General features: G+C 40.9%; 2 protein-coding genes across 2 annotated transcripts; one reads left to right on the top strand and one right to left on the bottom strand.

Moving 5' to 3' along the window:
• The first annotated feature begins 26,889 nt into the window (after window positions 1–26,889).
• Window positions 26,890–45,509, top strand: LOC307024969 (uncharacterized protein). The gene is made up of 2 exons (XM_079659509.1): window positions 26,890–27,359; window positions 43,650–45,509. The coding sequence occupies exons 1-2, from the start codon at window positions 27,173–27,175 to the stop codon at window positions 44,804–44,806; spliced, it is 1,344 nt and encodes a 447-aa protein (XP_079515635.1). The 5' UTR covers window positions 26,890–27,172; the 3' UTR covers window positions 44,807–45,509.
• A 13,531-nt stretch (window positions 45,510–59,040) lies between these two features.
• Window positions 59,041–63,695, bottom strand: LOC307024992 (uncharacterized protein). Its single transcript, XM_079659559.1, has 2 exons — window positions 62,779–63,695; window positions 59,041–60,300 (listed from the first exon to the last, which is right to left on the bottom strand). The coding sequence occupies exons 1-2, from the start codon at window positions 62,969–62,971 to the stop codon at window positions 59,258–59,260; spliced, it is 1,236 nt and encodes a 411-aa protein (XP_079515685.1). The 5' UTR covers window positions 62,972–63,695; the 3' UTR covers window positions 59,041–59,257.
• Between the last annotated feature and the right edge of the window lie 8,394 nt (window positions 63,696–72,089).

Below are 72,089 nucleotides of genomic sequence, written 5' to 3'. Positions count from 1 at the left end.
CACCACACTGTGAAAATCCTCCATTACAAGTTAAAGCATTTCATATCTTTAAGTTTATCTTATTTAAGTAAAAGTATGTTAGTATTATGCAGTGATGCAAATTAGTCGCTTTTCGGTGCATCACGCTTTTTTAGCGCTGCTTTGGGTGACTTGTGTAATTCGTGGAGAACCGAAGAGTTTTCGTTTTTTGGGGGGGGGAGGGGGTACGTCCGTTAGTCCGTCCGACTGACGGACAACTTCTCACTTCAAAAAGAAGAAGAAATCTAGATCGCAAAATAATTAAACAAGCGAGTGCCTGTTTTTCCTGGCCAAGGACAGGTTCCTTGAACACAACACGAGCGTAACGTGTCTTCACGTGGTTATGTCTCGTCTGAAAGGAGTGTAGACTAGAGTGCTTACGGAGAGCACCGGAACGCCGCTCCAGCCCTTCAAATATTGCAGTACCCATAAGGAGCAGTACACATGCCGCAGTGTTTGCGTGGCTGTGTCTTTAGTTGTAAGCACAGTGGCGATCTGTTGTTATTAGCATCTGGTTAGCTATCTATGCTAACGAATTTAAAGAGCTTTTCTACAACCAGGTGGAAGAGAGCTCTCTCCTGAGAGGCTCAAATAACCTCAGCTCAGTGAGGTTAAGGCACACCTTGATATGATCATTATAATTATTAATGAGACATTAGAGACTAAATGAAAAACAGGTATAAAATACTATATGACAGTAACAAAAAAGTTGTTAAAAATAACAAAAATAGAGTTTAAAAGGGGAGTGATTTTTAAAATATCCCAAAAGAAAAATCTGCTTACAGTTCTGTTTCCAATGGGTGTTGAAAGATGTACCCATAGATCTCCTCATCTTGCTCTCAAAGTGCACCAGATTGATGCTTTTAACTTCAATATTTAAATAAAAATCTTCCCGGGGGAGCATGCCCCCGGACCCCTCTAGAGGAGGTTAGGCCCCCCCCACTTAAATAATGTTCACATGGATACTAAATACATTTGCACACATCTTGTGTCCATATCTTTCTGTTTTGGTGGTCATGCCACACCGTGCACATGCATGCATGCACGAGTCATGGTGAGATATCTGGATTAAGAGGTTGCTTTTTCTTTGCACAGCATGAAAGAAAGGCCAAATGAATTGGCTGTGATTTGAGTTTTTTTAAGCAGAGGTTGAGTTCAATAATTTGTACGGCCCTCGAGGATGTTGTAAAAATTGAAAGGAAAAAGGTTCCCCACCACTGCTGTAAATAATAATAAAAACCCTTGATTTATAACTTAACATCTCTGTCTCCTATTGATCTGAGTATATTATAAAGAATAGCCAGTTAATTGAAGCATTATAGCACAGGCCTTTGTCAGATGGTATATTGCGCTGTTTTTTTCCTGCTTCGAATAGTTCTCTCTTTTTTCACCATACCTGTGTTTGCATCACTGATTATGAGACACATGTACATTATTATAATAATTAAAATGTATTACGGAAGAGCAAACCTACCAAAATAAATATATTTATAAAAATACATGGATTGAATAATATGCCATTTAATGTACTGATTTAAATATTACCCATACATGTAGGCACTAGTTGGTTAAATGTGACATGCATTGATATTTTAGTTTTAATGTGCTTCTTTATTCACTTTTTCTTTTTAAATGCGTAAAAGCAAATAAAAACAAATACTTTGGATTAATTGAAATGGCGCGAGAACAATTCATAAAGAAATCAATCAATAAATATGTTCAATAATAAATTAAACACATCTAAAATGTTACTTGATAAAGAATAGGGGAACTAGTACAAAGGTCATTAAGTAATTAAAACGTTAATATAAATTAATGTAAAATCTCATCAATCAATTATTGCCAACATGTACTTATAATATATTCTGTGTGTATATATATATATAAATATACACACAAAAATATATATTTTGAGAGAGATACTCAAAAAAAGAACTCTTTGAATGAACGTAATTTAAATCATGGACAATATTTCCACATGATTAAATCACTTTCTTTCAAGATTAAGCAATTTCATTGGTCCAACTTGATTTACTTGGGTTGGGTCAACATAATCTATTACGATTGATACTACTAATTTATAAGGTTTGTTACCAACTTAATTTACTTGGGTTGGGTCAACGTAATCTAATAGGATTGATACTACTTATTTATAAGGTTTGTTACCAACTTAATTTACTTGGGTTGGGTCAACGTAATCTATTAGGATTGATACTACTTATTTATAAGGTTTGTTACCAACTTAATTTACTTGGGTTGGGTCAACGTAATCTATTAGGATTGATACTACTTATTTATAAGGTTTGTTACCAACTTAATTTACTTGGGTTGGGTCAACGTAATCTATTAGGATTGATACTACTTATTTATAAGGTTTGTTACCAACTTAATTTACTTGGATTGGGTCAACGTAATTGCTTAAAGCGGATATAAAGCCATTTCATCTTGTGGAAATACTGTCCATGATTTAATCAAGTTAATTCAAAGAATAACTTTTGAGTGTTTACACATTTAAAACGTTTAGAGTGAACTAACAGAAACAGAATTTCAACAGTCTACAGTCTAGTGAGCTTCAAGGGTGGAAACATAACACAAAGGCGAGATGTTGAAATAAAATTGTATTTCACAAAATAGGCAAAGATAAACAATGCTTTACGCCGACAGATGTAATTAAATATAACAGTGAATATATATTTCACAAAATAGGCAAAGATAAACAATGCTTTACGCTGACAGATGTTATTAAATATAACAGTGAATATATATTTCACAAAATAGGCAAAGATAAACAATGCTTTACGCTGAAAGATGTTATTAAATATAACAGTGAATATATATTTCACAAAATGGGCAAAGGTAAGCAATGCTTTACGCTGACAGATGTTATTAAATATAACAGTGAATATATATTTCACAAAATAGGCAAAGGTAAACAATGCTTTACGCTGACAGATGTTATTAAATATAACCGTGAATATATATTTCACAAAATAGGCAAAGGTAAACAATGCTTTACGCCGACAGATGTTATTAAATATAACAGTGAATATTAGGCTTGGGCGGTATCATTTTTTTCATACCGTCATACCTTGCTGACATCATACCGTGGTATACGGTATATGATGGTATGACTTGGGTCGACTTGAGCGAGGTGGCGTTCGGCGGCAAATAGATGTTTCGAACGGTATATTATATGTTCGGTGTAAAATGCAGCCCGAGCCGGTAGACGCTCGCAAAGTGCCGCGACATGCGCGCAAGTGCAAAACAAGGGCTGCATACATGACACATTGTGCAAATGGCACATTTTGAGATCGGATACAGGACGCGTTTGTAGATGTCCGACGTTGTTTCCATTGTGAGCTAAGTTAACAATATATCATCATACATAAACATTTTCCAGGAGTAAATACTTAACTTATTGAATAAAGTTTGCTATATTCACTAACTAGTTTGGCAATATTATTCCGTGCATGTGTTAAAAACCTTATTTCCATTTGATTCATTGGATTACTCGCGTGAATGTTTAGCACGTTAATGCTTTCGTTTTTAAAACCGTCCGACCTCCACTACAAAACCATCAACCAGTTGCATAGGATTAAAAAATGTCAACACTCACTCACCCCGTCTTAAACATTCCCAAAGAAGTGCCTCTGTCCCTCGTTGTGCTGGATGAAGTCACTGGCGACGAGTAAACCCAAAATAGTCCCAAACAGGCGCAGAGGCATTTTTCTTTTTTACTAGTTGTCCGAGTTCGGGGCCGGCAAATGCTGCTGCCATCTTGCTCAGCTCAGCTCTGTGCTGAGCTCTGAGAGCGGGAAAGACGGACTGCCCTCCCCTGCCCTCTGCTGGCGCGTGCTGTGCATTACAACCAATGTCGTCCCTATCAAAACTCCGTGTCAGTGTAATAGAATGAAACGCATCTGTGATTTGGCGCACAGTCTGTGACGTCACGGTATTGAAAATCATACCGACGGTATTTCGAAATACCCTGGTATACCGTAATACCGTCATACCGCCCAAGTCTAGTGAATATATATTTCACAAAATAGGCAAAGGTAAACAATGCTTCACGCTGACAGATGTTATCAAATATAACAGTGAATATATATTTCACAAAATAGACAAAGGTAAACAATGCTTCACGCTGACAGATGTTATCAAATATAACAGTGAATATATATTTCCCAAAATAGGCAAAGGTAAACCATGCTTTACACTGAAAGATGCTTGAAAAAATTAAGTTTCTTCCCAAATATTAAAATGTTTCAACAGTAGACCAATTAAGGCAACATGGTAACACCTGCCTCCTCACGGCGTCTCTCAACAGGTTGCCCATCACTGTGGCGTTAGCACAGGCGCCGTGCAATTGTAGTCCTTTATAGTGTGTATAATAATAAAAATATATATAAATAAAATCTTTAAAATAATTTTTCGATTATGGAGACTGTAACGAATATTCGAAAAAATCGAATAATCGCTGGCATCCCTACTCCGCACACACACACACACTCACTCAGCCTTATATTTTCTCAGTCGCGGTGCTGTCTCGCAGACCCCACGCAGCAACCAGGGAACGACACCAGTAATCCAGCTCACACTGTCTTCTCCTTGAGCCTCAAAGGGCGGAGCAGCGAGCCCCGCAACGTCCCCTCAACACGGCATCCAGACCCCACGCAGCATTCTCATCTGTTTGTCCTTACTGGTGTCATTTTCTGGTTGCTAACAAACGCCATTGTAAAACATAAACACTGATATTCAGCTGTAACGGTGGTGGACTCATCAAAACAGAGTGGGCGAGCTGACCAGTCAGAGCACAGTGGACTCATATGGAGGGGGGGGCAGGAGCTCCAACAACGCGTGTAGGACAGAGAGTGAATACACATACTATACAGAGATGCTGTATGAGAAACCAATGTGAGTTTGGAACATTGAACAATGTAAATCTATTCTAGTAGACCTCAACAATGGAATTATGATCAGTAGAAATGGCCATGTCATGGGACCTTTAAGATTGTCTGCTCCTTGAGCTCTGTGATCATCTATGTGGGCTCTAATCTGAGGCAGAGTCCTGCATCGGGTCGGGTACCCGCGGGTACCCGACGGGTGACCCGCGAAAACAGTGAATTGCGGGTGGTATTCTTTCAACAAAAAATATTCGGGTTCGGGTCCGGGTAAAACAAAGAAGATGCGGGTCGGATCGCGGGTGTTGCATAAGAAAAATATAAAAATGATAATTTAATGTAATGTTTAAACCCTATGACCTTTCCCCCGCGGGCCCGCGCATCATCATAACATATGCGCCGCCAATCTGCTGCTGAGCGCGCCACATTCAAAATGACTGAGCCGGTGAAGGCGAAGCTCTTCAGCGGAGAATACAGTATTGCCGAAAACTCTTCATCAAGAGCAAAATCCATTGTCTGGGAGGCTTTTGGACTCATCCTAGATGGAGAACACAACCAGGTCGCTGGGTTCGCTGCTTGCAAGAAGTGCAAAAAAGTGTTGGCCTATGATAGCCGCAAGCTAGGTACTTCATCATTGAAAAAACATATGGAGTCGAGCTGCGCTGCCAATGCCACAGGTATAAGACCAATCAATCAATACTTCACCAATAACCGTGATCTTAAAGCACCCAAAAGGGAAGACAAGGAGATGGTGTCCAAATTAGCAGTACAATTTGTCTGCAGTGATGTTAGATCATTCGAAACGGTGTGTGGCGATGGTTTCACTGGATTAGCACAGGGATTGATTGACATTGGTGCGCGGGCTGGCCGTGTCGATGCAATGCAGCTGTTACCAGATCCGACAACAATATCTCGCAGAGTGACAAAATATGCAGAAGACATACGCCAAAGCATAATTCCTGAGCTGAGAGAACAGATGAGTGAGTACAATGGAGCAGTCACATTAGACATGTGGACCGATGATTATCGGAAAATAAGCTACCTTTGTCACACAATACATTACATCAATAGCAAGTGGGAGCTAGTCGAAAGGGTGCTTTCTAAGTCGGAATGGGATAGCACCTTGTGTAAAACGTCTGATAATATCAAACCAGCAATAATCCAAGCCCTGCGGAGATACAGCATTGAGGATTTCTTCACCAAACTGGTGTATGTGACAGATAGGGGTTCAAACATAGTGGCAGCCCTTCGCTCCGTCACAAGACTGAGCTGTGCTGCACACATCCTTAACACCGTGCTTTACACTACGATCGGGAAACCAAGCCAAGAAGATGCGTTCGGAGAGGAAGTGACTACGCTTGTCACGGGGGCAAAGTCACTCGTAACTTACTTTAAGCAAACGAGTCTCCAGAATCGCCTTAAAAAGACGTTAAAAGCATCAGTGGAAACACGCTGGAACTCAGTCCACACAATGCTCGAGTCGATCAGCTGTCAATATGAGGACGTTCGTGCACTGCTGTTGGAAAGGGGGGAAGAGGGTCGTCTGAACGACTTGAGCGAAGACACCTTGAATGCAATGGTGATGTTTCTTCAGAGATTCAAGGAGGCTACTAAGGCACTGGAGGCATCCAAAACTCCAACCCTTCACCTCACCGCTGTGTGGCTTGATCGCCTCAAACGCCACCTGCAACCATCCTCCACTGACAACCTGACATTCTCCTCTCTAAAGGCAAAATGTCTCACAATTCTGGTTGAAAAGTACGAGATACACCTCCTGCACAAACTGGCCATGTTTTTGCACCCAAAGCTGAAAAGTCTGAAGCTGCTTGTGGAGGAACATTCGATGGAAACAGTGCACAACGAAGTGCGGCGCCTTGTGAACGGTAAGGCCGAAGGAAAAAAGAAAAAAGTGATTTCATAGTTTATTTCATACTGTATTAAAATTAAATTGAGGTAGGATTGGAAAAAAGTGACTATCCTAACGTTACAGTATAGCCCACTGTTACTGTATTGTATATGCTTATTCGCCTGCTTGTCTGTTTTCATCATTTAAAATATGAAATGTAAAATATTAGGAAATCTATTTGTAAAGTTTATAAAATTGCATATGCTTAATCTTGCGCCCTCTATTCGCACCTCTCTAGACATAAAAGAGAGGCGTGCATCGCCCACACAACGTGTTGCCACTGTCAGTTCAGCACCGCCCGAGAAGAGAGCTAGACAATCGGAGGGATTATCCGACGTCGAGGATTCCTCTTCCAGCGATGAGTGCACTCAGGATGAAGTGAGCGCATACATCGACTTCAAGTCACCGAAGGAGGAGAATTTCGATGTTCTCAGCTGGTGGAAGGAGCATGCAACCAGGTTTCCAAATGTGGCACACATTGCTCGTTCGATTCTTTCCATTCCAGCTTCAAGCGCCGCGAGTGAGCGAGATTTTTCCACGGCTGGATTTGTGGTTTCAGAAAGGAGAAGCCAATTGAAACCAGGGACAGTTGATGACATTCTTTTTCTGCATAGTAATCTAAAGAAACACTGAGTTGTGAGATGAACATGGCGTTAGCCAGCCTGTCTGTAAAAGTCTGTTAAAAAAAAAAAGTGTGTTATATGGAATATATGTTGTTTTATATGTACGTTTTATATGTTTTTATATGTACGTATATATTTCGTATATTATATAATAATACAGACTCTGTAAAAGGTTATACGTCTGTTAAAAAAAAGTGTGTTAGGTCTACTATATGTTTGTTGTTTTGGCATTAGCCAGCTTTACTGTTCTAAACAATTTAAAAGTGTCCTTGTTGCAATTGCACTGGTTTCAGTTGGCTTCAATTTGTTTTTAAATCGTCAGCCATAATGATTGTAACATTAAACCAAATAAATGCACGTGATTGTTGCATAACAATATGATAACGTTCCGTTTTTAATAAGTCACGTTTTCTGGGAGGGGCGGAGGACCATCTAATTAATGTGTCTACATGAATATAATTAAATGGAATGAACGGCATTGTATTTCCTGGATTAGGCTGCCTTCGTTTTAAAGTATACTATCCAAATTTCACATATGAAATGGCCAACAATTATCACTTTAAACGTCGTAGGTTAGGCTACTTGATTATTATTATTATTATTATGTAGCCTAATTATTAACATCCCACGCTTTTTGAGCCAAATACGCAACTGCGTGTATTCATAATTGCATGATTCTCTGCATCATAAGCAGCTCGAATACATCGTCCAGCTGAACATTTATGGGAAACGCAACAAATGAATAGTTTATTTTCAGTAAGTGTTACTGGACACAGTGGACAGCTCCTCAAAGTCCTACAGCTTGTATTTAAGGCAGCGCAGCGCTCTCTCGGGAGCTCCATTTCCCTTTAATCGTGCTCATGTGAATTCTGTAAATTCTTTCACTGCTCATATATACAGTATATAGGCATATATATATATAGGCCTATGCGGGTTCGGGTCGGGTTGCGGATCTTGTGCCGACGGGTCGGGTCGGGTTGCGGAACTAATTGGCAATATGTGCGGGTAGCGGGGCGGGTTCGGTATTGCACGTCGCGGGTGCGGGGCGGGAGCGGGTCTTGAAAATCAGACCCGTGCAGGACTCTGATCTGAGGTTCTTTAATTTGCGGTTTCTGAGGCTGGTAACTCTGATGTATTTATCCTCCGAGCAGAGGTAACTCTTGCTCTTCCTTTCCCGGGGGGTCCTCATGAGAGCCAGTCTCATCATAGCATTCGATGGTTTTTGCGATTGCACTTGAGGATACATTCACAGTTCTTGACATTTTCCGGATCGACTGGCTTTCATTTCTTAAAGTGATGATGGACGGTCGTTCGTTTCTGTTTACTGGGTTGAGTCGTTCTTGCCATGATATGGATTACAACAGCAGTCAAATAGGGCTTTCCACTGTGCACTAACTCTACCTCTGCAAAACACAACTGATGGTCTCAAACACATTATGAAGGCAAGTCATTCCACACATTGACTCTTGACAAGGCGCACGTGTTAATTGAAAACCATTCCAGGTGTCTACCTCATGAAGCTGACACTTTTTTGTTAACTAGATAATTCCATATGTGTTCTTTCATAGTTTTGATGTCTTCAGTGTTAATCTACAAAGTAGAAACAAATTAAAATAAACACAAACCATTGAATGAGAAGGTGTCTAAACTTTTGACTGGTACTGTATATAAAAAACACACATATTTTAATATTTAGCAGGTTCCCTCATCTATAATCATTTATACAAGCAACTTTGAACATGTACAGCAGTAAAATGCAACATACGAAATAATCAAACATCATAAATTAAACACTGACAGGGAACATTTTACTGCACCATCATTACTGTTACATAAGAAGGTGCCGTCAAATGTTCTGATGATGCTTGCATACTTTTACTTAAATAAGGTTTGAATGCAGGATTTTAATTTGTAACAGAGTATTTTAATTCTATACTGTAGGCGTAGTGTATCTGTGAACGATCCCAAATACAATTCCTTGTTTATTGCAGCTAGTGCTACGCCAGAAGAAAAAACAACCCTTTTTCATTTTCAAAGGGGCTGGGCTACATAAGGTGAATTGAGACAACAAAAATACACATTAAGTGGGACAAAGAAAGATAATGTGAAAATGTAAAAAAAAGGCATTAATTAGGGCTGAAAAATGTCTCCCATTGTAATGGTGATTATATTTTTAAATGCTAACACTTAACAGTTTGTTCTGACTGTGTGTTTCCTGTTTCCTGCAGACGTCCAGCAGCTGGTGGTGGTTAAAGAAGAGCTTCTCCCTGACCAGCAGGAGTGGAGCACCAGTCTGGGCCAGGAGGACCCAGAGCCCCCCCCACACATTAAGCAGGAACAGGAGGAACTCAGGGTCAGTCAGGAGGGAGAGCAGCTTCAGGAGCTGGAGGAGGCTGATATCACCAAGTCCACTTTCACTCCTGACCCTGTGAAGAGTGAAGATGATGAAGAGAAACCTCAGTCCTCTCAGCCTCATCAAAGACAAACTGAACACCTGGAAACAGAAGCTGATGGAGATGACTGTCGAGGACCAGAACCAGCCAGGAACTCAGATCCAGAGAGCAGTTTACAACCAAAGACTGAGGACCACACTGGAGACTCTTCTGAACCTGACGCTGGAGACTCTTCTGAACCTGACACTGAAGACAGTGCTGATTGGAAAGAGACCAGAGAACCTGCATCAGGCTCAAACTCAATGAAAAATAGACGTGAATCTGTCAGTGATTCACGACCTAGTGCTGAAAATAAACCATTCAGCTGCTCAGTCTGTAAGAAAACTTTTTCACTGAATGGAAATGTAAAGAAACACATGAGAGTCCACACAGGAGAGAAAGCGCACAGCTGTACAGTCTGTAAGAAAGCTTTTTCACATAGTGGAAGTTTAAAGGCACACATGAGAGTCCACACAGGAGAAAAAGCACACAGCTGCTCAGTCTGTAACAAAGCTTGTTCACATAGTGGAAATTTAAAGGAACACATGAGAGTCCACACAGGAGAGAAACCACACAGCTGTACAGTCTGTAAGAAAGCTTTTTCACATAGTGGAAATTTTAAGTCACACATGAGAGTCCACACAGGAGAGGAACCACACAGCTGTACAGTCTGTAAGAAAGCTTTTTCACATAGGGGAAGTTTGAAGGCACATTTGAGAGTCCACACAGGAGAGAAACCACACAGCTGTACAGTCTGTAAGAAAGCTTTTTCACATAGTGGACATTTAAAGGGACACATGAGAGTCCACACAGGAGAGAAACCCTTTAGCTGTACAGTCTGTGAGAAAGCTTTTTCACATAGTGGAAACTTAAAGTCACACATGAGAGTCCACACAGGAGAGGAAGAATAGAGCTGCAATGTTTGTGACAAAAGATTTAAATGGCATAATCGTTTCAAAAGACACAAGGCAGCTGCTTCTGTAACTGTAAGGGAATACATTTGTCTATTTTGTGTCCTGATGACCTAATGCCGTTACATGTGATACGTTACTCCCTAAGCCTGATTTCACCCACCTGCAACCGATTCACTAAGAATCGCAAATGTTCATTTCTTTGACCCCTTGGCTCAACAACTTTCTTGTTTAATAATCGTTACATCTCCTCAGGACCAAGTTCCCGTGTCCTGCCTTTCACCTGCTGATCACCCACTGCTCATTTAAGGTGAACTGACCTTTACAAGGGACCAGCTAGTCTTAGTGTCTTAATGCAAACGTTTTGTAAAGTGATGCTAGACCAAAAACGTGCTGTTGGGCTGTGTGCTCTCTGCAGGACGGTGTCTGTACTCAAAGATTGTTGATGAAATTAGAGATTCACTCTGTTTTCGTTGTCTAAACGACGCCAACAGAGCGATACGTGTTCTTTCCAGCAGATGGCATAAATGTTACATCATCCAGTTCAACTGTCATCCACACATTAATGATTCAAAACAGCAATGTGTAAGATATGGCTATTAATTGACTATTTCAACAGAATGTGATGTGGTTACAGTCTTGAGGCCATGTCCAATATGTTTATGCTTTGTTTGATTAAATCTACTGAAATGAGCATTCAATGACTACATTATTCTGAATTACTGTCATTACATCATGGGTTTGCATTGCAATATTAGAACGCATAAAACCCAACTTTATTTCTTGCAAGTTGCGGGTGTTCATTGTTTAGAAGTCCGCTGTGTTTCATCCAAGCTTCCACTTCGTGCTCCGATAATGCTGAAAGTATCTGTTGTATGCTTTACCTGCTCCAGTAACACAAGTGTAATTCACTGGACAGAGACAAGAGATAGTGGATGGATCCAGAGGAGAACCAGAAGATAGTCCGTATAGAGCCTTCAGGTTCTGAAAATGATCAGGGATAGAGCTAGAAAAAAAATCCAAAACCCTGAATAGAGCTAGAAGATAGCCAGTACAAAGCCAAGAAAGACCCAGTAGAAAGACAGGAAGGAGCCAAAAGAGTTTGTATTTTTTAATATTCAAGCTCTTCTCTTAAGATATTAGAACTTCCTATTTCAATATGTATCTTTTTATTCCAATTAAACCTTACATTTTTGCTGCCAATTATTGAGACTGTTTCACAGCTTTATGTTAAATATTTAGACTGTTTTCTTTACATATAGATTACATAGGATGAACAGCACGATCCACTCTGCTGGATTCTGCCCAAACTGGCTCAAAATGCATGCTAACATCTCGCTTTATCCATACTCCTGCAGTTGTATTGTTCTGGATTCATAGTGAAGAGTATTAGATGTTCTGCACTCTTATTGTTATGTATTTAATATAAAGTCAAATACCCATGAAGTCAGAAAAGACAAGAGACTCACTTCAGGAAAAAGGTTCTTCATTTGCACATAAACATGCTCAAATATTTAACGTTGTGACCAGATGGTGTCGCCCTAATGTATCTACGGTCCATTTGTTTTTCATTATTACACAAGTTACAGCGTCTGAGAGGCCTTTTTGTTTTTTACCTTACAAAATGGTCATTGGAGCGAGGGGCGGGGCGAAACTCGCGGAAGTGATTTGAAAACAAAAGCCCTCGTTTTCTTGGAACGGTGATAATATTATAAACAAGGGGAAACAAGGTGAATTTAGCAATCACAATGAAAACAGCAAAGACACATATTGAGCCCAGAAAATGAATGTTATTAAGGGCTGTAAATATAATAGGCCTATGTCTAAAATGGACAACATTGTAAGGAGATTTAAACTATATAGCGATTCTGCACTGCGGTCACTCAGCCGTCTCTTTTTCCCTGCTATATTCAATGAGTGATACAAATATAATTTTACCATTACTTCTTAATGAAATTGATACTTTTTGACTTTGTCTTCGTTAGCCTACTACTTACAATACATTGAAGTACTTTTACTGTGTATCTTTTGAGAAATCCTCAGTCAAAGTCCCCTGCTGAGAACAAAATCAAGCCACTTCTGCTAAGTTTGATGAGGGAATCCTTTTTTGTTGCCATTAGTTCTTCGTGAGATTGATCCTGTTGGACTCATTACTGAAACTACCCCCACACGTACTATGAAGTACTTACTGTGTACTTTTCCAGTAATCCTCTGTCAATGTCCCCTCCTGAGTACAAGAATGCATATTTTCCTTTTAATAAGCGTTAAAAAACATTTCTTCCTGAGGCTGATATTGTTGGACAGAGTACTTTAAGAGGATGGTAGACTTGATATCAGCAATACTTCCAGTCAGTACTCCAGCAGCAGCATTTTTACACCTTGGAAAGTCTTTAGTCTGGTCTGGATAGCTGGTCACAAATATCCTTCAGCAAAGTGACACACTCTGTCACATGGTTGCCCTCTTATGATGCTGCTGTCTTAATATATAATTATTCCTCTGCCGCTAGTTCGTTCGTTAGTCAAAATGACCCCCAAGGATCAAAGGTGTAAAGTAAACTTGAGGATAACAGGAAGACAAAAGTGAAGTCTTTGTTCTTTAGCCTGTTAACTGTTTTTTTTTTCACGACACTGTGTCTCAGGGGATCTTAATATTTAAGAACCTATTAATGTGTTATTCCAGATTAACGGAAATAATCTCAGCTGACGATACAAACCATTTTTACCAAAACAAAACACAAGTCTCATAAGAAACATCTAAATGACCCCTTAGCAAAAAATGCTAACGGACATTGGCACAGAACTCAAGATAAAAGAACCCTTATTACTTATCGTAGCTGCACATACAAGGTATCCGATTAAAGCTGAGGTTCCACAGATTATTTAGGTATATAGTATCATCACTGAGTGACCCGAACTCGCGACAGGGGAAGCAAACACAGACATCACAACACGTACCTTTACGGAGCTTCTAGGGAGATCGTCTCACCGTAGCTGTCAATCTGATCAAAAGACGTGTTCAATGGCATTAAAACGAGAAAAAACGCGGCTGAATCGGTTAATCCATAGGTTTCTGTATAAAAAAATTATTTCATTTATAATCCATAATTCCATTTTTATGGTAAAATCGGAGAGCAAAAGTTAGCTGCTAATGATAGCCACCAGAGTGGCTGCTGCTTCCGGTCTTGGCTATGCGGCAGTCAAACACACACATATTACCAAATAGGGACTATGTGGGAGTTCCCCTCAATTCCATTGGCTCTGACGGTTAGAAAGAGGTGTCACATGTCAAAATCCAGCAAGGGGGGCCAGAGATATGAAAATCCACCCAAATGGCCCCAGAAGAGGTTTTTTTGTGCTAAATCTGTCTAAAAAGGTCAAATATCACTTGTTTTACATCAATCTTGATACAGGGTACTTATTATATGTTTTACTTTGGATTCCTAAAGCTTTTAGTCTACTAACCCATCATCCAAGGTTAGTTTTCATTATAAGTACAACATATGTTTTGGACGGACACTATAATTTACAGTTTTTTACTATGTTCAATCTGAATTTTCTTTAAAATAAAAAAACATCTATATTGAATCTGACTTTTCTAAATCCAACTCACAGGTTTATCATTACTTTGAGAAAAAGTATTATTAATTTAACCCTTTTAGAAGGGAAGATATGGTCATTTGTTCTGGGAATGTCATTTTCGAGCCTGAAACCTGAAAAACAGGCTCGGGGCATAACAGGTTAATGTGAAAGTGAAGCGTCTCTGGCTGTCCGTCACTTTGGATTTGAGTTCAGTTTAGTTGTTTGTTACCCTCTTATTCTCCAAGTCCTCTAAAGGTTTAGTAAATCAAAGCAGCATACTCCTCATGGTGGCTCCGCTGTTACTCTGATTCTGGCCCAGTATAATCATGAACTCTACTCGTGAATTACTTCATTACTGCTCTTTACTACCATGCAGTGGTGTAATGTAGTGAAGTACATCTCAAGTATGGTGCAATATTGTGGTACTTGTACTTTACTTGAGTATTTCCATTATATGCTACTTTATACTTCAACTCCACTACAATTTGGAAACCAGTATTGTACTTTTTACTGCACTACAATGATTTGACAAGGTACTAGTTACAAATTCAGATTATTAGGGCCTGTCATTAAATGAGGCAATCCAGGAAGCCTACTCTCTCCTGCTGAGTAGTTTCAGAGCGGATTTCGTAGAGGGCGGTCCACAATAGATGCGTTAGTAAGAGTAAGTAATGATGTGGAAAAAACACTGAAAATGAAAGAGATAATGGCAATAGTGTACTTTGACATTGAAAAGGCGTATGGCTCTATCACCTCATTCACACCGACGCAACTCCGGTTCAAGCTCCATGCTAGAGATTTTCAGGTTCAGAACCGGTTCTTCGGTTTAGCTCCGGCTCTTTTCACACTGCGTTTGGGTCTTAATATGCTCTGCACAATATGGGTCTAATAAGGCAGTAGTAGCAAAAGAATAGTAATTCTCCCATAATAACACTTAACAAATATGATCTATTCTTATGTTACAAAACGTGAAACTATAAGTGTTAATTGTGTCTAAATAACTCAAAATTAGGTATTTATATCTAAGAATATGTTTTGGGGTATTGACAGTTCAGCTACCAATAGCAAGGTGATATTGAACTGTATGTTTCATATTTGCACATTTATATTTTTGTAAAATGTGTACTGAAGGTTAGACAGGAAACCGGTTACAGGAAGTAGGAGAAAGTGAACTGAATAGTAGGGGTGGGCGATACCACAAAATCTGGATTCGATCCGATAACAAGTATTTCAGGACCAGTATCGCCGATACCGATAACGATACTTTTTTTTAATGAAAAGCGTCTTATGTACTTTCATATAGGGGAGAGCTGCATGACATGATGTTTGAGCTGAAATCATCATAAATAGACTAAATCTGAATTCGTTTTCATGAATAAAGACAGGACAGTTTTTATAGACAAATAAACGTTTTACTTTTGCAAATTTAAAGTGCAAACATGAAAAATAACAATACAAAGTGGCCAGAGTAGTGAACTGTCTTCTTGCACACATGACAGTTCGCTAAGTTTGAATTGCCAGTTGTGAAATTGCTCCACACAACGCTCCTCTTTCTCTCAGCCACCATGCGCGTGTGTGTGTTGCACTCGCGAGTCGCTGGCTGCTGCTGTCCTGCCCTGCTGGCTGCTGTGAGTCAGCTTGATAATCGGCGTTCAGGCAGGGAGCGCGCTGCGCGTGCGCGAGCCTCCAGGAGAGGAGGACAGCAGTGGAGAGAGAAGAAAAGAGCATATACTTGTGTTCGTCTGCACATCGTTTTTTGAAGAAATTGACGAGTAGAGGAGACGGGGGAAAAAAGTATAAAAGTATCGATCCTATTGGCTCTAGTATCGATATTTTTAAACGTAACGTAATATCGGAAGTATCGATATTTTGGGATCGATCCGCCCATACTGAATAGCATGGCAGTACACTGCTTCTAATTTTCCCTATGCAACCTGAAGTCCTTCAGAAAGCAATGACTGTAAGTGTAAGCCTTACACTTACACTGTAAGGATTAGTAACATGTATTGTGTTTATGTGATGACATTTGGAGATGTTTAAACTCAATGAGAAAACGCGTTAGCATTCCCGCTAGCATTTGCGTTAGCATTTGCTGACATTTGAATGTTAGGTTAGAAAGAGCTGGGAACATTCACTTCTTCTTCTTCTTCTTCTTTCGTGTTTATTGGCGGTTGGCAAACCAACTTGTAGGTGCATTACCGCCACCAACTGGAATGGAGTGTGGACAAGAGCCTAAGCAGAAAACAATAAATAAAAGAAACAAAACAAAACAAAGAACCAAAACTCTAGATTATTTTAAATGTATCAATTTCTCTTAGAAATTTAATAATCTCACAATATATATTGCCTGATGTTTTCCCTAACAGCCCTGATAGTGACAAGTCATGGAATTTTGCTTTCTTCAATGTCTGGAAAATCAAATTTCTCTGAGTACTATATTTCCTGCAAAGCAGTAAAACATGCTCAACAGTTTCTGGCTGGCTACAGTGTGTACACTTTCCGGTTGGATGCTTTCCTATTATACTTAATGTATGATTGAGACCTGTATGACCTATTCTCATCCGAGAAATGACATTTTCCTCCCTTCTTTTAAACCCCACCTTCCTTCCATCCCCCACATACCTTTGAATTTTATAAAGATGTCTTCCTGTATCACTAAGGTCCCAATGGTCTTGCCATGTTGTTTGTGCATATTTTTGTATGAATGTTTTAACCTCCGCTTTACTGAGTGGAACTTCTATGTCTATGTTCATATTTCTGAGTGTTTGTTTGGCCAGAATATCCACCTGTTCATTTCCCTCCACACCAACATGAGCAGGAAGATGAAACGAGTTGCTATGCCTTTGATTTGCATTTTATACAAAATTAGAAATATTTCATTTATTATGTCCATTCTAGATGAAGATCTGCCTGATCGTATACTCGATCATGCTGAAAAGCTGTCAGATGCAATTACAGTATTATGTATTCCTTTCTCCTCTATCCATTCCAATGCCAATACCAATGCCAACAACTCTGTGGTGTATACTGACACATGGTCTGTTACCCTTTTCTTTATATGCGAATTACTCACTGGGATATAAACTGCTGCCCCTGCACGCCCTGTCTCTGGATCTCTGGAGCCATCTGTAAATATGATTGTTGAGTCTGAGTGATATCTTGCAAAAATAATTCTGGACTATGCGCCATACTGGTATTTCTTTCTTTTCCTTTAACTCCTTTTGTATATTGAGGTCTACACTTGGCAATGGGAATAACCAGGGTGGAATGGACGAGATTGGAACTGTGGGGCAATACTGTATTTTCAGTATTTACATTTCTCCCATTTCCACCTGTGTTGCTGATACTGGAGATGTTTTAAAAGCTCCACTACAAATTCTCAGGGCCTGAGCTTGTAGGACATCCAGTTTGTTAAGGTTTGATTCTGCTGCCGCCATGAACGCTATACACCCATAATCAAATACAGGTCTCATGAGTGCCCAATATATATTCAGAAGTGATGACCTACTTGCTCCTGTCCCGCCAAAACACCGAAGTACATTGTTGACTTTTTTACATTTATTTTGAACTTTTCCTATATGATTGCTCCATGTTAGCTTTCTGTCAAACCAAACACCAAGAAATCTTATTGTATTAACCTGTTCAAGAGGTTGCTCATACAATTTTAACGATATAGGAGCAATGTTATGCCGTTTTGTAAAAGAAATGACCTGCGTCTTAGCTACTGACATTTTGAATCCCCATTTATTTGTACATTTCTCCACTTCAACTATTGCAGCTTGTATTTTCTTTCCAACATGTGCTACATTGCGGCCTTTTGCCCACAACGCCCCATCATCTGCATACAAAGATTTTCCCACACTTGGATGAACTTAATTAAAAATGTCATGTATCATTATATTGAACAGCAACGGACTACATACACTACCTTGCGGAGTACCATTTTCCACATCATAAACACTTGAATATTCTGCACCTACTCTTACTTGTATTTTCCTGTCCAGTAAAAAATTCCTAACCCAATTATATGCTTTACCACCAATTCCCAATTATTTTAACTTGATTAGTAGTCCTTCCTTCCAGAGCATGTCATAAGCCTTTTCAATATCAAAGAAGACTGCAATCACTACTTCCTTGTTGGTGTGTGCTTTCCTGATGTCTGATTCTAAGCACTATATAGAATCCATTGTATTCCGACCCCTACGGAACCCACTTTGATATGGGGACGACAGAGCTTTACTTTCTAAGATATACGTTAACCTGTCTGTAACCATTCTTTCCATGATTTTGCATAAGTGAGATGTCAGGGCAATAGGCCTGTAGCTAGATGGATCTGAAGGGTCTTTCCCTGGCTTTAGGATGGGCACTATTATCGCTTGTTTCCACACTGAAGGAAGTTGGCCAGAATCCCACACCCTATTAAACAACCTTAACACAATGACTAGAGTGTTATCTGTCATGTGTTCCAGCATTTTGTAACAAACACCATCTTTCCCAGAAGTGGTTTGACGAGCAATAATAATTGCTCTTCTCAACTCAAACATGCTAAAATGCAGGTCCAACTGATCTCCCAACACTTCTACTCTATCCAATATTCTCGGGTTTTCCATTAGTGTATTATTCCTGCACTGCCTGGCTTCCTCTGTAAGGTTATCTGAACTATGAACTTTCCTAAATGTTTGAGCTAGAAGTTCCGCCTTTCCTAAATTTGCGGCAGCCATTTTGTCCCCTCTGCTCAAAACTGGTAACTCATAATTCCTTCGAATTCCCCCCATTCTCCTAATCATGCCCCAAACACCTGCAAGCTGTACTTCTCTTCCAATGCTATTGCAATATTGCCTCCAAAAAGTGTGTTTTTGCGTTCTTATTGTTCTCCTTACTATAGCCTGGGCCCTTTTATACTGATTCAAAGCTTCCGGAGAATGGAGTTTTTTGAGTTGCCTGAATGCTTTATTCCTGTCTTTAACGGATTTACTACATTCACCATTCCACCAGGGTACACTCTTGGTACGCCTAACTCCTGCAATTTCCGGAATTGTTTCTTTAGCTGAATGTATGATAACCTTAACGAGCTCCTCATTCAATTTATTTATATCATCATAATTTTCCTCTTGAAGTGTTTCACATCTATTCGTACTTACAACTTGGAAGGCATCCCAATTAGCCTTTCCCAATTTCCATCTAGGAATTTTCTTTTCCTTTTCAAACCTTATGTTGGTCCCAACTTTAGTCGTTTCCGGATAATGATCGCTGCCCACTGTAGTATGCTTTACCACATTCCATGTACTTATATCTGCTAAAGCACTAGATACAAATGTCAGATCGAGTACTGTTTCTATATTCTTCGTGCAATTATATCGTGTTCCTTCTCCAGTGTTAATACACACTAACCTGAGGTCATCTATACATTCCTCAACTACTGCACCATTTGCATCTGTGCTACTGCTTCCCCATAGCGAGTTATGTGAATTAAAATCCCCACACCATATTACTTTGTCTTGCAGTGAACCCCCAGCATCCTCTAATATACTTTGATCTAATTTCCCACATGGATTATAATAATGTACTATATCTATAGGTCCTCTATCATTCCATACCCTTATAACTATTGCTTCATGATCTGTACTTACATGCATAACTTTGTAACTTACACCACTCTGTATGAATGTTGCAACTCATCCCCCTCTGCCAGAGTCCCTATCTCGTCTAACTGCAGCATATCCCTTCACCATAAAATCCAGTTGTGCTTTCAGCCATGTTTCCTGAATATAAAGAACATTAGGTTTCTCTCCCAGGTTGTCAATATATTTTTTGAACTCTTGTCCATTTGCAATTAAACTTCTGGCATTCCACTGCAGTACAATTAACACCATCATGATGATCCAGTCCATGTCTGAGGTTGTTGGACGTCATCATTTAGGATATCTTTCACGTGTTCCCAGTGCATCCCTTTCACATCAAGGTACTTTTCAGCTGATTTGACAATTATTTGGATTCTTTCATTCCGGCTTGTAGTCTGCGCTGAACAGTTGATAATCTCTGCCATAAACAGTACAAACTCTCTTTTACTCACTATCAGAGTCCTCCTTCAACTGAACACAGTTGTGGACTTTTCCTGTTTCTTTGCTCTTATTGTTGTTTCCCATTGTAACCTTCGTTCCTCCAGAAACTGTCTTTGCTGCCTCTGCATAGCTAACTCCCTGTGTCACCCTGACTCTCTGCACCTCTTCTGCTTTCTTGCTAACCTCACATCCACGGTACGCTGAGCTATGCTCCCCTCCGCAATTGCAACATTTCAGCTTTGCCCCTTCTTCACATTTGCCGTATTCATGATCCCCACCTCATCTGCCACACCTTTGTTTTCCCTTGCACACTGCCACCACATGTCCAAATCTCTGACATTTAAAACATCTTAGCGGTGGTGGAACATACGGTCTCACATCATAACACATATATCCAATAAGTATTTTTTCCGGAAGCCTTTTTTCATCAAAGGTGATCAGAACCGAGAGACTATCTTCTTTAATCCCATTGCGGTTTGCTTTCATGCGTTTGACATCACTTATTTTTGCATTTGTTATATTCCCTTTCACATCATCAGCTGATATTCTGACGGAGGTTCCTGTCACAACTCCCCTGACTAGCTTTCTGAACAGTGAACATTCCATTTTCTTACCCTCCACGGCACTCATCTTTATTGCTCTCCCCTGTTGCTCTCTATCCCAACATTTGATCAACATTGATCCATTCCTCAATACTTTAGCACTCATTACCTCCCCGATTTCTTTACTGATGGATTTAGTTAACCGTATAGGGTTCCACGCGCCGAAAGAAGCTCCATCTTGCGCAAGTTTCACAACCACCACGAACTCCTGTTGACTATTTCCGACAGCTCTTTCTCTCCTTTCATCCTCACTATTGCTCTCACCGAATTAGTATGTCCTCCCTTTTTACGTTTATTTCTCCTCACTATATCCCATTTTCCATTTTCACAACTCCCGCCTGTTGCGTCCATGTCTCCTGACTCGCTTCCTGCCTCGTCACTTCCCTCTGCCATCTCTCGTCCAGTCACAGTCCAGTGTTGCCACCACCGTCTACCAGAAACAGCTCCCCGCCCAGTGTGTTCCTGTTTCCTCCGTGTTCAACGTCCTGGAAACCAGCCGCTCAAAATCAATGATGCAAAACCCCGGGAACATTCACTTCCTGTGCGGTTTGAGGACGTCAAAATAAACGCGGGAAGGATTTCTTCTTTTTGGTTTTAAGAACGATTGGCAACCAGGCGTTGCCTTAACACCTACTACTGGATCAATAATTAAACTACTCTTTCAAAACAAAACTATTAAAACTAACAGAAAATACTCATAAAGGAAAAAGGGAAAATAAATAAACATCATTAAGCTAAACAGGTCGCAGTGCACAAATCAAATATCTGTATAGTGTTAGAAATTAAAATCAATATGGATATGGCGTAATTTGAATTAAACACACTATTTAATTTAAATCAGTTTTATTCTGAAAAAAACGGAAGTTCACACTAACTATTAACACTTTTATTCTGAAAATTCTTCATTTCTGGTTAGCATTAGCATGTTGCGAAATGCTACGTTTTCAAACCGTGAATCGAAGGTGAAATGAAATCTGATGTTGTACACTAAACACACTGGGATTAGCACTCATTTATTGACGCTTAATAACGTTTATCAGGGAATGTTTAAATAACCACATAGCCTACACCAGAATGATGTAATTTAGCAACCGAAAAAGGCAGGAATTGCATTGGACCCGCCCCCCACCACGCCGGCCAATAGGAGAAGACCTCAGATGACAACAGGAAGGGCAAGCCAATAATCGGTCTCTTCTCCCCCGGTTATGCAAGCCCCCAGGAAGTGCGCCGGACTCAGATCAAAATATTCGCCGCCCGGCACGTTCATGTTACGTGTTCAGCATGCAGCAGCACATGCGTTTATCATTCTTTACCCATGGATGCACAATAACAACGGACCCATATCGTCTCACTGCCAGCCCACGGAGCTGTAATAATGGATATATTGCACATGTTTGCTGTAATTCATCATTTGTAAAATATTATTCTACATTGGCTGTATGATTAAATCTTGTACCGTAAATGTTGTATTAAATAAAGTGAATATTACCGACGTTAGATTAACGTCCCTGTAGCTTCTTATTGCACGAAGAAGCTATATATATATATACAGTGCAATCATTCTTTCATGCTAAATGAAGCTCTGTTGCTTGGATATCACTAGATCCTGTTACAGTGTAATATAAGTACATAACGATTGATGTGTACATTAGCATAATTACTAGCTAGCCGCTAGCTGCTAACTGCCGCCTCGTTAATATCAAATCCATCATAATAACAAGCCATTACCATGCTGTCATGAACGCGGGTCGCTGTTACGTGTACGCAAATTGACGTGCTTGATGTGAACGAGCATTTTGGTTAAAGTTGCGCTATGAGCGCACATACGGGTACTTCTCAGGCATGCCGGGTAATCTGTGACGTTTCGCTCTCTCAAAAGTTGGGCCATTTTATCATCATGCGCCAATGAGCAACTCTCATAGGAATTAATGAGGCCCTGCCTCCCACGCTGTGTCCAGTACTTATTATACATCCATGCGGTTATGGCTGGAAAGGATCCGTCTAGCGCAGGGGTCGGCAACCTTTTTGATATGAAGTGCCATAAATAAATAAATAAAATTGTTATCAGCGAACCAACGATCGATAATTATCAACGGGGGGGTTGAGGAGCTTGACGCTTGTGAACTATCAGCAGGAGGGCGGGGGAACCTCGCTGCGGGGAAGCAGTGTGTGGACCTGTCAGCGCAACTTACATGATGCTGAATTTAACAAATTGGTTTAAACGGCATAATAATAAGGAAGATCGTCCGTTCTGTGATTCTCCAGAGCACACATGTTATGATATTAGGGTCATGCAGAGTGAGATGAGATCGCTGTCCCTTTAAGAGAGAGAGGGGTGTGGCTTGTGCATGTGTGTTTGTGGATGGTAGAGCGACAGTGAGGGAACGTGTGTATGTTTCTGGAAGTGAAACGAGGAAGCAGAAAAACAGAGGTCTGTGATTTTGTGAAACAGAAGAACAGCTAAATAAATGCAACGGCCTCCCAAGAAGAGCTCGCCTCTCTCCAGTCATTTAAACTAAAGTGGGTTATTGAACCTGAAGCTTGTTGCTTCTGCCCTCCTCGACTACGGTCTGGGTGCCGACAGGAAAGTTCAACACACAGATGGCCAGTCCGCCCCTTTGTAGCATATTATTTCGATGAAAGATGAGCAGATCGCCACTGGGCTTTCAACTAAATACACAGCCACGCAAAGACTGCGGCATTTGTACAGGTCCTTATGGGTAGGCCATACTGCAATTTGTGAAGTGCTTTCCTCCGTGGTAAAACGATCAGCACTGCACCACGGAGGAAAGCGGCAGAAAGTCGCCTGGAGTTAAAGAGACTGAGAGCGGGGCTGCGTTGCGTGCATGGCGGCGGTCTCGTTCAGGATCCGAAAATACAATTTAAATATTTTGCACACTTATTCCACTTATTCTTACTCTGCCACTGGTTACGGTGTCACTAAGCCAGGGGTTGCCGACCCCTGGCTTAGTGTAAAACTCTCGCGAGAGTTTGCAAGTCACGTGGCTGAATAGGCTTGTTTGAGACGAGCTGCGGCTCGCCTCGAAAGTAGACGAGAATAGCCGATCGCAGCCGGGGCAGAGCCGGCGCCAGAACGAATCTAAAGGGAGGGCATATGATTTTCATGGGAGGGCACACAAAACCGTCACGTACTACGGGCCTGCGGCACAATATATATCAAACAGCAAGGCCAACAGCATTGCGTAAAGACACACACTTATCGCAAATACATACACAAATAAAGGGCAACATAGAAACCACTTTTGAAACATTGTTTGCGTGGCAACACAAACACTGGTAAATCACGAGCAAGGCACACACTGGGTAAGGATGGCAGCTTCCTCATCGTTGCACTCGGAGAGAAATACTAGAGACGGAGACGATGAACTGTTTAGCCCTCCTTGGGCATGGTTTATTTCTATGCACTGCAGGCGCATCCTTTCGCTCAGCCGAGGTCGAGCTAACTTAGGACATTATTTTGTCCAACTCTGCATCTTTGTGCAGCGTATACTCAAACAGTGATAGGAAGAGCCCACTGCCTGACTCGGACATGCTGTGGAGTGAATCGTGGTCACCTCTGAGAGGGAGTTGGTTGACAGCTAAAAAAGCTATAATATCAACGACAGCTGACACGTAATAACGGTTCCGTGCCAGCTGATCTGTGTGCACCAACTAATTTCCTTATTTGTTTCCTTGCGTATCTGTTTCTCTCTCCACAAACTCTCACATGAAATGTGTTTTTTGATGCGGCATGCCTTAGCAGTCCTTTATCAGTCTGTAATGCGTGTTTCCAGTCGCAAAAACCTTTGACAGTAAAAGCCGCATCAGATGAAGACGTATTTACTTTAAACTGTCTACAGGGGAAACAAAAGGCTGCGTCTGCTTTTAACAAATCTTCAAGCCATGGCCTGTTGAAGTACCATGCAGTGGCAAAAGTGCGCTTCTTTCCTGAAAACAATCTCCCTGGATAACAATCCAGTTTCACCTGGTTGGGTTTATTAACCCCAAGATCACCTGGGGGTGTTGGTCTTTGAGCGGTTGCTGGCCCAAAAGTAGCCTACCTGTTGATGTGCTGCAAGGTAGCGTCTGTAGTGGAGGCACCGGCACGGAGGAGGAGGATGGCGGGTGTGGTACAGGGTGTGGCAACGCAGGTGGTGATGGTAGGGCACAAGGAGCTGTGCCTCGGAGGACAGCGTTGGTGGCGGCCGCGTTGATGAGTCAAGGGCTCGCTGGGCTCGCTAACTCAGCCCCGGGGTTTGCCGAGGTCAAGCTTGTGACATTAACGGTACGTCTACACTACAGGCATCAAAAAATGCTTTCAACGCTTCGCCCATTCACTTGAATGGGGTGACGTAGAAGATTTTGAATCTTCGCCGAACTGCATTGTGGGGAGCATGGCATGGCTTTGCAAGCATCACGAGCATCTATCGGCATCAAAAGTTGAACAATGTTCAACTTTTGAGGCTCGATGCTTGGCATCAGCCAATCAAATTCCGTTTATGCAAATCCCGCCAGTGCAAGCTCAGCCAATCCAACCGCGTGCAAGCTGGGAGAGCCAGACCGCAGTTCATTTCCTCATATTCCAAACGAGATATTACGGTAGCAAATCACCCGGTTCTTTACGACCGGAACTATTTACCGGGATACAAACCGGAGGAACCAGGCATGGAGGGAGGTGGCAGAGACAGTGGGTGAAACTGATAGTTTTTTCGCCTGTTTGGAGAGTTTATATCCAGTTTACTTCGTTTTAACATTGCTATTGCTCTGTATGTCGGGGGCGGGAGATTCATGTGATTGGTTGCTCGCAAAAAATCGCCAAGCTTCAGACACGCCCAGCTTCAAGATTTTTTCATGCCTGTAGTGTAGATGGGCCGTAAGGCGTGCTGCTGCACCGGTAGGTGCAGGGTTGCCAGCAGCATCATCGGCTGCAGTTCTTTCATCGCTATTTCGTTTGAATAAATCCTTAGACCTTTTAAGCCAATTTCTGATGTCCATTTTGTAATTCAAACAGAAATGGGAGTCTACAGAATGCACAATAAACAAATCCAGAATAGGCGGCAGAGTGTGACGCTGTGATTGGTCTAAATGTGGACGAATCAAAAATCACAACAGACACATGAATTTATTTGACGTAGCCTGCGATTTTTTTTTAAGTTACTATCTGACATCACATACATCGTAGCATAAAAGTTCACCGTTTATTTATAATTAAAAAAATTAAAAAGATTTTTTTTTTTATTGTTATAAATAATAAAAAACGTGTTTATTGGGGAGGGCAGGAATGTCAAATGGGAATCCACGGCGCCGCGCATGAGCCGGGGGAGGTCTCAAAAAGCTCGCCTGAAGCTGAAGTCGGACAGCTCGGAGTCGGCGTCGGCTTCTTCTTCTTCTTCTTCTTCTTCTTCTTCTTCTTCTTCTTCTTCTTCTTCTTCTTCTTCTTCTTCTTCTCTCGGTTTTTTGGCGGATTGCAAACAACTTTAAGGTGCATACCGCCACCTCCGGAGTCGGCTTGATTCGGTTTGCATTTATAAAGAATGCACAAATGTGTTTAATCGTTAATATCAGATATGTAATCAGTAAATACATTTGTTCCTGCTCAAGATTAGATTCAACTTTATTGTTATTGCACATATTACAGGTACTGAGACAACGAAATTGTTATTTATATGTTATATTAATTATTTTCTGTTAGTTATAATAGTTTTGTTTTGAAAGAGTGGTTTTATTATTGATCCAGTAGTAGGTTTTAAGAAAACGTCCGGATGCCAATCCTTCTTAAAACCAAAAAGAAGAAATCCTTCCCGCTTTTATTTTGACGTCCTCAAACCGCACCGGAAGTGAAGTTCCCAGCTCTTTCTAACCTGGATCGAGGTGGCGTCTCGTCGCTACGGTTCTCTCTCTGTGTGTTCCTGAGAAAGTGTGTGTGAGATCCAGCACTACTGATCCATCATCTCTGTGTTTGGATAAACCTCCGAATGGACTTTGAGCTCTTTTTTCTGGAGCGTTTACCTCAGACTATAGGAGCTAGCTTAGCATGCTAGCTGGAAACACGTTAGCAACGCTAGTCAGATTGAGAGTTTGACGGAAAGAGAAACTGTGTGTTTAACGGAGTCTGCAGGAAAAGGTGATCTAGGAAACATGAGTAAAGTCCAAATGCTGCTGTCGTTGAAGAAGCAGCAACTCACTGCTGAAGAGATATTTGCTCTGTTTGAACAAACAGTAGCAGAGCTCGAGGAGGAGCTGTCTCTTTCCAAAGAGGAGAACAAGAGACTCCAGAAACTTCTGGACGCTGTTTTACAGCCTCAGCTTCGGATACACAGAGCAGGTCTGTTCCCTTTACCCTTAATTAACATTTTACACTCTTCAGTAGCACTTTATTATCACATTAATAACACTTTAGACCATTTAGCAGCACTTGCTGCAGGTAAGTAAAAGTACAAACACCACACTGTGAAAATCCTCCGTTACAAGTTAAAGCATTTCATATCTTTAAGTTTATCTTATTTAAGTAAAAGTATGTAAGTATTATGAGACACATGTACTTTATTATAATAATTAAAATGTATTACGGAAGAGCAAACCTACCAAAATAAATATATTTATAAAAATACATGGATTGAATAATATGCCATTTAATGTACTGATTTAAATATTACCCATACATGTAGGCACTAGTTGGTTAAATGTGACATACATTGATACTTTAGTTTTAATGTGCTTCTTTATTCACCTTTTCTTTTTAAATGTGTAAAAGCAAATAAAAACAAATACTTTGGATTAATTGAAATGGCGCGAGAATAACTCATAAATAAATAAATAAATAAATATGTTCAATAATAAATTAAACACATCTAAAATGTTACTTAATAAAGAATAGGGGAACTAGTAAAAAGGTCATTAAGTAATTAAAACGTTAATATAAATTAATGTAAAATCTCAATCAATTATTGCCAACATGTATTTATAATATATTCTGTGTGTATATATATTAGGGCTGTCAGTCGATTAAAATATTTAATCGCATGATTGTCCATAGTTAATCGCAAATTAATCGCACATTTTTTATCTGTTCTAAATGTACCTTAGAGGATAGAGGAATACGTTTCAAGTTTTTAATACTCTTATCAACATATGAGTGGACAAATATGCTTTATGCAAATGTTTATTATCATTTGAACAATGACAAATATTCTCATGAATATGAAACACAACAACCTCTGAACATGACTGTGTGTGTGTGTGTGTGTGTGTGTGTGTGTGTGTGTGTGTGTGTGTGTGTGTGTGTGTGTGTGTGTGTGTGTGTGTGTGTGTGTGTGTGTGTGTGTGTGTGTGTGTGTGTGTGTGTGTGTGTGTGTGTGTGTGTGTGTGTGTGTGTGTGTGTGTGTGTGTGTGTGTGTGTGTGTGTGTGTGTGTGTGTGGTTTGCCAAGACACTGAAATACAATAATGGATTTATCGACGATGTCAAGCAATGGCTTTCTGAAACTGGGAGACAACCGAGCAGCACCATTGCACATGCTCCCTCAATTGAGATATCTGATGAACACCAGCAACGTATGTCTCATGTTTCAAAACAATCTGGGAAAATGTTGAAACTTCTGAAGCACAAGATGAAACCAGGTCCAGTGTTTCAACTACATCATCATGCATCAAAGCTGAGGCTGACATGGCCGCTCTCATGGCACGACAAATGTTATTAAAAGACAAGCATGCATTGGATGAACAAGAGGAAGAGCTCAGGAAAAAGAAGGAACAGCTCAGGAAAAAGAGGGAGGAAGTGGAAGTGGAAATAGCCGCATCAAGGGCTAAAATTAATGTGTTAAGGCGCTCTGGAAGGTCTTGTGCTGTAGTAACCCATCTGTGTGTCCCAATGGCATGCATTCTTATTTGGAAAGGGGACGAAAGGAAGCCACACTCAGTGCTGGAGCAAAAACATTTGTGCCTGACACAAACAGGCCTACAGGTGGCCAGTCTGACGTACAGTTTTCGCACAGAGAACATGAAGTAGAATATGGACATCTGCAACATCAAGCCACAAAAAGCTCAGAGGCCAATATACATCAACAATCACATCCACAGTTACAGCACCAAAGCAATCACCCAGCAGCACTGGCACCAAGCAGCAGTGCTCAGAATCCTTTAATTCAGGGGTGGGGAACCTTTTTTGTCTCAAGGGCCATTTCCATTTTTACAATATCCTCGAGGGCCGTAAAAGTTATTGACCTCTCCTTAAAAAAACTAAAATCACAGCCCATTCATTTCGCCTTTCTTTCATGCTGTGCAAAGAAAAAGCAACCTCTTAATCCAGATATCTTACCATGACTCACGTGCACGGTTGTGGCATGACCACCAAAACAGAAAGATATGGACACAAGATGTGTGCAAATGTATTGTATGGGGGGGGACCTAACCTCCTCTAGGGGGGTCCCCCCCGGACCCCCCTATGCTCCCCCGGGAAGATTTTTTTTAAAAAGTTGAAGTTAAAAGCATCAATCTGGTGCACTTTAAGAGCAACATTAGGAGATCTATGGATACATCTCTCAACATCCATATGAAACAGAACTGTAAGCAGATATTTATTTTTTCTTTATGGATATTTTACAAATCACTCCTTTCAAACTGTATTCTTGTTTATTAATAACAACTCTTTTTACTGTCATATTGTATTTTATACCTGTTTACTTTATTCTCTTATTGTTTTATAATGATAATATAAAGATGTGCCTTTACCTCACTGGTTGGAGAAAAAGCTTCTTATATTTGTGAGCATAGCTAGCTAACCAGATGCTAATAACAACAAAGTTATTGACTGATCAGTATGACAGATGAACAGATCGCCACTGGGCTAACAACTAAAGACACAGCTACGCAAAAACTGCGGCATGTGTACGGCTCCTTATGGGCAGTCTATATGGCGCTGCTTATGGGTACTGCAATTTTTGGAAGTGCCGGAGTGGTGTTCTGGTGCTCTCCGTCAAAACTGCACCCCTATCAGACGAGACATATACCACTTGATGACACGTTAGGCTCGTGTTGTGTTCAAGGACCCTGATCTTGGCTAGGAAAAACAGGCACTCGCTTGTTTAATTTTTTTGCGGTCTAGATTTCTCTAATTTTTTTCTTTTTTGCATGTGTTTATAAGTTACCTCGAGGGCCATACCAAATTGTCTCGCGGGCCGTATACGGCCCGGGGGCCTGAGGTTCCCCACCCCTGCTTTAATTAATGTCTTGGAAAGACAAAATGAAATAACATCCATGTTGGTTCAGCAACAGTCTTTTTCTTTTCTGCCTAAAAGAGAAATTCAGATTTTTGATGGCTCTCCGTTTCAATATCAAGCATTCATAAGAGCTTTTGAGCACAGCATTGAGGAGAAGACTCACAACCCTAAAGACTGCCTGTATTTTCTCAAACAGTACACCTACAGTGCAGCCTTTGGAGCTTGTCAGAAGCTGTCAGCATATGGCCCATGACAGAGGATATGCCAAAGCAAAGGCTTTGCTACAGGAGCATTTTGGTAATGCACAGAAAATTGTTTCAGCTTACATGGAAAAGGCTCTTTCATGGCAGCCAATAAGAGTAGAAGATGTGCGAGCTCTGCAAGCTTACAGTCTCTTTCTGAGAGGATGCTGCAACGTCATGGGAGAGTTTGAATACATGTGTGAGTTGAACATGCCTAGGAATATGCTAGCCATCATAAAAAAGTTGCCCTACAAATATAGGGACAAATGGAGAACTCTGGCCGATGACTTACAGAAAAGGCAGGGCCGGAGAGCTACATTCATGGCTTTTGTTAACTTAATTGAAAGACAGGTGGATATTGTGAGCGATCCACTGTTTGTAGATATACAGGATACTCCACCAGCAGCAAACAAAGATGTGAGGAAAGCTAAGTTTGAACATCGTAACGTTCAAGGATGAGGGGAAGCAGCTTTGCTACTATTACGACAGCGGAAAAGAAAGTGGAACCTGAAATAAGAATGAAGGAGAGAGGCTCACTAGGTACAAGTGTTTGCCTGTTTTGTGGAGGTGGACATACACTGGATCTGTGTTTTCAACTGGAAAGAAAGGCTCATAGTGAGAAAATCGCTTTCTTGAGGGAACATGGTGTGTTTTGGATGCTTGTGTATTGGGCACATGAGTAAATACTGCAGGAAACGCCTCTCGTGCAAAGTATGCAGTCTGAAGCACCCAAGCATACTTCATATCTATCAGAACAGGGGTAGACATTAAGGGTAAAAAGCGACTGGCCCTCCGGGCCGGTGGAATTGTATTATCACTGGCCCCACCATTGTAACCACTGGCCCGGAACAGTCGTCCAAAAAAGATCGACTAATAATGAAGAAAATTAACACATTTGTTGCAATAGTAATTTATGCACTAACTACATCACTACTTGTACTACAACATTTGAATCATCAGTTCTTCCTCATTTTCCTCAATTGTTCATATTTGGTTTATTAAAATAATGATATTGTGGTCATTGTTAAAAAATGTCTGCTATTATTATGAGTATTATTATTTGTATAAAGCGCTTTCTGCCTTCCTGTCATCAGGAGTTAGAAATGTAATGGCTATAGATTATATTATAACCTTCATTCTCCTAAACTGATGGGACATTTCCCTATAGCCAATACCTTTTATATTTTCTACTCTTCACTTACTTGTCAGCATAGGTCGGCATTGATGTACAGAGCCGACAGAAGACCTTGTTCATATTGGCATCATATTGAGAGGTGCAGCCAGTGACGCGTCCTAAAACCAGGAAGTAAGCCGCTGGTTCCCTCGACAAAAAGCAATGGGATTTCTCCACAGGGTTTTGGAAAATAGCTGGAAATAAGGTCTGTGGAAAACAAACCTGTTTGATAAATGCACGTTTTGTTCAGCCGGATAATCTCCACATGTCTACCCTACTTTTATAATTTTCGAATCATAAATCTAATCGATAGATTATAAAAGGGTTTTAGGACGCGTCACTGCACCACTAGAAGCCAACTCCATTGATCAAGCTGGCTGAAACTTTCTCTCCCTCTTCTTCTCATGCTACCTGTCACTCTCCTTTAACTCCTCCGGTGACTTTCTTTTATTTAAAGATAGTTTTTTGCCTGGCGCTTGGCCTGTTATCGCTGGTATTAAAAACATTTTGGCGAATGGTTAGGTGGCGCGACAGTCTGTAGTGAAGGAGCGGGAGCCTGCTCGCGCTGCGCTCCGCAGCAAACAGCTGTTTGCTTTTCACCCAACAACGACAAGCGACTCACGAAAAGCTATGTTGTAGCGTTAATAAACGAAACAATTTAACAAAATTGCTAGTCAAAATACCAATACCACAGGAAAGATTTTTTTTTTAAAAAATATTTTTAGTGGCCCGAGCGGGCAAGTGGAAAGTACGTTATGCTGGCCCGGGGTGTCTAAATGGTGCTTCTGGGCCAGCGGGCCATTTATAATGTCGAGCCCTGCAGAAAGAGAAAGAAACTGACACAATGCAAGCTAAAGGAAAAGCTATAAGCAGTGCTCGGATCTCCGTTCAGTCCAGTGATCTTACATGGGGCGGTGAGCCAGATTGTACTCTCTCCATAGTGCCTATTCAAGTAAAGTCTAAGAAGGGACATGAAACATTCATAACATATGCCTTCCTGGATCTTGGGAGCTCAGCATCATTCTGCACGGAGCGGCTGATGAACAAACTGAATCTCAGGGGAAGAAGAACCGACATTCTCCTTCGGACAATGGGTCAGGTGAAAATAGTTGGAAGTCACATTGTTTCTGACCTGCATGTGGCTGGATTAGACAGCAGTGATTATTGTGAGCTGCCTGACACCTACACCCAGAAAACTATGCCAGTTCATCGAGGCAACATTCCTCGGCAGAAAGACCTCCAGAGATGGCCTCACCTGAAACATGTAATGATTACTGAGATTAATTCAGATGTGGACCTGTTAATTGGGACTAATGTTCCTGAGACACTGGAGCCATGGGAAGTTATTCAGAGTGTAGACGGGGGCCCATATGCAGTCAACTATGCTAGGTTGGACTGTCAATGGACCTCTCAGAGGAGACAGGAGTAGTGGAATTACTTGTGGACAGCCAGGTGTCACTGTCAATAGGATATCTGTTGCAAACCTTGAAGATATGTGGAAGCAGCAGCTAAAGGCTGATTTCCCTGAATGCAGTCAGGATGAGCAGATGGGACCGTCAAGAGAGGACTGTCACTTTATGGAGTACATCACAAATAGGGTTGGGAACCGAAACTCGGTTCCAGATGAGAACCGATAAGAAAATGCCGGGTACCGGGTACCCATACAAAATACACTTTCGGTTCTGCTTAACGGTTCCTAAACGCGGTAGACCCTGTATAAATACAGGGCGGACCTGGAGAATCACAGAACGACCGCTCGTCAGCGGGCCGTTGACGGCCGGCTCGGTACGCTGACGGCCGGCACCGCCCTTAATTTTTTTAAACGGCATCATGTAAGTTGCGCTGACAGGCGACAGAGGTCCACAGTTGCCCCACAGCGAGGCTCCCCCCGCCCTCCCGTAGACAGTTCACAAGCTCAGTCACTTCATAACACCAAAGATGGGTCACAGTAAACGCTCTGAAGTGAGGCTCCACTACACTAAAAAAGAAAAAGACAAGGCACAGTGTAATGCCTGTTAATAGCTTGCCACAGGCATAGCTCAGTTAAAATAAAGCACATCTATTGTGCAATATATTTGTATTGCATGTATATTTTTTTCATTTGTAACAATTTCAGTTAAAGCTTAAAAGAATAAAGATATTTTTGTTATCTAAACGTTTGACCTCTTTCTTTTACAATTTTGGAATCGAAACGGGGAATCGATAAGAACCGGAATCGATATGCAGAATCGCAACTTCCAACAGGAGTCATTTGGGGGGGCTCTTGGGAAAAAAGGTTGGGAACCACCAGTATATACCACACCATGGTGTATACCACCCAAAGAAGAAAAAGATCAGGGTCGCATTTGACTGTGCAGCTACATTCCAGGGAACATCGCTGAATGCGCAGCTCCTACAGGGACCAGATCTTACCAGCACACTGGTTGGATTCATGACAAGATTCAGAAAGGAACCTGTTGTACTCATGGCAGACATTGAAGCCATGTTCCATCAGGTTCGAGTAACATCTGAGGATTCAGATTTGCTGAGGTTTCTCTGGTGGCCAAATGGAGATCATCATCAGAACTTAGAAGAGCACAGAATGGTTGCACACCTGTTTGGAGCTACATCGTCGCCAAGTTGTGCTAGTTTTGCCCTTAGAAAGTGTGCAGAGGACCATCGGGAGCAGTTCAGCCCCAAAGTAATCAACACTGTCCTGCACAATTTCTATGTTGATGATTGTCTAACATCTGTGGTCTCAAAGGAGGAGGCAGTGGCACTCTATCATGACCTGTGTGGACTTTGTGCTCAAGGGGGCTTTCATCTCAAAGTGGATTAGCAACAGACGTATCATGCTTGCTGCTATACCTTTGATGGAGAGAGCGAAAGAAGTTAAGGATCTGGACTTGGATAATGACACACTCCCTGTGGAAAGAGCATTGGGCGTACAGTGGTGTGTTGAGTCAGATGTCTTTAAGTTCAAGATCATGATCAAGGACAAACCCATAACCAGAAGAGGGATCCTTCCCATGGTCAGCTCAATATTTGACCCATTAGGAATATTGGCACCTGTGGTCCTATCAGCCAAGATTATTCTCCAAGACTTGTGCAGAAGAGAACTTGGTTGGGATGATATTATACCAGCCTCAGCTGCACAAGAGTGGAAAAGTTGGCTGAAGGAGCTCTGCAATCTCGAAGAGTTTAAAGTTGACAGATGCCTAAAACCGGTGGATTTTGGAGAGACAGCAAGCGCATTTCGTGGCATCTGCAGGCAGTGGCAAGTACTTCCGGCATCTGCCACAGAGGCCGCTACTCCGTGTTATCTGTGGCAAGTATATGCCAGAGATGCCAAAACTTGCCGTGGCATTTGCGCATGCTGAACGGGAGTTGCCACAAGATGCCAGAGTTAAGAGAAGGTTTACAGTAGCTGCCACTCGCCTTCCGTGGCAAATGCTGATATTTAAACCCGTATTTATCGCGTAAAATGTCGCTGTTTTGGCATGACTTTATCGGACTGATCTGTACACGAGACTGATGATCTGTTACTGATGGTCCGATCTCTATTTTTCAAAAAGATTAAACATATGTTCTATAGATTTTACTCCTGGAGTAAATTCACAAGGTACCCTACAGTATACAAAGTCATTAAAACTAGCTGCACCTTTACCAGCTTTGATAACACTTTAATGATCAATCATTATAATGAAAACATGTAAAATGCACTTTAAGTATATTGTTATGCTAATGATTTTGCGCTTTTACTTGAGTAACATTTTAATGCAGGACTTTTACTTGTAACGGAGTATTCCAACATTTAGGTTGGCTACTTTTACTTCACACTAGAACCGCCAGGGGTCGCTGTATAGCCTACCTAAAACCACCAACGTGTCAAATTAACGAATGCATTGATTTTCAAGGTACAATGTTATTTTATTTATCATACTAGAACACAATGAGTGTTGCCACTACTCGCCGTGGCATGTGCCTTGGCATTTGTGGCATCTCCCACAGAGGCCACTACTCTGTGGCATCTGTGGCAAGTATATGCCACAGATGCCACAACTTGCCGTGGCTAGTCTATATGCCACAACTTGCCGTGGCAAGTAAATGCTACAGATGCCACAACTTGCCGTGGCAAGTATATGCCACAACTTGCCGTGGCAAGTATATGCCACAACTTGCCGTGGCTAGTCTATATGCCACAACTTGCCGTGGCAAGTAAATGCCACAGATGCCACAACTTGCCGTGGCAAGTATATGCCACAACTTGCCGTGGCAAGTATATGCCACAACTTGCCGTGGCAAGTATATGCCACAACTTGCCGTGGCTAGTCTATATGCCACAACTTGCCGTGGCAAGTAAATGCCACAGATGCCACAACTTGCCGTGGCAAGTATATGCCACAACTTGCCGTGGCAAGTATATGCCACAACTTGCCGTGGCATTTGCGCATGCTGAACGGGAGTTGCCACAAGATGCCAGAGTTAAGAGAAGGTTTACGGTAGCTGCCACTCGCCTTCACTGGCAAATGCTGATATTTAAACTCGTATTTATCGTGTAAAATATCGCTGTTTAGGCATGACTTTATCGAACTGATCTGTGATCTCTATTTTTCGAAAAGATAATAAATTATAATTTCTATTCAATTTTACTTGGAGTAGCCTACGTGGTTTGCTAAAATAAACAAACGTGCTATATCTATGATAGTAGGCTAAACATAGGCCTATATTGTAATTGTTACGTCCCAACTAGGGGAAGAGGAATGCAACACACACCAGTATGTAATTGGTAATAATTATAAGCGTTTATTTTAAACAGCTGGTAAACAAAATGGCAGGCATGCAGCCTGGAACAAACAAAAGGGCCAAAAGGGCACAGGTTGACAAATAACCAAACAAAAGGAGGACTCTAAGAAAGGAGTCTAAAGACATACAGGGAAAATAAATACTAATATACTAAATAAAGAACTAAACAAAACCTCACTTTAAAAGTGGTACAACTAACACAAAGAATCTATACAAAACCACAACTAAACTACAGGCAACCGTCACAGAATCCTAAGCTACTCTAAACACTAAATAAGCTACTCTACACTCTAACTAACCTACTCTAGACACTACTAATCAGACAAGTTTAACCACAGAACAAAGAGCAAGTAGCGAGAGGCATCTGTCCACATACAGAGCCTCCAGAATGATGATTGTCCCCAAGCTTTGTAATAATCTCCAGCAGGTGTGCGCCGGCTGTGCGCTGCGATTGGAGTGCGTTGGGCCCGGTGTGCTCCAATCGCAATCTTCAGGGGCGGACCAGGAGATGGCAGCCAATGCCGGGAGGGCAACCGCACAGCTCATTTACATAGAACACACACAGCTGAAAACACTCAGAGGACCAGAAAGGCAGCAGCCGTAACAGTAATAAAAAAAGAAATATTGGCGAGTGAGCGTTGCAACGCAAGCCCTTGGCAATTGTCGCTTCTTGAGGGGAGTTTCCACTGCTTGCTACGATAACCAGGTGTATTATTACTAGTAAAGACAAATCATTTAAAAATAAATATCTGTATTGACACAGCAACGTGTATATAGGCCTATTACATGTTTTCATTATATTGATCATTAAAGTGTTATCAAAGCTGGTAAAGGTGCAGCTATTTTTAATGACTTTGTATACTGTAGGGTATCTTGTGAATTTACTTACATACTCAACTAAAGCACAAGTATGCTATTGGTCGCCTGGTCGCTTGGCCATTGTGCTGACCGTTACCTGTGCAATAAAACAGGCGTACATAAGGGATGGATGGTGGCAGTTTTAGAAGGGGGATGATTTTAACCGTTTTTATTTCAGGGGGGATGCCATCCCCCCTCAACTCGAGTACCGAGTATTGTCATAACAATAGCACATTTATTTATTATAACAAACCACGTTCTCCAAGTAAAATCTCATATCAATTATAATGTTTAATCTCTTTGAAAACAAGAGATCGGACTATCAGTCCTGTATACAGATCATCAGTCCTGTGTACAGATCAGTTCGATAAAGTCATGCCAAAACAGCGACATTTTACACGATAAATACGGGTTTAAATAGCAGCATTTACCACGGAAGGCGAGTGGCAGCTACCGTAAACCTTCTCTTAACTCTGGCATGTTGTGGCAACTCCCGGTCAGCATGCGCAAATGCCACAGCAAGTTGTGGCATATACTTGCCACGGCAAGTTGTGGCATCTGTAGCATATACTTGCCATGGATACCACAGTGGCCTCTGTGGGAGAAAGACTTGTCAACCCTCCCGATCTTCGCGGGAGACTCCCGATTTCATTGCCCTCTCCCGGTTTCCTCCCGGGTTCATATTTCTCCCGCATTTCTCCAGATTTCTGACAAAATCCGATTTTTACTCCGGACTGTTTCCACTCAGACTTTAATACAGCTACACCATTGTTTGGTTTCCATGGTAACACGTCTCTTTAGTAGCGTGCGCAACTCAAAGTCTGAGAGGGTGAGGCAGATATTCACAGAAAACAGAACAAGAATCTCTACGAACTACTCTACTCTCTGCTCATTCCTTTCCTGTACAGGTCCAGCCCACGCATATGCTCCATCAAGGATGGTGCTACAGGCCGCGAGGCATTGCACTTAGAACTACAATAAGCATGTTAATGTTAATCTAACAGCTCCGGCGATCCACTAGCATTCCCCCACCCCCCCCATTTTGCATTTTGAAATGCTCCCGATTTCTGGGGTCTCAAGGTTGGCTAGTATGGTGGGAGATGCCACAAATGCCAAGGCACATGCCACGGCGAGTAGTGGCAACACTCATTGTGTTGTAGTATGATAAATAAAATAACATTGTACCTTGAAAATCAATGCATTCGTTCATTTGACACGTTGGTGGTTTTAGGTAGGCTATACAGCGACCCCTGACGGTTCTAGTGTGAAGTAAAAGTAGCCAACCTAAATGTTGGAATACTCCGTTACAAGTACAAGTCCTGCATTAAAATGTTACTCAAGTAAAAGCGCAAAATCATTAGCATAACAATATACTTAAAGTGCATATTACATGTTTTCATTATAATGATTGATCATTAAAGTGTTCTCAAAGCTGGTAAAGGTGCAGCTAGTTTTAATGAATTTGTATACTGTAGGGTAGCTTGTGAATTTACTCCAGGAGTAACTATAAAGTCTGATTTAAGACTTGATTATATTTATCATCATTAATCACAATCTGTAGTAAGTAACTAAAGGTAGCGTATTCAATAAATGTAGGGGAGTAGGCTACAATTACACAACTTACCTCTGAATTGTAGTGGGGTAAGTACTAAGTAACATACCATTTACATACTCAACTAAAGCACAAGTAGGCTTTTTCTAAATCACAAGTACAGTACTTGAGTATACAAGTTAGCCTATTTCCCACCTCTGGTCAACAATGTTAGATCTTTATGTCAACTTACTAATAATATATCTTGAGTATTATCATAAAAATAGCACGTTTATTTATTTAAACAAACCACGTTCTCCAAGTAAAATCTATAGAACATATAATGTTTAATCTTTTTGAAAAATAGAGATCGGACCATCAGTAACAGATCATCAGTCTCGTGTACAGATCAGAACGATAAAGTCATGCCAAAACAGCGACATTTTACGCGATAAATACGGGTTTAAATATCAGCATTTGCCACGGAAGGCGAGTGGCAGCTACCGTAAACCTTCTCTTAACTCTGGCATATTGAGGCAACTCCCGTTCAGCATGTGCAAATGCCACGGCAAGTTGTGGCATTTACTTGCCACGGCAAGTTGTGGCATTTACTTGCCACGGCAAGTTGTGGCATCTCTGGCATATACTTGCCACAGATACCACGGAGTAGCGGCCTCTGTGGCAGATGCCGGAAGTGCTTGCCACTGCCTGCAGATGCCATGAAATGAGCCAGGCCCTACTGGGATTTTGGGGAAGTGACCTCTGCTCAGCTACACCACTTCGCAGATGCAAGTGAAGATGGCTATGGAACAGTGACTTACCTGTTATTACATAACATCAAAAGACAAGCACACTGTGTCTTCATTATGGGAAAAGCTAGAGTGGCCCCATTAAAACCAATAACCATCCCTCGAATGGAATTGACGGCTGCCGTGGTTGCAAGTCGTATGGACAAGATGTGTAGGAAGGAGCTGCAAATGCAACTTAAAGACTCCATCTTTTGGACTGATAGTACTTCCGTACTGAAGTACATCAGTAAAGAGACATTAAGGTTTCAAACCTTCGTCGCAAACAGGGTTTCAAAAATATGCAGCGTATCAAATCCATCTCAGTGGAGATATGTTCCCACCGCAAGCAATCCTGCCTGGGCTTCCAGGGGAGTCAAAGTGGAAACGCTCCTGAAAGATGACACATGGGTGTCTGGACCTCAGTTTCTCACTGGACCTGAAGAACAGTGGCCTGTGAACCCTGATGGCTCTGAAATGGCACCAGAAGACCCTGAGGTCAAGATAAGTCTGAATGTGAATGCTGTGCAGGTTGAAAAAGAGATGGATGCTGTAACCCGATTGATCAATCACTTATCTTCTTGGATTCACCTGAAGAAGACGGTTGGTTGGATCCTTAGGTTGAAAAATCTGCTGCTGTGCCTTAGTCGGAAGAGGAAGCAATTGAGTCTGACTCTTGCTCAGTCTGGCTTGAATAAGGAACAACCAGACCGAGAGATAAAAAAGGAAATGCAGACTATCAAGGCTCAAGTGGTCTCTGGTTTTCTTTCTATTGTGGACCTCCGAAAAGCTGAGAAAGAAATTATCTGCTTTTGCCAAATAAAAAGGTTTCCTGATGAAATCAAAGGCTTGCAAAAGGGAGAAGGTGTGAAAAAGACTAGTCACATCTACAAGCTCAACCTAGTACTTGAAGAGGGTGTTCTGAAAGTGGGAGGACGTCTCAGTAGAGCAGCAATGTCTGAAGAATCTAAACATCCTGCTATATTGGCAAAAGATCTTCACATTTCTGACATCATTCTACGGCAAGTACACCAAGATGTGGGACACGGTGGTCGTAACACATGCTATCTAGCCTGCGACAAAGATACTGGATTCCTGGTGCTAGTGTGGCTATAAGGAAAACCCTGTCAAAATGTATTGTTTGTCGGCGACTAAATGGAGCTCCAGGAATGCAGCAGATGGCAGATTTACCTCGAGACAGAGTTTCTCCAGATTAACCTCCATTCACTCGTGTTGGAGTTGACTATTTTGGACCTTTTGAGGCCAAGCGAGGAAGGAGTACAGTTAAAAAGTATGGTGTTCTCTTCACATGCTTAACAGTAAGAGCCATCCACATCGAAGTTGCTTCATCCTTGGATACAGATTCCTTTGTTAATGCTCTTCGAAGCTTCGTCGCAAGACGTAGACAAGTATTGGAATTACGCTCAGATAATGGAACCAACTTCGTCGGAGCTGAGCGTGAATTGAGAGAGGCAATAGAAAGGTTGAATATTGCTAAAATCAACAACACCCTCCTTCAGAAAGGAATAAAGTGGACTTTCAATCCCCCTATTGGATCCCATCATGGAGGAGTATGGGAAAGGTTGATCAGATCTGTGAGGAAGGTTCTGAATTCCAGCCTGAAGGCACAGAACCTTGTTGAAGAGTGTCTTCACATGGTTCTTTGTGAAGCCGAATCCATCATCAACAGCCGTCCCATAACGAGAGCATCCACAGATCCCCAGACTTGGAAGCACTAACCCCTAACCATCTTTTGCTGCTAAAAAACAAGCTATCTTTTCCACCTGGACTGTTTCATAAAGAGGACATATATGCTCGCCGAAGATGGAAACAATTTCAGTACATCTCAGACTTGTTTTGGAAACGATGGATTAAGGAGTACTTGCCTCTACTCAAGGAGCGACAGAAGTGGTCAAATGACAATCGCAACTTCATACCAGGAGATATTGTGCTCATAGTCGATGACTCAGCACCTCGCAATTCCTGGCTTACAGGAAGGATTGTACAAACCATTCAAGAAAGAAGAGGACTTGTACGTCACTTGCAAGTGAAGACAAAAACTAGCTATCTGGACAGGCCTATCACAAAGATCTGCCTTTTACAGGAAGCAGAAGAGCCGTGAGGATATTAGTGGGTTATTTAACTTCATTGACATTGACGTTTTTTCTAACTTTTTACTAAGTGATAGTAAAGATCACTCCTTCATAGGCTAAAAAACTATATATTTTTTATTTTATTTTATATTTTTTTGCTTAAAGAAGAAAAGGGCACTTTCACAAAGGACGTTGTTATCCTTGATTGTCTCCTACATAATTTTCCAGTTGTGTAATTATTATGTTGATATAATCAGGGGCCGAAATGTAGGAGCCACATATGAAGCCATTTCTGTGTTTGTTACGATACATGTTTTTTGAGTCACTATAGGTGGTGGGCTTGTCATTGGATTTGTGTGGTGACGTTTGTGCTTATATCCGGTTGCTTTTACCTGCGCACTTGGTAATAGATGGGGGAGTGAGCTAGAGATACAAGGATATACGCATATGGATATGGAATATTGCATTTTTGCTTTGGAAATAAAAGGTCAAACGCATACTTTTGGAAAGACTGAGTTTTTGCGCGTTCAGTGCAGTCCCTCGCGGCACTTTGTTTAAGATTACTGCCGCAATATTTGGGTTTGTTCTTCAGATGACTGTGACGTTAACATGTAAGCTCAATAATGAACTCCAGCTCAACCAACCATATTGTAATATCTAACTAATCATCATGAAATATGACATTATTATTTGTAATATACACGCATCTTATTGTGAGGTTGATTTCACATACACTACTTCAACGTTAGCTTGTCTCCATACTTGAGCATAGCCAATTTAAATTAACCTTAGTGATGCATACAGTTCCTACCTACATAATAAAATATCTCTCTAAGTTACAAGGATGACCTTCTTTTATCAACCTCAAACAGAAGCCGTTTGTTCAACAGTATTATCCCACTTAAAGCTTAACACTTGTCTATTTCTTTTTAACCTTTATACAGTCTATGATTTTAACTTGGAGGCTACTAGTAGCATCGTTAGAACCGATGTAGCTACTAATCGCTTAAATGCTAACCCAAGCCTTAACATTAATTACGTAGCTGATTAAAATCATTAACACATAAAAGTACTCGAATTTCACTTACCACAAAACCTGTTTTGTCTGTTTCAACCGCAGAGCGAGTCCGATATATAAGCATGAAGAACAAACAACCACGGCCGGCTTCAGGTTGTGTTCCCTGGATGAACTGAACAGGCAGAGTCCCTGTAGCTAGCTTCACGGAGCAGCTAGCAGAGAGACAAGAAGCTAGCAGCAGAAGTCACTTGACAGAGCCGACACTCAATGTGACCACACCCTAATATATGCATAACTTTAAGGCTTAATATTAATTAAACAGATGAGTTGAGAAAAAATTCACCCCCCCCCCCCCATCCATATTCACGAAGGGGGGATCTAACTATACAGAGAATATGGTTTTTTGAACCACGATGTAAACATGTTTATTTCTGCTGTAAAGTTGGGCATGTTAACATGGGGGGTCTATGGAAATTGCTCCCTTCTGCAGACTGCTCCTACTGGCCACTAGATAAACCGCAGTGTGTGGCACTTCCGTATTGGCGTCCCGGCTCTTGCCCAGAGTTTGCCGCTTGGTTTGAATGCAGGATTTTAATTTGTAACAGAGTATTTTAATTTTATACTCTAGGTGTAGTGTATCTGTGAACGATCCCAAATACAATTCCTTGTTTATTGCAGCTAGTGCTACGCCAGAAGAAAAAACCCTTTTTCATTTTCAAAGGGGCTGGGCTACATAAGATGAATTGAGACAACAAAAATGCACATTAAGTAGGACAAAGATAGATAATGTGAAAATATAAAAACAAAGGCATTAATTAGGGCTGAAAGATTTCTCCCATTGTAATGGTGATTAGATTTTTAAATGCTAACACTTAACAGTTTGTTCTGACTGTGTGTTTCCTGTTTCCTGCAGACGTCCAGCAGCTGGTGGTGGTTAAAGAAGAGCTTCTCCCTGACCAGCAGGAGTGGAGCACCAGTCTGGACCAGGAGGACCCAGAGCCCCCCCCACACATTAAGCAGGAACAGGAGGAACTCAGGGTCAGTGAGGAGGTGGAGGAGGCTGATATCACCAAGTCCACTTTCACTCCTGACCCTGTGAAGAGTGAAGATGATAAAGAGAAACCTCAGTCCTCTCAGCCTCATCAAAGACAAACTGAACACCTGGAAAAAGAAGCTGATGGAGATGACTGTCGAGGACCAGAACCAGCCAGGAACTCAGATCCAGAGAGCAGTTTACAACTAAAGACTGAGGACGACACTGGAGACTCTTCTGAACCTGACACTGAAGACAGTGCTGATTGGAAAGAGACCAGAGAACCTGTGTCAGGCTCAAACTCATTGAAAAATAGACATGAATCTGTCAGTGATCCACGACGTAGTGCTGAAAATAAACCATTCAGCTGCTCAGTCTGTAAGAAAGCTTTTTCAAAGAGTGGAAGTTTAAAGTCACACATGAGAGTCCACACAGGAGAGAAACCCTATAGCTGCTCAGTTTGTACCAAATATTTTGCACAGAGTGGAAGTTTAAATAAACACATGAGAGTCCACACGGGAGAGAAACCCTTTAGCTGCTCAGTTTGTAACAAATATTTTACACAGAGTGGGAGTTTAAACAAACACATGAGAGTTCACACAGGAGAGAAACCCTTTAGCTGCTCAGTTTGTACCAAATCTTTTGCGCTGAGTGGAAGTTTAAAGGAACACATGAGAGTCCACACAGGAGAGAAACCACACAGCTGTACAGTCTGTAAGAAAGCTTTTTCACATAGTGGATGTTTAAAGGAACACATGAGAGTCCACACAGGAGAGAAACCACACAGCTGTACAGTCTGTAAGAAAGCTTTTTCATATAGTGGGAGTTTAAATAATCACATGAGAGTCCACACAGGAGAGAAACCCTTTTACTGCACAGTTTGTACCAAATCTTTTGCGCTGAGTGGAAGTTTAAAGGAACACGTGAGAGTCCACACAGGAGAGAAACCTTTTCGCTGTACAGTCTGTAAGAAAGCTTTTTCACAGAGTGGGAGTTTAAAGGCACATATGAGGGTCCACACAGGAGAGGAAATATAGAGCTGCAATGTTTGTGACAAAAGATTAAAATGGCATAATCGTTTCAAAAGACACAAGTGTGTTGGTCGTCAGATGCTTCTGTAACTGTAAGGGAATACATTTGTCTATTTTGTGTCCTGATGACCTAATGCTGTTACATGTAATACGTTACTCCCTAAGCCTGATTTCATCCACCTGCAACCGATTCACTAATAATCACAATTTTTTATTTCTTTGACCCCATGACTCGACAACTTTCTTGTTTAATAATCGTTACATCTCCTCAGGACCAAGTTTCCGTGTCCTGCCTTTTACCTGCTGATCACCCACTGCTCATTTAAGGTGGACTGACCTATACAAGGGACCAGCTAGTCTTAGTGTCTTAATGCAAACGTTTTGTAAAGTGATGCTAGACCAAAGACGTGCTGTTGGGCTGTGTGCTCTCTGCAGGACGGTGTCTGTACTCAAAGATTGTTTATGAAATGAGAGATTCACTCTGTTTTTGTTGTCTAAACGACGCAGAGTGATACGTCTTCTTTCCAGCAGATGGCATAAATGTTACATCATCCAGTTCAACTGTCATCCACACATTCATGATTCAAAACAACAATGTGTAAGATATGGCTAGTAATTGACTATTTCAACAGAATGTGATGTGTTGTTACAGTCTTGAGGCCATGTCCAATATGTTTATACTTTGTTTGATTAAATCTACTGAAATGAGCATTCAATGACTAAATTATTCTGAATTACTGTCATTACATGATGGGTTTGCATTGCAATATTAGAACGCATAAAACCCAACTTTATTTCTTCCAAGTTGCGGGTGTTCATTGTTTAGAAGTCCGCTGTGTTTCATCCAAGCTTCCACTTCGTGCTCCGATAATGCTGAAAGTATATCTATGCCACAATTTTAGATGCGGATTTTGTTAAACTAATACGTTTGCGCTGTGGACCAACACTATACATTGACAGGGAAGGGGGTAGCAATAAAGATAACCATTAAACAGTTACACAACATAACATAAATAATATTGATAGCAGCGTCCCTAGCAACCACCTCGGTAACAATGAAAACGTTGTATAGACACAATTTCCTGAAGTAGTCTTCGTAATAACTAGCAAACTAAAGATCATGTACATCCACTGCACACATAATCTGAAATAACAACTCATATTTCTCGCATCAAATTACATCAAAACGCATTTTAATGGCCAAACTAACTTTAAAATAGGCATTTTACACCGAGAATAAAACAAAGTTCGGCCATGTTTTTTTTTTCTGCAGAGAGAAATGTGAAGATCACGTGACATAGACGCCAGCCATTGGAATGAATGGTGAAAAAAAACGTAGGGATCTTACAATTTCAGAGGCGTTTTTGTAGAAATACTACGTCCAACGTAGTTATTACACGTTTTTTTGTGAGACTGGGTTGGCACGGCTGCCTTGCGCCGTTCTCAGCGCCTGTTTGTGCATTATAGAGAGCGCTCGTTAGGGCAGCCTCTGTCTGCACAGCGGCTGTCACACTGGCTGTGTGAGGCTGTTTCACAGGCTTATGTCTCCTCTGGGGTGGAGCCGCTGGAGAATATCAATGTGCACTCCACCAGAGGAATGTCCTCCTGCATATTGGGCCCTTTATCATTTCTCTAACTCCCCTCCTTGACTCCTATCCTCGAGACTTAGTCCCGCCCACAGGAGATGCGAGCGGAGGAGCCGAGGAGGGGATTCGAGGAGAGAGGAGGGGAAGCAGCAGGCGGTTAGAGAAATGAGAACTCCTCTCCTCTGAGCAGTCATTTTAAAGAGACGTCCATTAATGATGACAGGAGGCACAGCAGCACTCTGTCTGCTGGACAGATGTGTTCATGACGACTTATATTCTCGTAGTCGAGTCCAAGTCCGAGTCACCAAGGGAGAGTCGTAGTCCAGTCCGAGTCCAAGGGAGAGTCACCAAGGGAGAGTCGTAGTCGAGTCCGAGTCCAAGTCCGAGTCACCCAAGGAGTGTCCGAGTCGAGTCCGAGTCATCATTACCTATGTTCGAGTCCGAGTCCAAGTCTGAGTCACCTAAGAAGAGTCCAAGTCAAGTCTGAGTCACAAGTCTTCATGTATTAATCTTCGTGGATGTGTTGAAATGTAGCTGCTCCTCTACATTGCAAATATCCTGTCATATTATACTAATCTGTCTATTGAACTGCTTTGAAGCGAGTTTGGCTACAATTATTGTAATAGGTGCTATACAAATATTACATGACATTACATTGCATTTAGCTGACGCTTTTCTCCAAAGCGACTTACATTAAATATAAAGCTTATTAATAATATTAATATTATTATTATTGTATATAATTAAACTATACTTAAAATGATTTACCTTTTAGAGAAGTGATTATATTTGTATGCCAATATTTTTCTGTGGTAAAGTTTTCGTTTTGCACTTTTATTTTGATAGTAATAAGATCGGGACTTTTACCGGTTAAATCGGTTTACTGATAAAGATTTAGCCCCAGAAAACACATGGCTACTTAGACGTCATTCTGCATGTTAAGTAGCCATGTGCTTTCGTGTTATCTGCTGAATCTTTATTTATTGATTAGATCGTGTTACTCTGATGATAGTGTTCAAGACACCATTATGTCTGAACTCTGTCACGATTATTGTGTAATGACGCTGATGAGCAGAGGAGACACAGAAGGGAAACAGGTGAACACAATCAGACAATTAGACACACCAGGAAAACTAACGACAGGGAGGAAAACACAGGGAGAAAGACCGGACAATATACAAGGAGGAAAACATGACAGCAAAACACCCATAACAAAGACATATAAAAATTAAAAACGTGACATAACACAAGAATCGTGACAAACTCGATCCTTTCCACATAACGAGCATTTTTTGCGCTGCTCTTTTCCAATGTGGAAGCAGAATGTGTGAAAGCATACAGCACGATGTGGGGTGTCTCTCTAGACATCTCTAGACTGGAATAGCGGGGCCCAGTCCGTGAACTCGCCTCGCAGGTGCACACGACAGGATAGAGGACATCAGACTCCAGAGAAAACTTGCTCGAGTCCGAGTCCAGGACTCCATCTCTGGTTTGGGTGAACTGATCCTTTAAAGCAGACAGTGGAGGGAGCTCTCTGAGTGATGAAGCCTGAATGTATCTCACTTAAGATCCCCTACTAGAGCAACACACTCTTACTCCATAAACATCCAGGAGCGACGCTTGGTCAGGGTCCCCGAGGCGTGCAGTTGTGACGCTCCTAGACTCCTTCAGCTTCATAAAGGGACGCAAATAGCTTTCAACTGATTGCAATGTATTCCCATCTGCGGCGGGATTTGACTCTCATGGAAGCACGGCATTCGTTTGTGTCAGCTGCCCTTAAGGCAATGTGAGCGTGCATTCCCATTGGATAACGGAGAATTGTACACCCGGAAGTCATTTCATTTTCATTTCAAACCTTTATTTAGACAGATTGGTCCCTTGAGATCATCGATCTCATTTACAAGGGAGACCTGCATCATTTAGTTCCACATGAAACATAAAAACAACAAACAAACAAACAACAGAGGATATCATATTTACATATTCAACATTTACAAATACCCAGAGTGTCAGAAAGCATTTCATTTAGATGTGCCTTAAATACATTCAGAGAAATAAAAATGCTCAATTTCAATTTTGCCTGTAGACTGTTCCAAGCAAGTGGAGCTGCGCATATAAAAGCTGTCTTACCTAAGACAGTCCTTACTCTTGGCACATCTAACAAGACTATATCCTGCGATCGCAGACAATAGCTGCTTGCAACGTTCTGCTTTATCAATGAACAGATATAATACGGGAGTTTGCCCAACATAGCTTTATAGATAAAAGTGTACCAGTGACTGAGCCGCCGTACAGTGAGTGATGGGAAACCTGCCTTGGTATACAGTGTACAGTGATGAGTAAGTGCTTTACAATTTGTGACAAATCTCAGAGCACTATGATACGCAGCATCTAGTTTGCTCAGGTAGTTGGCAGGTGCATTCAACAAGTAGGATCTGATATTGGTAAGTCACTTTTTGCAGATGATGGAGCTATTTGGAAAAGGGACAGAAATGTAAAATATATTGTAGCTAAGATTCAGGAAGCCATTACGGAAATTGAAAGCTGGTCTCTGACACGGGGGTTTAGATTGTCGGTGGAAAAAACTGAAACTTTATTTTTTACAAGGAAAAGGATAGGTGAGGAGGTTAGGTTAAAACTTTATGGACAAGATCTAAAGAAAGTGAAGACATTTAAATTTCTGGGAATATGGTTGGACGAGAGAGTCACATGGAGAACTCACATTGATAAAGTCGTAGATAAATGTAAAAAGGTTTTAAATGTTATGAGGTGCTTGGCAGGCACTAAGTGGGGGGCTGATCAAGCTGCTTTGAGGAACGTATACACGGCCTTAATTAGATCAGCCATAGAATACGGACTAATAGTGTATGGGTCAGCTGCATACTCTTCTCTTCAAAAATTAGATAGAGTCCAGGCACAAGCACTAAGGATATGCTGTGGGGCAGTAAGATCTACACCAGTGTCTGCACTTCAGGTAGAGGTCGGAGAAGTATCTATTTCTTTGAGGAGAAAGCAGTTAATTGTTAATTACTGGGCAAATCTACAGCGTCATAAAGATACTCACCCTACTAAACAAACTGTACAAACAAGTTGGGAAAGTAACAAAATAAAAAAAGAAAGTTTTTGTTTTTGTGTTTCGGAAATATGTAAGGAATTCAAAGTTAAAGAATGGAATATTAGTCCGACGGTGTTGTTATCAGCTGTTCCACCATGGTTGCTACCTCAACCTATAGTAGATTTGTCACTAGTGAAACGGGTACATTCAATGAAAAACAAATTCAATGTACAGGCTTATGTGAACACTGTTCTACATGAACAATATGGGCACTTTATAAAAATATTTACTGATGGATCCAAAAATCCAGAAAATGGTCTAACTAGTTGTGCATTTTATGTTCCTGAGTTAAAAGTCAAAGTGGGAAAGCGTACAAGTGATCACATTGCAGTATATACAGTAGAGATGATGGCTATCTCTCTAGCACTTCAGTGGGTAGAGGAAATACAGCCAATGCGAGTGGTCATTTGCTCTGAATCCAGTGCAGCTCTGGAGAGTATAAACAACTTCTCTTCAGAATGTCGTCAGGATATTTTACATGAAATTTTACAAAGCATGTTTAGGTTAGTTCATCTGGGAATTGTTGTTCAATCTGTGTGGGTTCCAGCGCATGTGGGCATTAGAGGGAATGAAATAGTGGATCAACTGGCAAAATGTGGTTTGAAAGCAAACCAGATTGATATTATGGTACCCATCAGTAGAGCAGAAGTCAAATCTTTTACAAAAGTGGTTATCAAGCAACAATGGCAAAAACTATGGGACAGTAACACCAAAGGAAGACATTTATATCAGATACAAAGGGAAGTAGGAACAGGAAGCACGTGAGGGAGTAGTAGAAGAGAACAGAGCATTAACAGCAGGATAAAATTGGGACACTCTGGACTAAACTCATCACTGCATCTGATTGGAAAACATCCAAATGGCAATTGTGATGGTTGCCAACAACCAGAGACAATACATCATGTCTTTTTTAGCTGCCCGGATTATAACAGACAAAGATTCATTCTGAAAACTGCACTGGAACAACTCAACATCAAGGACATGGATTTCAAGGCAATATATGAAAGTAAATCAAGAAATGAAGCAAACAAGCTGATCTTCAAATTCCTCGAAAAGCACTGGTCTGAGGACAAGGATTTAATATGAACATGCAATAACTCAACAGTAGGTGGCGATATATGCTCCAAGTGGAAGCGATTCGCCATTAAATAAAAGAAGAAGAAGAAGAAGAAGGAAGGGGAAGGACACAGGAGGAAGAGAGCATACCAATTCCACCAGCCCGGCAAATGCTCATCACAACAACAGAAACTGTACAATCAAACCTGGTATGTAAAACGCTGAATAAAACATCATTATAAACTGCAACTAAGGACCGGAAAGTCATCTGTTTGTGTCTGCGTGGGGATCACTCTTCACCCCTTCTGTGACGTAATGGCAAAAATATATTGGACATAGGAACAGGAATTGCCATTACAATCTGAATTTGTAACTAGTACCTTGTCAAATCATTGTAGTGCAGTAAAAAGTACAATACTGGTTTCCAAATTGTAGTGGAGTTGAAGTATAAAGTAGCATATAATGGAAATACTCAAGTAAAGTACAAGTACCACAATATTGCACAATACTTGAGATGTACTTCACTACATTACACCACTGCATGGTAGTAAAGAGCAGTAATGAAGTAATTCACGAGTAGAGTTCATGATTATACTGGGCCAGAATCAGAGTAACAGCGGAGCCACCATGAGGAGTATGCTGCTTTGATTTACTAAACCTTTAGAGGACTTGGAGAATAAGAGGGGAACAAACAACTAAACTGAACTCAAATCCAAAGTGACGGACAGCCAGAGACGCTTCACTTTCACACTAAAGAACAAAGACTTCACTTTTGTCTTCCTGTTATCCTCAAGTTTACTTTACACCTTTGATCCTTGGGGGTCACTTTGACTAACGAACGAACTAGCGGCAGAGGAATATTTATATATTAAGACAGCAGCATCATAAGAGGGCAACCATGTGACAGAGTGTGTCACTTTGCTGAAGGATATTTGTGACCAGCTATCCAGACCAGACTAAAGACTTTCCAAGGTGTAAAAATGCTGCTGCTGGAGTACTGACTGGAAGTATTGCTGATATCATGTCTACCATCCTCTTAAAGTACTCTGTCCAACAATATCAGCCTCAGGAAGAAAGGTATTTTAACGCTTATTAAAAGAAAAACATGCATTCTTGTTCTCAGGAGGGGACATTGACAAAGGATTACTGGAAAAGTACACAGTAAGTACTTCATAGTACGTGTGGGGGTAGTTTCAGTAATGAGTCCAACAGGATCAATCTCATGAAGAACTAATGGCAACAAAAAAGAATTCCCTCATCAAACTTAGCAGAAGTGGCTTGATTTTGTTCTCAGCAGGGGACTTTGACAGAGGATTTCTCAAAAAATACACAGTAAAAGTACTTCAATGTATTGTTAGTAGTAGGCTAACTAATACAAAGTCAAAAAGAATCAATTTCATTAAGAACTAATGGTAAAATTGTATTTGTATCACCCATCAAAGACAGCAGAAAACATGCATTATGTACTATGGAGGAGACTCTGACAGAGGATTACTCACAAAGTGCACAGAGTAAAAGTACTTCATTTCATTTCTGGTAGCAGTCAAACTAGTATTGAGTCCAACAGAGTCACTTTTATTAAGAACTTGTGGTAACAAATATTTGTATCACTCATTGAATATAGCAGAGAAAAAATGAAGAGCAGCTGATTTGAAAAAACAAACTCGTGAGACGGCTGAGTGACCGCAGTGTAGAATCGCTGTATAGTTTAAATCTTCTAACAATGTTGTCCATTTTAGACAAAGGCCTATTATATTTACAGCCCTTAATAACATTCATTTTCTGGGCTCAATATGTGTCTTGGCTGTTTTCATTGTGATCGCTAAATTCGCCTAGGCCCTTTCTCATTTCTCTAACTCCCCTCCTCGACTCCTATCCTCGAGACTTAGTCCCGCCCACAGGAGATGCGAGTGGAGGAGCCGAGGAGGGGAGCCGAGGAGAGAGGAGGGGAAGCAGCAGGCGGTTAGAGAAATGAGAACTCCTCCCCTCTGAGCGGTCATTTTAACGAGACGTCCATCAATGATGACAGGAGGCACAGCAGCCCTCTGTCTGATGGACAGATGTTCATGACCACTTATATATTTACTTTGATTCATTCACAGTGCGGTATAATGAGACAATAACAGGCTACAGATGCAGATGCGGACACACACACACGCACACGCACACGCACACGCACACACGCGCACACGCACACAATCTAACAGAGCACTCTCATAATAACGTAACACTATCAGAGACTGGATATATCCCCCGTCCCCGTCCCCGTCCCCCGTCCCTCTCCCCTCTCGGGTCGCTACAATGAGGAACAGTGGCGGCCGGCTCATAGTGGCGCTAGGGGCGCCGCCCCCCCTCTTCCCACATGTTTGATAGTCATTATTTTTTATTTAATTTTTAATGAACAAGGTAAATATTATATAGTTGGTATCAGTAAAATGTATAATCTACAATAAAATCTTGTTTAAAATTGTTTTACGATGTCTAAAGTTACTGATAAGTCACATGTTTCCTGCCTGGCCGCAGCGTGTATCATTATCATGATTTATTACCCTCTCTCGTCCGGGCGGTAAGAACCCCACACAAAATATTTTCCACCAGCCGCCACTGATGAGGAAAATAAATTACGGGCCAACATTTTATTTACAAGTATTAAAAGTAAGCAGAGGACACCAAACCAACTGAGACCTGTCTGTCCGCCGCATCTACGCACACACTGTACCGCACACACCTACACCACACATACACCTACACCACACACAGGCACAGCTCCTAAAACAGGCTACAGCCGTTGTGTATTTTATTATGTGAAGCACTAAATGAAGCTTAGCGTAAATCGTTTCAGGAAGATTGGTATACTTCAGTCCGCAGCTGCTTATAATCAGCTCATCACGGGCGTTCTCTTTAACCTATTACATTCACCTCATTCTCCAGCAGCCAATCAGGGTGCTGCAGCCAAACTTTAAAATGGTTCTCCTCTCTCCTGCAGTCAGCTGTGATTTCAGGTCGTCATGCTGCCGCCCGCCTCCTCCCCATCCACCTCCTTTCATCACATCCAGTGCCAAGAGAGTTATCCAAAGACCTCATCACACCTCCCCTTCATCCCATCTCCTCATCAAATCCAGATCTTCAGCATCATCACCAGTGTCTAGACCCCGGGGGTTCCCTATATGCTCACGGCTGCATTTCCCCCTTTAGATATACGATTTCAGGATCGGGGTCTAATCGCCAAACACTTAACATTTATGATGTGACATGCGTCAATAAATGTTTTCGTACACAATGAAGTCTCTCCTGATTTAAATGGTTTTAGAAAAAATATTGACTCTTTGTTTGTAGATATCTACTAAACTAAAGCAAATACAGAGAGTAGGCCTGTTATACTGAGTGATATACAGGACTGTCTCAGAAAATTAGAATATTGTGATAAAGTTCTTTATTTTCTGTAATGCAATTAAAAAAACAAAAATGTCGTACATTCTGGATTCATTACAAATCAACTGAAATATTGCAAGCCTTTTATTATTTTAATATTGCTGATTATGGCATACAGCTTAAGAAAACTCAAAAATCCTATCTCAAAAAATTAGAATAGTTCCTCAGACCAAGTAAAAAAAAAAGATTTATAACAGCAAAACACAATCAAACATTTGAAAATGTCCATTAATGCACTCAGTACTTGGTTGGGAATCCTTTTGCACGGATTACTGCATCAATGCGGCGTGGCATGGAGGCAATCAGCCTGTGGCATTGCTGAGGTGTTATGGATGCCCAGGATGCTTCAATAGCGGCCTTTAGCTCATTAGCATTGTTGGGTCTGGTGTCTTTCAGCTTCTTCTTCACAATACCCCACATATTCTCTATGGGGTTCAGGTCAGGGGAATTTGCAGGCCAATCGAGGACAGTAATGCCATGGTCAGTACACCAGTTACTGGTGGTTTTGGCACTGTGGGCAGGTGCCAGATCATGCTGGAAAATGAATTCCTCATCTCCATAGAGCTTTTCAGCAGAAGGAAGCATGTAGTGCTCTAAAATCTCTTGGTACACAGCTGCATTTACTCTGGGCTTGATGAAACACAGTGGACCAACACCAGCAGCTGACATGGCTCCCCAAACCATCGCTGACTGTGGGAACTTCACACTGGATTTCAAGCAACTTGGATTTTGCTCCTCTCCAGCCTTTCTCCAGACTCTGGCGCCTTGACTTCCAAATGAAATACAAAACTTGCTTTCGTCTGAAAAGAGGACTTTGGACCACTGTGCAACTGTCCAGTGCTTCTTTTCCTTAGCCCAAGTCAGACGCCTCTTCCGTTGTCTTGAGTTCAGAAGTGGCTTGACCATGGGAATACGGCTATTGTAGCCCATTTCCCGGACACGTCTGTGAACAGTGACTTTTGATACCTGGACTCCAGCTTCAGTCCACTGTCTTTGAAGCTCCCCCAAATTCTGGAAGCGACTCTTCTTCACAATGCTGTTAAGGCTGCGGTCATCTCTCTTGGTTGTGCAGCGTTTCCTGCCACATTTCCCCCTTCCAACAGACTTTTTGTGGATGTGCTTTGAAACTGCACTCTGTGAACAGCTTGCTCTTTGAGAAATTTCTTTTTGTGTCTTACCCTCCTGATGGAGGGTGTCAATGACGGTCCTCTGGACAGCAGTCAGATCAGCAGTCTTCCCCATACTTGTGATTTAGTTTACTGAACCAAGCTGAGTGTTTTTCAAGGCTCAGGAAACCCTTGCAGGTGTTTCGAGTTAATTAGACGATTCAAGTGATTCGTTGAACACCCTACTAGTATACTTCTTCATGATATTCTAATATTTAGAGATAGGATATTTGAGTTTTCTTAAGCTGTATGCCATAATCAGCAATATTAAAATAATAACAGGCTTGCAATATTTCAGTTGATTTGTAATGAATCCAGAATGTATGACATTTTTGTTTTTTTAATTGCATTACAGAAAATAAAGAACTTTATCACAATATTCTAATTTTCTGAGACAGTCCTGTATATTATACACACTGCTCTGCTTTCTGCACGGACATCACAGCTGTTCACTGTAAACATTGCGTCGCGATGAAAGCAGTTAATAAAATAATATCCAGGTGATGCATGCAGAGCTGTCATTGGCTGAGATAAGTCTGGCCGTGCGTCACCACTTTTTGAAACATCTCTTTTCCCGGAAATGCATCCACGAAGGAGCCATGGAGGACCGTGGAGGGCCCATCAGTGTATCCTCGGTTAGAGCTCCTCCAGAGAGCCTCCTCAACGCTCGATCCTCGGTCCTCGAAGTGCATTTAAAGAAATGAGATGTCCTTCAACATGGCCGCTGAAATTCATTTCCGGGTCACTACCGGAGGACCGAGGGGTCGAGGAGTCGAGGAAGGGGATTTGATGAAATGAGAAAGGGCCCTTGTTTCCCCTTGTTTATAATATTATCACCGTTCCAAGCAAACGAGGGCTTTTTTTTGGAAATCATTTCCGCAAGTTTCGCCCCGCCCCTCGCTCCAATGACCATTTAGTAAGGTAAAAAACAAAAAGGCCTCTCAGACGCTCTTCCGCTAACTTGAGTAATAAAGAAAAACAAATGGACCGTAGATACACGGATTAGGGCGACACCATCTGGGGCCTGTACTACGAAGCAGGATTTTCGCATAGCCGGCTAACTTCAGGGAAAACTCAGGGTTTCCGGTCCTACGACGCTGGTTCCCTTTTTAGCGGGCTAGATCTCCATGGTAACTTGTGCTGTGCGGCTAACCTGCCCCGGAGCAGGGGCCTATACTACGAATCAAGATTTTCGTTTAGCAAGCTAACTTCAGGGATTTCCGGTCCTACGAAGCTGGTTCCCTTTTTAGCGGGCTCGATAACTTATTCTGAACGGCTAGCCTGCGCCGGAGCAGGATAGGTTCCAGAATAAGAGATCAACTGTGTGGAGTTCTTCTTTGCTTTAATGAAGAATCGCTTCCACTTGGAGCATATCGCCACTATACTGTTAATTTATTTAATGTATAAACTGCCCATATTGTTCATGCAGAACATTGTCTGCACATTGATTTTATTTATCATTGAATGTAACCATTTCAATAAGGATAAATCTATTCCAGGTTGAGGTAGAAACCATGGTGGAACAGCTGATAACAACAGTGTGCAGAGTTTAAAGCGATCCAAATATTACAGGATAAAGGAAATACAGTTTAAACTGCCGTTGCAGTTCAAATCACCGACTTTGTGAACGTGAAAATGAATAGAATATCACCTCCCATCTTCAGAGCAATCTGACTATTATAACATTAGCGTTAAGAAAGCTTACTTAAATATCTGCCACAACATAAGTAACCGGGTCAAAGTAACATTACGTAGCCTACAGTCCGTGGCACTGAGTGCAGATATCGATGTGTCCCATTATCATTCATATCACATCATAATGTATCATATATTTCCTTATCTGAGTCAGCCGAGCCGTATCTGGCCGTGCAACACTCACAGTGTCACATACTGTATGCAGAAGTATTATTTTAAGCAACACATTAAGTTGACGAAACACTTGAGTCAAATGTAATTAAAGTCAGATCGTGTCTTAGACGGGGCAGTGATATCATAAACCAGTTGATGTACGCATTCAAACACTTGTTCTGTTACCAGCTGTATTCACCTTGCAGGTGCAGCTATGTGGCTTTGATCCTGGATAAAGTGTTTAAGTCATGGATGTTTAAAGTTTAACTTCTTCATATGTCTAATATTATAGTTGACTTTTCATTCAGGAAGTATGACGCTGCGCTGTCAGTACGCTTCTCCATGCTTGTGATTGGTCGAATGCTCCAGATACCACCCCTTTCATGTGAACGCGCACCTAACTAGATAGGACACGGCTGGCTTGAGCGATCCACTTGATAACCTGCGTCGTAGTACAGTTTAGCGATAGCGCGTATGTTTTGAATTAGGCCAACCGGCTAACTCAAACCTATCCAGGTTAGGTTGAAACAGCTTCGTAGTACAGGCCTCTGGTCACAATTTTAAATATTTGACCATGTTTATGTGCAAATGAAGAACCTTTTTCCTCAAGTGAGTCTCTTTTCTTTTCTGACTTTATGGGTATTTCACTTTATATTAAATATATAACAATAAGAGTGCAGAACATCTAATACTCCTCACTATGAATCCAGAACAATACAACTGCAGGAGTATGGATAAAGCGAGATGTTTGCATGCATTTTGAGTCGGTTTGGGCAGAATCCAGCAGAGTGGATCGTGCTGTTCATCCTATGTAATCTATATGTAAAGAAAACAGTCTAAATATTTAACATAAAGCTGTGAAACAGTCTCAATAATTGGCAGCACAAATGTAAGATTTAATTGGAATAAAAGGATACATATTAAGATAGGGAGTTCTAATATCTTAAGAGAAGAGCTTGAATATAAAAAAATACAAACTCTTTTGGCTCCTTCCTGTCTTTCTACTGGGTCTATCTTGGCTTTGTACTGGCTATCTTCTAGCTCTATTCAGGGTTTTGGATTTTTTTTCTAGCTCTATCCCTGATCATTTTCAGAACCTGAAGGCTCTATACGGACTATCTTCTGGTTCTCCTCTGGATCCATCCACTATCTCTAGTCTCTGTCCAGTGAATTACACTTTGTTACTGGAGCAGGTAAAGCATACAAGTGATTACTGGTTCCATGTTGATTTATTTCAATACAAATTGTTGGGGGGAACTGAAAGGCTCTTACCGTACTGGTTACTTTGCAGCCCGGACATTTCACCCAAAACACAGACGCGATCGCAACACAGAAGTACCTTTCAAATCCGATCATTTTTAAGACCTTCTAAATCATATTTAAGACCTTTCTTATTTTTTTAATCAAATTTAAGACTTCTTAAGACTTTTTAAGACCCCGCGGGAATCCTGTTAAAATGAAGTCCGAGCTCGAAATATATCTCAAATAATGTATACACTGCCATTCCCCCACAAACATAACAGTCTGCGATTAAACGGTTGTCTCCTGTGCTCCACTTCCTATTGGCGCACCACCTGTAACTTTCTCTGCGCACGAGAGGCTGAGAACTTATGCTAACCAATTTGGATTTATTTTGTATGAAATAATATGACTGGTATAAAATAAAAAAAATAAAAAAAAGTAATTGATTTTTTTTTGATAAAATATTTTTATATATTTATAATTCTGCAAATATTACAATAAACTCACAGCTATTTCCCGGTAGCGGTCCGCGAAATGAGTGAATCTCTCATTTCATCAACAATCTTTGAGTAGAAACACCGTCCTGCAGAGAGCACACAGCCCAACAGCTCGTCTTTGGTTTAGCATCACTTTACAAAACGTTTGCATCAAGACACTAAGACTAGCTGGTCCCTTGTATAGGTCAGTCCACCTTAAATGAGCAGTGGGTGATCAGCAGGTGAAAGGCAGGACACGGGAACTTGGTCCTGAGGAGATGTAACGATTATTAAACAAGAAAGTTGTCGAGTCAAGGGGTCAAAGAAATGAACTTTTGTGATTATTAGTGAATCGGTTGCAGGTGGGTGAAATCAGGCTTAGGGAGTAACGTATTACATGTAACGGCATTAGGTCATCAGGATACAAAATAGACAAATGTATTCCCTTACAGTTACAGAAGCAGCTGACGACCAACACACTTGTGTCTTTTGAAACGATTATGCCATTTAAATCTTTTGTCACAAACATTGCATCTCTATTCTTCCTCTCCTGTGTGGACCCTCATGTGTGACTTTAAGTTTCCACGATGTGAAAAAGCTTTCTTACAGACTGTACAGCTGTGTGGTTTCTCTCCTGTGTGGACTCTCATGTGTCTCTTTAAATTTCCACGATGTGAAAAAGCTTTCTTACAGACTGTACAGCTGTGTGCTTTCTCTCCTGTGTGGACTCTCATGTGTCTCTTTAAATGTCCACTATGTGAAAAAGCTTTCTTACAGACTGTACAGCTAAAGGGTTTCTCTCCTGTGTGGACTCTCATGTGTTCCTTTACACTTCCACTCTGTGAAAAAGCTTTCTTACAGATTGTACAGCTGTGTGGTTTCTCTAATGTGTGGACTCTCATGTGTTTCTTTAAATTTCCACTCTGTGAAAAAGCTTTCTTACAGATTGTACAGCTGTGTGGTTTATCTAATGTGTGGACTCTCATGTGTTTCTTTAAACTTCCACCATGTGAAAAAGCTTTCTTACAGACTAAGCAGCTGAATGGTTTATTTTCAGCACTACGTCGTGAATCCCTGAAAGATTCATGTCTATTTTTCATTGAGTTTGAGCCTGATGCAGGTTCTCTGGTCTCTTTCCAATCAGCACTGTCTTCAGTGTCAGGTTCAGAAGAGTCTCCAGGTTCAGTTTCAGGTTCAGAAGAGTCTCCAGGTTCAGGTTCAGAAGAGTCTTCAGTGTCGTCCTCAGTCTTTGGTTGTAAACTGCTCTCTGGATCTGAGTTCCTGGCTGGTTCTGGTCCTCGACAGTCATCTCCATCAGCTTCTGTTTCCAGGTGTTCAGTTTGTCTTTGATGAGGCTGAGAGGACTGAGGTTTCTCTTTATCATCTTCACTCTTCACAGGGTCAGGAGTGAAAGTGGACTTGGTGATCTCAGCCTCCTCCACCTCCTCACTGACCCTGAGTTCCTCCTGTTCCTGCTTAATGTTTGGGGGGGGCTCTGGGTCCTCCTGGTCCAGACTGGAGCTCCACTCCTGCTTGTCAGGGAGAAGCTCTTGTTTAACCACCACCAGCTGCTGGACGTCTGCAGGAAACAGGAAACACACAGTCAGAACAAACTGTTAAGTGTTAGCATTTAAACAACTAATCACCATTACAATGGGAGACATTTTTCAGCCCTAATTAATGCCTTTGTTTTTATATTTTCACATTATCTTTCTTTGTCCCACTTAATGTGTATTTTTGTTGTCTCAATTCATCTTATGTAGCCCAGCCCCTTTGAAAATGAAAAAGGTTTTTTTCTTCTGGCGTAGCACTAGCTGCAATAAACAAGTTATTGTATTTGGGATCGTTCACAGATACACTACGCCTACAGTATAGAATTAAAATACTCCGTTACAAATTAAAATCCTGCATTCAAAGCTTATTTAAGTAAAAGTATGCAAGCATCATCAGAACATTTGACTGCACCTTCTTATGTAACAGTAATGATGGTGCAGTAAAATGTTCCCTGTCAGTGTTTAATTTATGATGTTTGATTATTTCGTAAGTTGCATTTTACTGCTGTACATGTTCAAAGTTGCTTGTATAAATGATTATAGATGAGGGAACCTGCTAAATATTAAAAATATGTGTGTTTTTTATTTACAGTACCAGTCAAAAGTCTGGACACCTTCTCATTGAATGGTTTGTGTTTATTTTAATTTTTTGTTACTTTGTAGATTAATACTGAAGACATCAAAACTATGGAAGAACACATGGAATTATCTAGTTAACAAAAAAAGTGTTAAAAAATCAAGACTATGATTCTTGGCTTCTCTCAGTCAGCTTCATGAGGTAGACACCTGGAATGGTTTTCAATTAACACGTGCGCCTTGTCAAGAGTCAATGACTTGCCTTCTTAATGTGTTTGAGACCATCAGTTGTGTTGTGCAGAGGTAGAGTTAGTGCACAGTGGAAAGCCCTATTTGACTGCTGTTGTAATCCATATCATGGCAAGAACGACTCAACCCAGTAAAGAGAAACGACCGTCCATCATCACTTTAAGAAATGAAAGCCAGTCGATCCGGAAAATGTCAAGAACTTTGAATGTATCCTCAAGTGCAATCGCAAAAACCATGGAATGCTATGGTGAGACTGGCTCTCATGAGGACCCCCCGGGAAAGGAAGAGCAAGAGTTACCTCTGCTCAGAGGATAAACACATCAGAGTTACCAGCCTCAGAAACCGCAAATTAAAGCACCTCAGATTAGAGCCCACATAGACGATCACAGAGCTCAAGGAGCAGACAATCTTAAAGGTCCCATGACATGGGACCTTTAAGATGCACTGTTCAGAGGAGACTGTGTGAATTAGGCCTTCATGGTCCAATTGCTGAAAATATCCACTACTGAGGATGAAGAACAAGAAGAAGAGAATAGTTTGGGCCAAGAAACACAAGGATTGGACATTAGGCCAGTGGAAATCTGTACTTTGGTCTGATGGGTCCAAATTAGAGATTTTTGGTTCCAACCTCCGTGTCTTTGTGAGAAGGTGAGCGGATGGTTTCTGCATGAGTGGTTCCCACCGTGATTCATGGAGGAGGAGGTGAGATGGTGGTGGGGTGGGGGGGGGGCTTTGCTGGTGTCACTGTTGGTGATTTATTCAGAATTCAAGGCACCCTTAACCAGCATGGCTACCACAGCATTCTGCAGTAGCAGCAAAATATAAATCATATTCTGGATTTTTTAACACTTCTTTGTTTACTAGATAATTCTAGTTAATGTGTTATTTTATAGTTTTGATGTCTTCAGTATAAATCTACAAAGCAGAACCAATTTAAATAAATAAAAAACTTCACATGAGAAGATGTGTCCAAACTTTTGACTACGTCTAATACTAGTGTATATCTCTCCCAAAATATATATTCTGAGAATATATTATAAATACATGTTAGCAATAATTGATTGATGAGATTTTACATTAATTTATATTAACGTTTTAATTACTTAATGACCTTTGTACTAGTTCCCCTATTCTTTATCAAGTAACATTTTAGATGTGTTTAATTTATTATTGAACATATTTATTGATTGATTTCTTTATGAATTATTCTCGCGCCATTTCAATTAATCCAAAGTATTTGTTTTTATTTGCTTTTACACATTTAAAAAGAAAAAGTGAATAAAGAAGCACATTAAAACTAAAGTATGAATGTATGTCACATTTAACCAACTAGTGCCTACATGTATGGGTAATATTTAAATCATTACATTAAATGGCATATTATTCAATCCATGTATTTTTATAAATATATTTATTTTGGTAGGTTTGCTCTTCCGTAATACATTTGAATTATTATAATAAAGTACATGTGTCTAATAATACTTACATACTTTTACTTAAATAAGATAAACTTAAAGATATGAAATGCTTTAACTTGTAATGGAGGATTTTCACAGTGTGGTGTTTGTACTTTTACTTACCTGCAGCAAGTGCTGCTAAAGGGTCTAAAGTGTTATTAATGTGATAATAAAGTGCTACTGAAGAGTGTAAAGTGTTAATTAAGGGTAAAGGGAACAGACCTGCTCTGTGTATCCGAAGCTGAGGCTGTAAAACAGCGTCCAGAAGTTTCTGGAGTCTCTTGTTCTCCTCTTTGGAAAGAGACAGCTCCTCCTCGAGCTCTGCTACTGTTTTTTCAAACATAGCAAATATCTCTTCAGAAGCAGCAGTGAGTCGCTGCTTCTTCAACGACAGCAGCATTTGGACTTTACTCATGTTTCCTAGATCACCTTTTCCCGCAGACTCCGTTAAACACACCGTTTCTCTCTCCGTCAAACTCTCAATCTGACGAGCGTTGCTAACGTGTTTCCAGCTAGCATGCTAAGCTAGCTCCTATAGTCCGAGGTAAACGCTCCAGAAAAAAAAGCACAGAGTCCATTCAGAGGTTTATCCAAACACAGAGATGATTGATCAGTAGTGCTGGAGCTCACACACACTTTCTCAGGAACACAGAGAGAGAGAACCGTAGCAACGAGACGCCACCTCGATCCAGGTTAAAAGGAGCTGGGAACTTCACTTCCGGTGCGGTTTGAGGACGTCAAAATAAAAGCGGGAAGGATTTCTTCTTTTTGGTTTTAAGAACGATTTGCATCCGGACGTTGCCTTCTTCTTCTTCTTCTTCTTCTTCTTCTTCTTCTTCTTCTTCTTCTTCTCTTGTTTTTGGCGGATTGCAAACAACTTAAAAGGTGCATACCGCCACCTACTGTACATGAGTATGAATCATCACATCATTCCAACTCTTTAACCTATGATCTAATCAAAATAAAATTAAAAAAAATCAATAAAACCATGAAATAAAAAAAATAAAAAATACAAATCTATGTTCTTTCCTGACCTAATGTTAAATTATTTTTCCTACACCAGTTTCACTCAAGAATGTAAACAGTGCCTTTCTGGTAGCTCGCTTTTGTGGTGCGCTTTTTGCTAATTTATCAGGGCACTCGTTTTCTTTCACCCCCTCATGTGCAGGCACTCAGCAGAACTGTAGATCTATGCCGCTTCTGTGCAGTCTTAACAGGCTATGATTCAGCTCTATGAGAATGTCTTCTCTGGTAGTTGTTGTTGATTGTATGCTTTGTAATATGGACAATGAATCTGTACATATAACCACCCTATCTGGTCTGACCTCTTCAACCCACTGCAATCCTATTATGACAGCAGCATTTCTGCTGTATATACTGATCATTGATCAGACGCTCTTTTTAAAATAGATATTTTAAAGTCTCCAACTCCAACACACTCTTCCTTGTTCTTAGAACCATCTGTATACATTTGTAGGTAATTGTAGTACTTTTCGTTCAGATACATACTTGTTTTAATTCCCACTTCATTTATTTGCCACTCTTTTTTCCTTTCTACAATACTCATATCTATTTTAGCTTCTGGGAACAGCCATGGGGGAACACTGCTAAATGGAGTTGCTTTGGCAAACGTGATATTCTCCACTCCATATGCCCTCGTTCTCTCCTTACTTGTCCAGCCAAACCCACGTCCCTGGAATTTTGCATATTCCCAGCAATCCTGTAATATTCTGTTTGAAATATTTTCTTCTCCAGTTCCTTGTAGCCTGACCCAGTATGACAGAGCAAGTTTCTCTCTTCTGATCTCCAGCGGTGTCTCTCCTGCTTCTATCAGAACTGCATTGATAGGGGATGACTTTATCGCTCCAATACACAGCCGCAATGCTTTATATTGTATTCTATCAATTTTTAAAAGCAATGTTTTTGCTGCTGCTCCATACAATATACAACCATAGTCTATTGTGGACCTCATCATTGATCTGTAAATGTCTATTAACGCTTGTTTATCTGCGCCCCAGTTGCATCCAGCTATAGCTCGTAATACATTTAACACTTTTTTGCATTTTGTTTCAACTTGTTTAATGTGCATTTTCCATGTTTATTTGCTATCAAACCACAGTCCTAGGTATTTGAACTCATTCACCTTTGTCATTGGACGATCATATAGTATTAGCTGTTGGCCATCAATCTTGCGTTTGTTTGTAAATACCATGTAGCATGACTTGCTTTCTGACATTTTGAATCTCCAGTTATATCACCACCTCTCCACTTTTGTAATCGCTCTAGCTATATTCTCCATTACGTATGCGGCATGTCTTCCCCTCATCCAAATAGCCCCATCATCTGCATACAGAGCCGATTGGATGCATGTGTCTAAGCATGTAAATATATCATTAACCATGATGTTAAATAATATTGGGCTGACTGCACTCCCTTGGGGAATACCATTTTCTATTTCTAAATAATTGGAAATATCTGCTCCAACCTTTACTCTAAATGTCCTGTCTGTTAAAAAGGCCCTTACCCAATTGAACATTCTCCCTCCAATTCCCATTCTACTCAATTTGATCAGTAACCCATCCCTCCACATAGAGTCATACGCCTTTTCAATGTCAAAGTACACTATTGCCATTATCTCTTTCATTTTCAATGTTTTTTCCACATCATTACTCACTCTTACTAACCCATCTATTGTGGACCGCCCTTTACGAAATCCGCTCTGAAAACTACTCAGCAGCCCTTTCTGTTCCAGTACATGTGAGAGCCTACGGACAATGGTCTTTTCCATCCATTTACATAGGTGTGATGTAAGAGCTATTGGTCTGTAGTTACTAGGGCTAGCTGTATCTTTCCCTGGCTTATTGAATGGTAGCACGATTGCTGTTTTCCACTCAAAGACTCAGCACCATTTTCATAGTTTCCATAGGTAACTGTCTAAACATAGCATAACATAGCTGGTCTTGTCCTGGGGCTGTATATCCTGTACCTTGTAAGGCTATTTTGAGTTCTGACATTGTAAACTCCACATCCAGAGCTGACCTGTTATCCTGTCTCTTCTCCTTCACGTTTTCATTCTCTGCTAGTAACTGCTGTTTTTGCTGCCTATGAATATCACTGAGATGCTCCCCACTATGTACTCCTGCAAGTGTCCTTCCTAACATACCTGCCTTCTCTTTATCTGTCACTGCCAGCCTCTCGCCATCAACCAAAGCTGGACATTTTAATGGATTCCCTTTTCCCACTCATCCGCTTAAACATGGACCAGACATCACCTAATTTAACTCCTCTGCAATGGTAGAACAACATTCTCTCCATGCTCTCTTTTTTGTATATTTTATTGTCCTTCGAGCAGCTGCCCTTTTCCTTTGAAACTCTATAACATTATTTTGTGTCATGGTTTTCTTTAATTCTCTAAATGCATTATTTCGGTTTAATAGCCCTGCTGCATTCCTCATTCCACCATGGCACAACTTTCTTCCTACCCTTGGTTGTTGTTTTGGGTATACTGTTCTCTGCTGCATTTAGTATATGTTGCGTTATTTGGCTTGTAATGACCTCTATGCTTCCCTCTGATGTTAGCAGGTGTACCAACTCCTAACATATATCATCATTGCACTCATGTATCTAGTTACCCACCAGAGGTCTCCAGCAGACATAGCAGTGTCCAAAGACACTGAACCAGGGCTCCAGGTTTTCTGTTTGATTTCAAAATAGGTAACATATAATCTAGCTACGAGGGATGCTACTAGAAAGAAGAACAAAGGAGAGTTATGAAGGAAACTTCTTCCATGACATAAAGATTAACACGTTCCCTCAAAGTGTTTAGATTTCTGATAAAGGATGGAATCAAGTGAACCACCCACTCTGTGTTTTATTAAACTATTTTTCATTAAAACATCTTCCACCGTGGAATTAAATGTGAAATGTGTTCATGTTATCTCCTCCAGATGCTCCGAGCTTTAAAATGTGTTGCGTTGTGTTTGTGAAAAACGTTTCCTGCTTCGTGTCTCTGGACATTTGCAAGATGCCGTTATATCTACCCTTCCATGTTAATAACTTTAAACACTTCTCCTCCAGACTCTCCAAAGCCTCCCTCTGTGTCCGTGAGTCCCTCTGCTGAGATAGAGGAGGGCAGTTCAGTGACTCTGACCTGTAGCAGTGATGCTAACCCAGCAGCTAACTACACCTGGTACAAGGAGGATGGAAATGCACACCTTTCTTCTTTCAATGAAGGACCACGTATTTTCCTCAGCTCCATCCCGTCCTCTGACTCTGGACAGTATTACTGCAGAGCTGGGAATCTGCTGGGATCTGAATCCATCTCTATTGATGTGACATGTGAGTGAAACCCAGATCATATAAAAAGCATCATGCACCCAGTGGCGACTGGTCATTAGGGCACAGCCCCACCTAGTGTCAGCAGAAAGTATTACAAATAATGATTACAAAAAAATGCAATAAATAAATATGGGTCATTCCAGAATTGGAGGACAATTTAGACACCAACATTTTTGAAAAATGAACCTTTTATTTTATAATTTTTTTGTATGTATTTAGTAAAAACAGATAATAAACCATCAAAAAAAGTGATTTGCCCAGCTTGGCATCAAATGTATATTTTCCAATGAAGAATTACCCCTGTTACTCTAATTATAGTAACAGGGTTGAAAGTAACAGGGTTGAAAATCAATGCTAATTTGAGCCTTTAACCTCAGGAATTATTGCTAGATGTAGCATGTAATGCTACTTTCAAGGCAAGGACAAACTTGGATATCTAATGCAAGAAAGATAACTTTGAAATTAATATGCTTTATTCTGGTAATATCAGTAACAGGGTTGAGTGGGTCAGAGTGCCACACTCTTTTACGAGTGAAAAGATTGTAAAAATATGAAAAATAAAAGAGAGGACTTAGTTTTGGTCTACCCATGGCACTAGCACATGGCTTGCTGATGTTACTTTCACTGTGTCATCTGACTTACAGTTTTTTCACTTCCTGTGCCAATCTAAAAAGGTTTGGGTAACAGGGTTGAACGCATGTTGAGGGACACACCTTCTGTGCAAAATTACTGTTATTTAAAATATGTTTATGATTTAACAAATAGATTTTACCATTACAAGAGAAATATATCAATAGAATAATACCAAAAAAAGTAAATAAAATCCCTATTTTAAATGTTATATTTGACATGCAAGTTGGTCACCAAGAAGCGGGGACAAGAGAAAAATGCCATTTTAGGGGATGTTCGAGAGCTATTTGATCATTTAAATAATATTTTGAAACCACTTTTTCTACAATTTTCTACACATTTTGTTTCAAGACAAGTATGTTTAACACAACAAGTGCATGTTTTAGCATTTTGGGCATGGATTATTAGATTTTTTATATGGGGGACATGAAATGTCCTCCAATTCTGGAATGACCCATATATAAAATATATTTTAAGATCATGTTTAATCATCTGATTCGTCTGCATATTGCTGTTTTCGTCTGTGTTCTTCTAATTAGTGTCTACAGTGTGTGCCTATTGAGCTGTTTAGAGCCATGTGGGACAAAACCCGATCATGCCCCTCCCTCTCACTGTCTAAGTGAACGGTGACTGTGAAAACTACACTGCGCATGCTCAGAGTATTGTCCTATTTAATGTGTGGCAAAAAAATAATGACCATAGGAAGAAGGAAGTGAAGTCGGAGACGCGTGGCAGAAAGCTGAGAGAGAATCGGAAAACCCGGACACATACAGAAACGGTGGCATTGGACTGTTATTTTTGGCGGATTTGCATAAACTGTACATTGACTGTTTCATCATGTCGACCAGCTCAGATGGTAGCCAAAGAAACGATTTGGAATGGATGATATCCAAAGCTGCGAGGAAGAAAAGACCTTTGAGAGAAAGAGAGAGTTCAGTAAGAGCTCGAAGTTGGTCGGATTGGTCGGGTGAAGCAGACAAGGCTAATCAAAGCAAAAAATCAAAAGTCAGTCAAAGTGTCAGCCAAGCAATGTTGAATAAAGAACTAGAACACGAGTGGAAAGTTGTAATATAATTAAATCAGGATGGTGGGCATTACCACCCGATTAAACTTACCAAAGCAATTGAAAAAGAGATTGGAAAAATTAAATTTGCTAAATTCATGAACAACAAGCGGATTTTGATACATGCCAATAACAAACAGCAGCAGGAAAAGATTCTGGGAATGAACTCACTGAATGGGGAGAAAATGAAGGCGCATGTACCAGGAGCAATGGCAAAACTGAGAGGAGTAATTTCAGGAGTACCATTGGACATGTCAGTGGAAGATATTAAAAGTGAATTAAAAGGAGGTAAAGTAGTGGAAGGCTTAAAAGCAAACGGGATGGCACATTCAAAGAAACATTATCAGTTCTCATTCAGTTTGAGAGAACATTACCTAAGGCAGTACAAATGGGATATTTGAACTTCACTGTTAGGGAGTACATTCCCAAACCTGTCAGGTGCAACGCATGTCAATGAATGGGGCACACAGCGCAGCAGTGTAAAGGGCAGCTAAGGTGTGCGAGATGCGGAGGAACACATGAGTATGGAAAATGTGAGAAGGTTAAATGTTGTAACTGCGGAGGAGATCACAGTGCTGCGTTTGGAGGATGTGAAGTGCAGAGAGAGGCCAGAGAGGTGCAGAGGGTTAAGATTACAAACAAAGTGTCATACGCAGAAGCAATAAAGAAAGTAAGGGGAACAATAACAACCAATAAGACCCCTAGTGGAAAAGTGAGAGAAAATTCAGCTGGAAAATTCCTAGACATGAAAAATATTAAAGCAGATCAGATACATGCAATGCTATCTATAAATGGAGCTGGGGGAAATGAAAATCAGGATGAGGGTTAGATCCTTAATCGTGGTTCTGCACATACTACAGTGGAACGCAAGAAGCCTCATAGCTAATAGTCAAGAATTCAAGAAATATATATATGATCTATTCTAGACGTAGTCCCTGAGGTAATATGTGTGCAAGAAACCTGGTTACGAGCTCAATTAGACTTTGTCATTCCAGGATTTAGCTGTATAAGGCATGATAGCGCTAATAGTCAAAATGGTGGAGGGTGTGCCACGTTTCTCAAACATGGTGTGGCATATAGGGAGGTGCAATCTCCTGATGATATAGACTGTATTATCGTGAAAATCTGCAACCCTAGGAAACAATATAACATTAGGATGATCAATTTATACAACCCATGTAAAAATCTAACCGCTGATATATTTAAAGAAATAGCAGGCAATAAACATAGGAAGGAAGTTTGGTGTGGTGATTTCAATGCACACAATATGGGGCAGCAACCACACAGACAGTAACGGAAATATAGTGGAAGAAATGCAGGAGGAAAGAACACTAGTATGCCTTAATGATGGACATGGCACAAGAATAGATGTTCACAGGGGGAAAGTCTCATGCCTGGATCTGGCATTAGTATCAAACTGTTTGGTACATACAAGCGAATGGTTTGTTTTGAATAACTCCACAGTAGGAAGTGACCATTATCCAGTGCTTACTAAAAATGAATACTAATGTATATATGCAGGAAGGAGGTGTAATAACCAGGTGGTGCTTTGCTAAAGCTGATTGGGGGAAATGTAGGATATGGTGTGAGGAGTCGGTACACCTGCTAACATCAGAGGGAAGCAAAGAGGTAATTACAAGCCAAATAACGCAACCTATACTGAATGCAGCAGAGAACAGTATACCCAAAACAACAATCAAGGGTAGGAAGAAAGTGGTGCCATGGTGGAATGAGGAATGCAGCAGGGCTATTAAAGAGCGAAATAATGCATTTAGAGAATTAAAGAAAAACATGACACAAAATAATGTTATAGAGTTTCAAAGGAAAAGGGCAGCTGCTCGAAGGACAATAAAATACACACAAAAAAGAGCATGGAGAGAATTTTGTTCTACCATTGGCAGAGGAGTTAAATTAGGTGATGTCTGGTCCATGCTTAAGCAGATGATTGGGAAAAGGGAATCCATTAAAATTCCAACTTTGGTTGATGGGGAGAGGCTGGCAGGGACAGATAAAGAGAAGGCAGGTATGTTAGGAAGGACACTTGCAGCAGTACATAGTGGGGAGCATCTCAGTGATATCCATAGGCAGCAAAAACAGCAGTTACTAGCAGAGAATGAAAACGTGAGGGAGAAGAGACAGGATAACAGGTCAGCTCTGGATGTGGGATTTACAATGTCAGAACTCAAAATAGCCTTACAAGGTACAGGATATACAGCCCCAGGACAAGACCAGCTATGTTATGCTATGTTTAGACAGTTACCTATGGAAACTATGAAAATGGTGCTGAGTCTTTGTGTGGAAAACAGCAATCGTGCTACCATTCAATAAGCCAGAGAAAGATACAGCTAACCCTAGTAACTACAGACCAATAGCTCTTACATCACACCTATGTAAATGGATGGAAAAGACCATTGTCCGTAGGCTCTCACATGTACTGGAACAGAAAGGGCTGTTGAGTAGGTTTCAGAGCGGATTTCGTAAAGGGCGGTCCACAATAGATGGGTTAGTAAGAGTGAGTAATGATGTGGAAAAAACACTGAAAATGAAAGAGATAATGGCAATAGTGTACTTTGACATTGAAAAGGCGTATGACTCTATGTGGAGGGATGGGTTACTGATCAAATTGAGTAGAATGGGAATTGGAGGGAGAATGTTCAATTGGGTAAGGGCCTTTTTAACAGACAGGACATTTAGAGTAAAGGTTGGAGCAGATATTTCCAATTATTTAGAAATAGAAAATGGTATTCCCCAAGGGAGTGCAGTCAGCCCAATATTATTTAACATCATGGTTAATGATATATTTACATGCTTAGACACATGCATCCAATCGGCTCTGTATGCAGATGATGGGGCTATTTGGATGAGGGGAAGACATGCCGCATACGTAATGGAGAATATAGCTAGAGCGATTACAAAAGTGAAGAGGTGGTGATATAACTGGAGATTCAAAATGTCAGAAAGCAAGTCATGCTACATGGTATTTACAAACAAACGCAAGATTGATGGCCAACAGCTAATACTATATGATCGTCCAATGACAAAGGTGAATGAGTTCAAATACCTAGAACTGTGGTTTGATAGCAAATACACATGGAAATGCATATTAATCAAGTGGAAACAAAATGCAAAAAAGTATTAAATGTATTGCGAGCTGTAGCTGGATGCAACTGGGGTGCAGATAAACAAGCATTAATAGACATTTACAGATCAATGATGAGGTCCACAATAGACTACGGTTGTATAGTATATGGAGCAGCAGCAAAAACATCGCTTTTAAAAATTGATAGAATACAATATAAAGCATTGCGGCTGTGTATTGGAGCGATAAAGTCATCCCCTATCAATGCAGTTCTGATAGAAGCAGGAGAGACACCTCTGGAGATCAGAAGAGAGAAACTTGCTCTGTCATACTGGGTCAGGCTACAAGGATTTGGAGAAGAAAATATTTCAAACAGAATATTACGGGATTGCTGGGAATATGCAAAATTCCAGGGATGTGGGT

Source organism: Notothenia rossii (genome assembly GCF_949606895.1).
Source record: "Notothenia rossii genome assembly, chromosome: 1".
Taxonomy (NCBI): Eukaryota; Metazoa; Chordata; class Actinopteri; order Perciformes; family Nototheniidae; genus Notothenia; species Notothenia rossii.
This window is presented reverse-complemented; position numbering and strand designations above follow the sequence as displayed.

Bases quoted from the DNA above. Each gene is read 5' to 3' on its own strand.
- LOC307024969 (XM_079659509.1), top strand. From the start codon at position 27,173: ATGAGTAAAGTCCAAATGCTGCTGTCGTTGAAGAAGCAGCAACTCACT. The intron at 27,360-43,649 runs GTCTGTTCCCTT...TGTTTCCTGCAG, and splicing joins GCTTCGGATACACAGAGCAG to ACGTCCAGCAGCTGGTGGTG.
- LOC307024992 (XM_079659559.1), bottom strand. From the start codon at position 62,971: ATGAGTAAAGTCCAAATGCTGCTGTCGTTGAAGAAGCAGCGACTCACT. The intron at 60,301-62,778 runs GTCTGTTCCCTT...TGTTTCCTGCAG, and splicing joins GCTTCGGATACACAGAGCAG to ACGTCCAGCAGCTGGTGGTG.